The sequence below is a fragment of the Triticum aestivum genome, chromosome 7A, assembly GCF_018294505.1.
Source record: "Triticum aestivum cultivar Chinese Spring chromosome 7A, IWGSC CS RefSeq v2.1, whole genome shotgun sequence".
Lineage (NCBI taxonomy): Eukaryota > Viridiplantae > Streptophyta > Magnoliopsida > Poales > Poaceae > Triticum > Triticum aestivum.
This window is the reverse complement of record NC_057812.1, coordinates 671193104-671264888: the sequence shown is the minus strand read 5'-3', so window position 1 is coordinate 671264888 and position 71785 is coordinate 671193104. Positions and strand designations below refer to the sequence as shown.

General features: G+C 46.9%; 2 protein-coding genes and 1 pseudogene across 4 annotated transcripts; all 3 read right to left on the bottom strand.

Annotated features, from left to right (window-relative positions):
- Positions 1 to 27062: 27062 nt before the first annotated feature.
- On the bottom strand, positions 27063 to 28418 carry LOC123154535 (BTB/POZ and MATH domain-containing protein 1-like; annotated as a pseudogene).
- Positions 28419 to 29414: 996 nt separating this feature from the next.
- Positions 29415 to 40717, bottom strand: LOC123149150 (uncharacterized). 3 transcript variants are annotated; one of them, XM_044568682.1, is made up of 20 exons: positions 39753 to 40717; positions 38312 to 38417; positions 37769 to 38181; positions 37523 to 37666; positions 35354 to 37447; positions 35154 to 35270; positions 34804 to 34986; positions 34653 to 34715; positions 34071 to 34142; positions 33721 to 33990; positions 32532 to 32651; positions 31999 to 32058; positions 31678 to 31718; positions 31406 to 31483; positions 31237 to 31321; positions 30915 to 30972; positions 30737 to 30843; positions 30570 to 30617; positions 30280 to 30363; positions 29415 to 30107 (listed from the first exon to the last, which is right to left on the bottom strand). In XM_044568682.1, the coding sequence occupies exons 1-20, from the start codon at positions 40626 to 40628 to the stop codon at positions 29661 to 29663; spliced, it is 5466 nt and encodes a 1821-aa protein (XP_044424617.1). In that variant the 5' UTR covers positions 40629 to 40717; the 3' UTR covers positions 29415 to 29660. The 3 variants fall into 3 exon arrangements, 1 of the variants encoding a protein (XP_044424617.1); XR_006474421.1 differs by lacking the exon at positions 38312 to 38417 and having other exon boundaries at positions 29415 to 30327; positions 30452 to 30581; positions 30737 to 30972; positions 37769 to 38239; positions 39753 to 40713; XR_006474420.1 differs by lacking the exon at positions 38312 to 38417 and having other exon boundaries at positions 29415 to 30363; positions 30452 to 30581; positions 30737 to 30972; positions 37769 to 38239; positions 39753 to 40712.
- A 2805-nt stretch (positions 40718 to 43522) lies between these two features.
- LOC123149152 (ATP-dependent zinc metalloprotease FTSH 2, chloroplastic) lies at positions 43523 to 47699 on the bottom strand. The gene is made up of 5 exons (XM_044568683.1): positions 47441 to 47699; positions 45543 to 46679; positions 44638 to 44951; positions 44094 to 44334; positions 43523 to 44003 (listed from the first exon to the last, which is right to left on the bottom strand). Exons 2-5 carry the CDS (start codon positions 46668 to 46670, stop codon positions 43665 to 43667), a joined length of 2022 nt encoding a protein of 673 aa, XP_044424618.1. The 5' UTR covers positions 46671 to 46679; positions 47441 to 47699; the 3' UTR covers positions 43523 to 43664.
- Between the last annotated feature and the right edge of the window lie 24086 nt (positions 47700 to 71785).

Sequence of the window (71785 nt, the reverse complement as noted above, 5' to 3'; positions counted from 1 at the left end):
AGCATAATCGAGCTTGATGCCCATGTTTTTGCACCAGAGTTTTACCTCGTTGGCCGTGAAGTTCGTGCCGTTATCAGTCATGATGCTGTGGGGGACGCCGTAATGGTGTACAACCCCGGATATAAAGTCTATCACCGGTCCGGATTCGGCCGTCTTAACAGGCTTGGCTTCTATCCATTTGGTGAACTTATCCACCATGACCAGTAAGTATTTTTGCTTGTGGGTTCCGCCTTTAAGGGGTCCAACCATGTCAAGCCCCCAGACCGCGAAGGGCCAAGTAATGGGGATAGTTTGGAGGGCGGTGGGTGGCATATGGCTTTGGTTTGTAAAGAGCTGGCAACCGGTGCATCGTTGGACTAAGTCCTGAGCATCTACCCGGGCCGTCGGGCAATAAAAGCCTGTACGGAAGGCCTTGCTTACAAGGGACCGAGCTGCAGCGTGATGACCGCCGAGTCCGGCATGAATTTCAGCCAGGAGGTTCCGCCCCTCCTCTTCGGAGATGCACCTTTGAAGGACTCCGGTAGTGCTTTTCTTATAAAGCTCTCCCTCATGGACTCTGTAGGCTTTGGATCGCCGCACTATGCAGCGTGCCTCATTTTGGTCCTCGGGGAGTTCCTGCCTAGTAAGGTAGGCGAGGAATGGTTCTGTCCACGGGGCGATGATGGCCATTATTACGTGGGCTGAAGGTGTTATTTCATTGGCAGAGCCTCTGATTGTGTCAGAATGTTCGGTGTCGGGCAGTGCGGTTGGGTCCGGGCTGTTATTGTTCGGCTCCCCTTCCCATACTACGGATGGCTTGAATAGCTTTTCCAAAAAGATGTTGGGGGGGGGGGGACTACATCGCATTCTGCGCCGATGCGTGCCAGGACATCTGCCGCCTGATTATTTTCCCGGGCTATATGGTGAAATTCAAGCCCCTCGAACCGAGCTGACATTTTTAGGACGACATTGCGGTAAGCTGCCATTTTTGGATCCTTGGCATCGAAGTCTCCATTTATTTGGGATATTGCAAGGTTCGAGTCCCCGCGCACCTCTAGGCGTTGAATGCCCATGGATACTGCCATCCGGAGACCATGTAAAAGGGCCTCATATTCGGCTGCATTGTTGGAGTCCGTGTACATAATCTGGAGTATGTATTGAACTGTGTCTCCTGTGGGGGATGTCAAAACGACGCCAGCCCCGAGTCCGGCCAACATCTTGGAGCTGTCGAAATGCATGATCCAATTTGAATATGTGCCGTACTCTTTAGGGAGTTCGGCCTCCGTCCATTCTACGACGAAGTTTGCCAAGACTTGCGACTTGATGGCTCACCGTGGCTTATAAGTTATGTCGAATGGGAGGATCTCAATGGCCCATTTTGCAATCCGGCCCGTTGCGTCACGGTTGTTTATAATATCGTTAAGTGGTACTTCCGAGGCTACTGTTATTGAACACTCTTGAAAGTAGTGTCGTAGCTTCCGGGATGCCATGAATACCGCGTACGCAATCTTTTGATAATGCGGGTACCGTGATTTGCAGGGAGTGAGGACAGTGGACACATAATAGACCGGCTTTTAAGGGGGAATTTGTGTCCGTCCGCTTCTCGTTCGACGATGAGCACTGCGCTTACAACCTGATGTGTTGCTGCAATGTATAATAGCATTGGTTTGCCAATGTTTGGCACGGCCAGGACTAGATTTGTTGCCAGTATGGCTTTTATTTTGTCGAGTCCGGCCGTGGCTGCATCCGTCCATTCGAAGTGTTCGGTGCGCCGAAGGAGGCGGTAAAGGGGTAGGGCCTTTTCTCCCAAGCGGGAGATAAAGCGGCTTAGAGCCGCCACGCATCCGGTTAACTTTTGTATTTGTTTGAGGTCCTTTGGGATATCCAGTTGCGACAGAGCTCGGATCTTGGCTGGATTTGCTTCAATTCCTCTACCAGATACAATGAAGCCCAAGAGCTTTCCGGCTGGAACGCCGAAAACGCATTTTTCCGGGTTGAGCTTGATGTCGTATGTGCGGAGGTTATCAAATGTAAGCCTCAAGTCGTCTACTAGAGATTCAACATGTCTTGTTTTGACGACCACATCATCTACATATGCCTCCACTGTTTTGCCGATCTGGTTTGCCAGACATGTCTGAATCATGCGCTGATATGTTGCGCCGGCGTTTTTGAGCCCGAAGGGCATCGTGTTGACGCAGAATGGGCCGTATGGTGTGATAAATGCCGTTGCGGCTTGGTATGATTCTGCCATCTTGATTTGATGGTAGCCGGAATATGCGTCGAGGAAACATAACGAATCGTGTCCTGTGGTAGCGTCGATAATTTAATCGATGCGGGGGAGGGGGAAGGGATCCTTTGGGCAAGCCTTGTTATGGTCTTTAAAATCAACATACATGCGTCGGGATTTGTCCTTCTTTGGTACCATCACCAGGTTTGCTAGCCAGTCCGGATGTTTTATATCTCTGATGAATCCGGCCTCCAATAGCTTTGCTAGCTCCTCTCCCATGGCCTGTCTCTTAGGTTCGGAAAAACGCCGAAGAGCTTGTTTGACAGGTTTGAATCCTGTTTGGATATTTAAGCTGTGCTCGGCCAGCCTGCGTGGGATTCCTGGCATATCTGAAGGGTGCCAGGCAAAAATGTCCCAGTTCTCTCGTAGGAACTCTCGCAGTGCGGCATCTACATCAGGTTTAACTATGCCCCGATGGAAGCTGTTTTATTGGGGTCCGTTGGATGGACTTGGAATTTGACTATTTCGTCCGCCGGTTTAAAGGAGATGGACTTGGATCTTTTGTCGAGTACCACATCATCCCTATTCACCGTGGAGCGCAGCGTAGTCAGTTCCTCAGCTGCTAGGGCTTCGGATAGTGCCTCGAGGGCCAGTGCGGCTGTCTTGTTTTCGGCGCGGAGTGCTATGTCCGGATCGCTAGCGAGAGTGATGATCCCGTTAGGCCCGGGCAACTTGAGCTTCATGTACCCGTAATGGGGTATTGCTTGGAAGATTGTAAATGCTTCCCGCCCTAGCAGAGCGTGATAACCGCTGCTGAACGGAGCCACATGGAACGTGATCTCTTCGGACCTGTAATTATCCGGCATGCCGAACACCACATCTAGTGTGATTTTACCTGTACAGCGCGCTTCCCGACTGGGGATTATTCCTCTAAAGGTTGTGCTGCTTCGCTCAATGCGGTTCCAGTCTATTTCCATTTTTTGAAGGGTTTCCTCATAAATGAGGTTCAATCCGCTGCCACTGTCCATGAGTACCTTGGTAAGACGAAAGTCGTCCACTATTGGACTGAGGACCAATGCGGCTGGTGCTCGGGCTGTTCGGAATTTAGGTTCATCACTGGCGTTAAAGGTAATAGCCGTGTCACTCCATGGGTTTATTGTTGCTACTTGGTAGACTTTGGCAAGGCTGCGGAGTGTCCTTTTTCGCATATTATTTGATGCGAAAGTCTCAAAGACAGTTAATACCGTATTGGTGTCTCTGGGGTGGCTTTCTGTGGCCTCTGGAATTAGGAGATTTTCGCCAATTTTGGCCACCTGCCGGAGTATCCAACATGCTCTAAGGCTGTGAGTTGGTGTAGCGTCCTCTGTACTGTGAATTTTACAGGGTCCATTAAGCCACCCTTCCAGTACGGTTCCATGCCCTATAGAGGTTTTTTGCTTTTTGGTGTTTGACCCGGGTGTCTGGCGATGATGCACCTTTTTATTTCGGACTGGGTTTGTATTCAGGGCCGGATCGTCCCAAAATTTTATTTCGGTTTTCCAGGCGCTTTCCATCGCACAGTACTTTCGTACGATGGATGCCAAGTCAGCGAAGCGTGTAATATCACGGCGACTTATGGCGTTGAGGATTCCCTTGTCCATGAAATTATTGCAAAAGATTGAGATTGCGTCTTCCTCGCGGCAGTCCTTTATCCTGTTCTTAACCAGGAGGAATCTGGCCCAGTAATGATGTACTGTTTCATCGGGCTCTTGCCTAATTTGGGATAGATCGCTTATGTTTGGGTGGGTGGGCGGAATGAAATCCGAAGCCTCACCCCATCTGAGGCTCAGAGGCCGAGGAATTTCCGAACTCGAAAATTTGGATTCCTGGATGCTGTCCAATGAATCCAGCCCGTCGCCTGACTCTAAGTTCAGGTCTTGAGTGATATCCTCCCCTTCACGGTATCCGGCTTGGAGGGATCGGGAATCCGGACGTAGCTAGTCCTTAAGATAGATGAAGGGTCGCCGCACTGTCCCTCTACCACAACAACGTGATGGGGGACTTGGGGAGAGTTAATCTCTCTCAGATTGGGTTTAGGCCCAATCTGGTCGTAATCCGTAGCGACTCCCAGGGCGGCGATGCGATCCAAGAGCTCGTTTATTGAGGAAAGCTCCATTGGATCTAACTGCTCGGCGAGTTCCGAGCTGACATGAAGATTGTTTTCGATGGATCAAGAGGTCATCGTCGGCGCAGAAGCCGAACAGGCGGTCATAAGAAAACCACCTAGCCAGAAGGTTTGGCCGACAGCCAAAGCTCCCTTAGCAACGGTGCCGTCTTTAAAGACGGGGCAAGGCATCCTTCCTGATGGCGACGGCACAGAGGAACTCTCAATAAAAGCACCAATGTCGGTGTCAAAACTGGCGGATCTCGGGTAGGGGGTCCCCGAACTGTGCGTCTAGGCCGGATGGTAACAGGAGGCAAGGGACACGAAGTTTTACCCAGGTTCGGGCCCTCTCGATGGAGGTAAAACCCTATGTCCTGCTTGATTAATATTGATGATATGGGTAGTACAAGAGTAGATCTACCACGAGATCGGAGAGGCTAAACCCTAGAAGCTAGCCTATGGTATGATTGTTGTTGTGTATGTTGTCCTACGGACTAAAACCCTCCGGTTTATATAGACACCGGAGAGGGTTAGGGTTACACAAAGTCGGTTACAATGGTAGGAGATCTGCATATCCGTATCGCCAAGCTTGCCTTCCACGCCAAGGAAAGTCCCTTTCGGACACGGGACGAAGTCTTCAATCTTGTATCTTCATAGTCCAGGAGTCCGGCTGAAGGTATAGTCCGGCTATCCGAACACCCCCTAATCCAGGACTCCCTCAATAAGCATCGCATCCCCAAACTTTTAGAAATGACAGCTTAGGTTTCTTCCCAAACCATAATTCATACGGTGTCGTCCCAACGGATTTCGATGGAGCCCTATTTAAAGTGAATGCGGCAGTCTCTAAAGCATAGCCCCAAAATGACAGCGGTAGATCAGTAAGAGACATCATAGATCGCACCATATCCAATAGAGTGCGATTACGACGTTTGGACACACCATTACGCTGAGGTGTTCCAGGCGGCGTGAGTTGTGAAACTATTCCACATTTCCTTAAGTGCGTACCAAATTCGTGACTCAAGTATTCTCCCCATGATCTGATCGCAAGAACTTGATTTTTCTGTCACGTTGATTCTCAACCTCACTCTAAAATTCCTTGAACTTTTCAAAGGTCTCATACTTGTGTTTCATTAAGTAGACATACCCATATCTACTCAAGTCATCAGTGAGGGTGAGAACATAACGATAGCCACCGCGAGCCTCAACACTCATTGGACCGCACACATCAGTATGTATGATTTCCAATAAGTTGGTTGCTCGCTCCATTGTTCCTGAGAACGGAGTCTTGGTCATTTTACCCATGAGGCATGGTTCGCACGTGTCAAATGATTCGTAATCAAGAGACTCCAAAAGTCCATCTGCATGGAGCTTCTTCATGCGTTTGAAACCTATGTGACCAAGGCGGCAGTGCCACAAGTATGTGGGACTATCATTATCAACCTTACATCTTTTGGTGTTCACACTATGAATATGTGTAACATTACGCTCGAGATTCATTAAGAATAAACCATTCACCAGCGGGGCATGACCATAAAACACATCTCTCATATAAATAGAACAACCATTATTCTCGGATTTAAATGAGTAGCCATCTCGAATTAAACGAGATCCTGATACAATGTTCATGCTCAAAGCTGGCACTAAATAACAATTATTGAGGTTTAAAACTAATCCCGTAGGTAAATGTTGAGGTAGCATGCCGACGGCGATCACATCGACCTTGGAACCATTCCCGACGCGCATCGTCACCTCGTCCTTCGCCAGTCTCCGCTTATTCCGCAGCTCCTGCTTTGATTTACAAATGTGAGCGACCACACCAGTATCAAATACCCATGAGCTACTACGAGTACTGGTAAGGTACACATCAATTACATGTATATCACATATATCTTTAGTGTTGCCGGCCTTCTTGTCCGCTAAGTATTTGGGGCAGTTCCGCTTCTAGTGACCACTTCCCTTGCAATAAAAACACTCAGTCTCAGGCTTGGGTCCATTCTTCGACTTCTTCCAGGCAGCTTGCTTACCAGGCGCGGCAACTCCCTTGTCGTCCTTCTTGAAGTTCTTTTTACCCTTGCCTTTCTTAAACTTAGTGGTTTTATTAACCATCAACACTTGATGTTCCTTTTTGATCTCCACCTCTGCTGATTTCAGCATTGAATATACCTCAGGAATGGTCTTTTCCATCCCCTGCATATTGAAGTTCATCACAAAGCTCTTGTAGCTTGGTGGAAGCGACTGAAGGATTCTATCAATGACCGTGTCATCTGGGAGATTAACTCCCAGCTGAGTCAAGCGGTTATGCAACCCAGACATTTTGAGTATGTGCTCACTGACAGAACTATTTTCCTCCATCTTACAACTGAAGAACTTGTCGGAGACTTCATATCTCTCGACCCGGGCATGAGCTTGGAAAACCATTTTCAGCTCTTCGAACATCTCATATGCTCCGTGTCTCTCAAAACGCTTTTGGAGCCCCGGTTCTAAGCTGTAAAGCATGCTGCACTGAACGAGGGAGTAATCATCAGCACGTGACTGCCAAGCGTTCATAACGTCTTGGTTCTCTGGGATGGGTGCGTCACCTAGCGGTGCTTCTAGGACATAATCTTTCTTGTCAGCTATGAGGATGATCCTCAGGTTCCGGACCCAGTCCGTATAGTTACTGCCATCATCTTTCAGCTTGGTTTTCTCTAGGAACGCGTTGAAGTTGAGGACAACGTGGGCCATTTGATCTACAAAACATATTGTAAAGATTTTAGACTAAGTTCATGATAATTAAGTTCATCTAATCAAATTATTCAATGAACTCCCACTCAGATAGACATCCCTCTAGTCATCTAAGTGAAACATGATCTGAGTCAACTAGGCCGTGTCCGATCATCACGTGAGACGAACTAGTCAACATCGGTGAACATCTTCATGTTGATCGTATCTTCTATACGAATCATGCTCGACCTTTCGGTCTTCCGTGTTCCGAGGCCATGTTTGTACATGCTAGGCTCGTCAAGTCAACCTAAGTGTATTGCGTGTGTAAATCTGGCTTACACCCGTTGTATTCGAACGTTAGAATCTATCACACCCGATCATCACGTGGTGCTTCGAAACAACGAACCTTCGCAACAGTGCACAGTTAGGGGGAACACTTTCTTGAAATTATTACGACGGATCATCTTATTTAAGCTACCGTCATTCTAAGAAAATAAGATGCAAAACATGATAAACATCACATGCAATCAAATAGTGACATGATATGGCCAATATCATTTGCTGCTTTTGATCTTCTTCTTTGTGGCTCCATGATCATCGTTGCCACCGGCATGACACCATGATCTCCATCATCATGATCCCCATCACTGTGTCTTCTTGAAGTTGTCTCGTCATCTATTACTTCTACTACTATGGCTAACGCTTTAGCAATAAAGTAAAGTAATTACATGACGTTTATGTTGACACGCAGGTCATAAATAAATAAAGACAACTCCTATTGCTCCTGCCGGTTGTCATACTCATCGACATGCAAGTCGTGATTCCTATTACAAGAACATGATCAATCTCATACATCACATATATCATTCATCACATCCTTTTGGCCATATCACATCACACGTCACATGCTGCAAAAACAAGTTAGATGTCCTCTTCTTGTTGTTGCAAGTTTTTACGTGGCTGCTATAGGTTTCTAGCAAGAACGTTTCTTACCTACGCCAAAACCACAACGTGATATGCCAATTTCTATTTACCCTTCATAAGGACCCTTTTCATCGAATCCGATCCGACTAAAGTGGGAGAGACAGACACCCGCCAGCCACCTTATGCAACTAGTGCATGTCAATCGGTGGAACCAGTCTCACGTAAGCGTACGTGTAAGGTCGGTCCGGGCCGCTTCATCCCACGATGCCGCCGAATCAAGATAAGACTAGTAACGGCAAGTAAATTGACAATATCGACGCCCACAACTGCTTTGTGTTCTACTTGTGCATAGAAACTACGCATAAACCTGGCTCATGATGCCACTGTTGGGGAACGTAGCAGAATTTTAAAATTTTCTACGCATCACCAAGATCAATCTATGGAGTCATCTAGCAACGAGGGAGAGGGGAGTGCATCTACATACCCTTGTAGATCGCAAGCGGAAGCGTTCAAGAGAACGGGGTTGATGGAGTCGTACTCGTCGTGATCCAAATCACCGATGACCTAGCGCTGAACGGACGGCACCTCCGCGTTCAACACACATACGGTTGGGAAGACGTCTCCTCCAACTTGATCCAGCAAGGGGGAAGGAGAGGTTGATGGAGATCCAGCAGCACGACGGCGTGCTGGTGGAAGCAACGGTGATCTCGGCAGGGCTTCGCCAAGCTTAGCGAGAGGGAGAGGTGTCACGGGAGGGAGAGGGAGGCTCCAGGGGCTAGGGTGCGGCTGCCCTCCCTCACCCGCACTATATATTGGACCCCTAGGGGGGCGCCAGCCCTAGGAGATGCAATCTCCAAGGGGGGTGGAGTGCCCCCCAAGCCAAGTGGGGCGCCCCCCACCCCTAGGGTTTCCAACCCTAGGCGCATGGGAAGGCCCAAGGGGGGCGCACCAGCCCACTAGGGGACGGTTCCCCTCCCACTTCAGCCCATGGGGCCCTCCGGGATAGGTGGCCCCACCTAGTGGACCCCCGGGACCCTTCCGGTGGTCCTGGTACAATACCGATTACCCCCGAAACTTGACTTCCTATATATAAATCTTCACCTCCGGACCATTCCGGAACTCCTCGTGACGTCTGGGATCTCATCCGGGACTCCTAACAACTTTCGGGTTACCGTATACTAATATCTCAACAACCCTAGCGTCACCGAACCTTAAGTGTGTAGACCCTACGGGTTCGGGAGACACGCAGACATGACCGAGACGACTCTCCGGTCAATAACCAACAGCGGGATCTGGATACCCATGTTGGCTCCCACATGCTCCTCGATGATCTCATTAGATGAACCACGATGTCGAGGATTCAATCAATCCCGTATACAATTCCCTTTATCAATCGATACATTACTTGCCCGAGACTCGATCGTCGGTATCCCAATACCTCGTTCAATCTCATTGCCAGCAAGTCACTTTACTCGTACCGTAATGCATGATCCCGTGATCAACCACTTGGTCACATTGAGCTCATTATGATGATGCATTACCGAGTGGGCCCAGAGATACCTCTCCGTCATACGAGTGACAAATCCCAGTCTTGATTCGTGCCAACCCAACAGACACTTTTGGAGATACCCGTAGTGGACCTTTATAGTCACCCAGTTACGTTGTGACGTTTGGTACACCCAAAGCACTCCTACGGTATCCGGGAGTTGCACAATCTCATGGTCTAAGGAAATGATACTTGACATTTGGAAAAGCTATAGCAAACGAACTACACGATCTTTAAGCTATGCTTAGGATTGGGTCTTTTCCATCACATCATTCTCCTAATGATGTGATCCCGTTATCAATGACATCCAATGTCCATAGTCAGGAAACCATGACTATCTTTTGATCAACGAGCGAGTCAACTAGAGGCTCACTAGGGACATGTTGTGGTCTATGTATTCACACATGTATTACGATTTTCGGATAACACAATTATAGCATGAATAATAGACAATTATCATGAACAAGGAAATATAATAATAAGCATTTTATTATTTCCTCTAGGGCATATTTCCAACACATTGTCCCAAAAAAAGAGAAAAGGCCAAATAAAAAAATAAAGGCCAAAAAAAAGAAAGGCCAAATAAAAAAAAGAAAGACCAAATGAAAAAAATATATATATAAGAAGGGGCAATGCTACTATTACTTTTTCCACACTTGTGCTTCAAAGTAGCACCATGTTCTTCATATAGAGAGTCTCTTGAGTTATCACTTTCATATACCAGTGGGAATCTTTCATTATAGAACTTGGCTTGTATATTCCAATGATGGGCTTCCTCAAAATGCCCTAGGTCTTCGTGAGCAAGCGAGTTGGATGCACACCCACTAGTTTCTTTTATTGAGCTTTCATACATTTATAGCTCTAGTGCATCCGTTGCATGGCAATCCCTACTCACTCACATTGATATCTATTGATGGGCATCTCCATAGCCCGTTGATACGCCTAGTTGATGTGAGACTATCTTCCCCCTTTTTGTCTTCTCCACAAACCACCACTCTATTCCATCTATAGTGCTATATCCATGGCTCACGCTCATAAATTGCGTGAAGATTGAAAAAGTTTGAGAACATCAAAAGTATGAAACAATTGCTTGGCTTGTCATCGGGGTTGTGCATGATTTAAATATTTTGTGTGGTGAAGATGGAGCATAGCCAAACTATATGATTTTGTAGGGATAGCTTTCTTTAGCCATGTTATTTTGAGAAGACATGATTGCTTAGTTAGTATGCTTGAAGTATTATTATTTTTATGTCAATATGAACTTTTTTCTTGAATCTTTCAGATCTGAATATTCATACCACAATTAAGAAGATTTGCATTGAAATTATGCCAAGTAGCACTCCGCATCAAAAATTCTCTTTTTATCATTTACCTACTCGAGGACGAGCAGGAATTAAGCTTGGGGATGCCTGATACGTCTCCAACGTATCTATAAATTTTGATTGCTCCATGCTATATTATCTACTGTTTTGGACTATATTGGGCTTTATTTTCCACTTTTATATTATTTTTGGGACTAACCTATTAATCGGAGGCCCAACCCAGATTTGTTGTTTTATGCCTATTTAAGTGTTTTAAAGAAAAGGAATATCAGACGGAGTCGAAACGGAACGAAATCAACTGGAGAAGTTATTTTTGAAAGGAAACACACCTGATGGACTTGGACCCCACGTCAGAAGATACGGGAGCTGCCCACGAGGGTGGGGGCGCGCCCACCCCCCTAGGGCGCGCCCCCTTCCTCGTGGGGCCCCCGTGGCTCCCCTAACGTGCTTCTTCTGCCTATATATCTCCACGTACCCTAAAACTTCCAGAACAGAACATAGATCGGGAGTTCTGCCGCCAGAAGCCTACGTAGCCACCGAAAACCAATCTAGACCCGTTCCGGCACCCTGCCGGAGGGGGCAATCCTTCTCCGGTGGCCATCTACATCATCCCGGTGCTCTCCATGATGAGGAGGGAGTAGTTCTCCCTCGGGGCTGAGGGTATGTACCAGTAGCTATGTGTTTGATCTCTCTCTCTCTCTCTCTCTCTCTCTCTCCCTCTTTCTCTCTCGTGTTCTTGAGATGATACGATCTTGATGTATCGCAAGCTTTGCTATTATAGTTGGATCTTATGTTTCTCCTTCCCCTCTTCTCTCTTGTAATGAATCGAGTTTCCCCTTTGAAGTAATCTTATCGGATTGAGTCTTTAAAGACTTGAGAACACTTGATGTATGTCTTGCCGTGGATATCTGTGGTGACAATGGGATACCACGTGCCACTTGATGTATGTCTTGGTGATCAACTCGCGGGTTTCATGACATTGGGAACCTATGCATAGGGGTTGGCACACATTTTCGTCGTGATTCTCCGGTAGAACTTTGGGGCACTCTTTGAGGTCCTTTGTGTTGGTTGAATAGATGAATCTGAGATTGTGTGATGCATATCGTATAATCATACCCACAGATACTTGAGGTGGCATTGGAGTATCTAGGTGACATTAGGGTTTTGGTTGATTTGTGTCTTAAGGTGTTATTCTAGTACGAACTCTAGGGCTGTTTGTGACACTTATAGGAATAGCCCAACGGATTGATTGGAAAGAATAACTTTGAGGTGGTTTCGTACCCTACCATAATCTCTTCGTTCGTTCTCCACTATTAGTGACTTTGGAGTGACTCTTTGTTGCATGTTGAGGGATAGTTATTGAAGGAAATATGCCCTAGAGGCAATAATAAAGTTATTATTTATTTCCTTATACCATGATAAATGTTTATTATTCATGCTAGAATTGTATTAACCGGAAACATAATACATGTGTGAATACATAGACAAACAGAGTGTCACTAGTATGCCTCTACTTGACTAGCTCGTTAATCAAAGATGGTTATGTTTCCTAACCATGGACAAAGAGTTGTTATTTGATTAACGGGATCACATCATTAGGTGAATGATCTGATTGACATGACCCATTCCATTAGCTTAGCACCCGATCGTTTAGTATGTTGCTATTTCTTTCTTCATGACTTATACATGTTGCTATGACTATGAGATTATGCAACTCCCGTTTGCCGGAGGAACACTTTGTGTGCTACCAAACGTCACAACGTAACTGGGTGATTATAAAGGTGCTCTACAGGTGTCTCCAAAGGTACATGTTGGGTTGGCGTATTTTGAGATTAGGATTTGTCACTCCGATTGTCGGAGAGGTATCTCTGGGCCCTCTCGGTAATGCACATCACATAAGCCTTGCAAGCATTGCAACTAATGAGTTAGTTATGAGATGATGTATTACGAAACGAGTAAAGAGAATTGCCGGTAACGAGATTGAACTAGGTATTGAGATACCGACGATCGAATGTCGAGCAAGTAACATACCGATGACAAAGGGAACAAAGTATGTTGTTATGCGGTCTGACCAATAAAGATCTTCGTAGAATATGTAGGAACCAATATGAGCATCCAGGTTCCGCTATTGGTTATTGACCGGAGACGTGTCTCGGTCATGTCTACATTGTTCTCGAAGCGTAGGGTCCGCACGCTTAACATTACAATGACAGTTTCATTATGAGTTTATGTATTTTGATGTACCGAAGGTTGTTCGGAGTCCTGGATGTGATCATGGACATGACGAGGAGTCTCGAAATGGTCGAGACATAAAGATCGATATATTGGAAGCCTATATTTGGATATCAGAATCGTTCTGGGTGAAATCGGGATTTTACCGGAGTACCGGGGGGTTACCGGAACCCCCTCGGGGGTTATTGGGCCTACATGGGCCCTAAGGGAGAAGAGGAAAGGAGGCAAGAGGTGGCTGCGCTCCCCTCCCCTCCCTAGTCCGAATAGGACAAGGAGAGGGGGGCGACGCCCCCTTTCCTTTCCCTCTTCCTCCTCTTTCCCACTTCTCCTTCTCCAACTAGGAAAGAAGGGAGTCCTACTCCCGGTGGGAGTAGGACTCCCCCTTGGCGCGCCCTCCTTGGCCGGCCGCCCCCTCCCCTTGGCTCCTTTATATACGGGGGCAAGGGGGCACCCTAGGACACACAAGTTGATCTTCATGATCGTTCCTTAGCCGTGTGCGGTGCCCCCCTCGACCATATTCCAACTCGGTCATATTGTAGCGGTGCTTAGGCGAAGCCCTACGACGGTTGAACATCAAGATCGTCACCACGCCATCGTGCTGACGGAACTCCTCCCCGTAGCTTTGCTGGATCGGAGCCCGGGGAACGTCATCGAGCTGAATGTGTGCCAAGAACTCGGAGGTGCCGGAGTAACGGTGCTTGGATCGGTTGGACTGGGAAGACGTACGACTACTTCCTCTACGTAGCGTCAACGCTTCCGCTTCGGTCTACGAGGGTACGTAGACAACACTCTCCCCTCTCGTTGCTATGCATCACCATGATCTTGCGTGTGCGTAGGAAACTTTTTGAAATTACTATGTTCCCCAATAGTGGTATCAGAGCCTAGGTTTTATGGTTTGATGTTATATGCACGAGTAGAACACAAGTGAGTTGTGGGCGATATAAGTCATACTGCTTACAAGCATGTCATACTTTGGTTCGGCGGTATTGTTGGATGAAGCGGCCCGGACCGACATTACACGTACGCTTACGCGAGACTGGTTCTATTGACGTGCTTTGCACACAGGTGGCTGGCGGGTGTCAGTTTCTCCAACTTTAGTTGAACCGAGTGTGGCTACGCCCGATCCTTGCGAAGGTTAAAACAGCACCAACTTCGCAAACTATCGTTGTGGTTTTGATGCGTAGGTAAGATTGGTTCTTGCTTAAGCCCGTAGCAGCCACGTAAAACTTGCAACAAACAAAGTAGAGGATGTCTAACCTGTTTTTGCAGGGCATGTTGTGATGTGATATGGTCAAGGCATGATGCTAAATTTTATTGTATGAGATGATCATGTTTTGTAACCAAGTTATCGGCAACTGGCAGGAGCCATATGGTTGTCGCTTTATTGTATGCAATGCAATCGCCCTGTAATGCTTTACTTTATCACTAAGCGGTAGCGATAGTCGTAGAAGCATAAGATTGGTGAGACGACAACGATGCTACGATGGAGATCAAGGTGTCGCGCCGGTGACGATGGTGATCATGACGGTGCTTCCGAGATGGAGATCACAAGCACAAGATGATGATGGCCATATCATATCACTTATATTGGTTGCATGTGATGTTTATCTTTTATGCATCTTATCTTGCTTTGATTGACGGTAGCATTATAAGATGATATCTCACTAAATTTCAAGATAAAAAGTGTTCTCCCTGAGTATGCACCGTTGCCAAAGTTCGTCGTTCCCAGAGACCACGTGATGATCGGGTGTGATAAGCTCTACGCCCATCTACAATGGGTGCAAGCCAGTTTTGCACACGCAGAATACTCAGGTTAAACTTGACGAGCCTAGCATATGCAGATATGGCCTCGGAACAGTGAGACCGAAAGGTCGAGCGTGAATCATATAGTAGATATGATCAACATAGCAATGTTCACCATTGAAAACTACTCCATTTCACGTGATGATCGGTTATGGTTTAGTTGATTTAGATGATAAGAGGGATGTCTATCTAAGTGGGAGTTCTTAAGTAATATGGTTAATTGAACTTAAATTTATCATGAACTTAGTCCCTGATAGTATCTTGCTTGTTTATGTTGATTGTAGAGAGATGGCCCGTGTTGTTGTTCCGTTGAATTTTAATGCGTTCCTTGAGAAAGCAAAGTTGAAAGATGATGGTAGCAATTACACGGACTGGGTCCGTAACTTGAGGATTATCCTCATTGCTGCACAGAAGAGTTACGTCCTGGAAGCACCGCTGGGTGCCAGGCCTGCTGCTGATGCAACTAACGATGTTAAGAACGTCTGGCAGAGCAAAGCTGATGACTACTCGATAGTTCAATGTGCCATGCTTTACGGCTTAGAACCGAGACTTCAACGACGTTTTGAACATCATGGGTCATATGAGATGTTCCAGGAGTTGAAGTTAATATTCCAGCAGAATGCCCGGATTGAGAGATATGAAGTCTCCAATAAATTCTATAGCCGCAAGATGGAGGAGAATAGTTCTGTCAGTGAGCATATACTCAAGATGTCTGGGTATTGTAATCACTTGATTCAACTAGGAGTTAATCTTCCGGATGATAGCGTCATTGACAGAATTCTCCAATCACTTCCACCAAGCTACAAGAGCTTCGTGATGAACTATAATATGCAAGGGATGGATAAGACAATTCCCGAGCTCTTCGCAACGCTAAAGGCTGCAGAGGTAGAAATCAAGAAGGAGCATCAAGTGTTGATGGTCAACAAGACCACTAGTTTCAAGAAAAAGGGCAAAGGGAAGAAGAAGGGTAACTTCAAGAAGAACAGCAAGCAAGTTGCTGCTCAGGAGAAGAAACCCAAGTCTGGACCTAAGCCTGAAACTGAGTACTTCTACTGCAAGCAGACTGGTCACTGGAAGCGGAACTGCCCCAAGTATTTGGCGGATAAGAAGGATGGCAAGGTGAACAAAGGTATGTGTGATATACATGTTATTGATGTGTACCTTACTAGAGCTCGCAGTAGCACCTGGGTATTTGATACTGGTTCTGTTGCTAATATTTGCAACTCAAAACAGGGACTACGGATTAAGCGAACACTGGCAAAGGACGAGGTGACGATGCACGTGGGAAATGGTTCCAAAGTCGATGTGATCGCGATCGGCACGCTACCTCTACATCTACCTTCGGGATTAGTATTAGACCTAAATAATTGTTATTTGGTGCCAGCGTTGAGCATGAACATTATATCTGGATCTTGTTTGATGCGAGACGGTTATTCATTTAAATCAGAGAATAATGGTTGTTCTATTTATATGAGTAATATCTTTTATGGTCATGCACCCTTGAAGAGTGGTCTATTTTTGATGAATCTCGATAGTAGTGATACACATATTCATAATGTTGAAGCCAAAAGATGCAGAGTTGATAATGATAGTGCAACTTATTTGTGGCATTGCCGTTTAGGTCATATCGGTGTAAAGCGCATGAAGAAACTCCATACTGATGGACTTTTGGAACCACTTGATTATGAATCACTTGGTACTTGCGAACCGTGCCTCATGGGCAAGATGACTAAAACACCGTTCTCTGGTACTATGGAGAGAGCAACAGATTTATTGGAAATCATACATACAGATGTATGTGGTCCGATGAATGTTGAGGCTCATGGCGGATATCGTTATTTTCTCACCTTCACAGATGATTTAAGCAGATATGGGTATATCTACTTAATAAAGCATAAGTCTGAAACATTTGAAAAGTTCAAAGAATTTCAGAGTGCAGTTGAAAATCATCGTGACAAGAAAATAAAGTTTCTACGATCTGATCGTGGAGGAGAATATTTGAGTTACGAGTTTGGTCTACATTTGAAACAATGCGGAATAGTTTCGCAGCTCACGCCACCCGGAACACCACAACGTAATGGTGTATCCGAACGTCGTAATCGTACTTTACTTGATATGGTGCGATCTATGATGTCTCTTACAGATTTACCGCTATCGTTTTGGGGTTATGCTTTAGAGACGGCCGCATTCACGTTAAATAGGGCACCATCAAAATCCGTTGAGACGACGCCTTATGAACTATGGTTTGGCAAGAAACCAAAGTTGTCGTTTCTTAAAGTTTGGGGCTGTGATGCTTATGTGAAAAAGCTTCAACCTGATAAGCTTGAACCCAAATCGGAGAAATGTGTCTTCATAGGATACCCAAAGGAGACTATTGGGTACACCTTCTATCACAGATTCGAAGGCAAGACATTCGTTGCTAAAAATGGATCCTTTCTAGAGAAGGAGTTTCTCTCGAAAGAGGTGAGTGGGAGGAAAGTAGAACTTGATGAGGTAACTGTAGTTGCTCCCTTATTGGAAAGTAGTACATCACAGAAACCGGTTTCTGTGACACCTAAACCATTTAGTGAGGAAGTTAATGATGATGATCATAGAACTTCAGATCAAGTTGCTACTGAACCTCGTAGATCAAACAGAGTAAGATCCGCACCAGAGTGGTACGGTAATCCTGTTCTGGAAGTCATGCTACTAGATCATGATGAACCTACGAACTATGAAGAAGCAATGGTGAGCCCAGATTCCGCGAAATGGCTTGAAGCCATGAAATCTGAGATGGGATCCATGTATGAGAACAAAGTGTGGACTTTGGTTGACTTGCCCGATGATCGGCAAGCAATTGAGAATAAATGGATCTTCAAGAAGAAGACTGACGCTGACGGTAATGTTACTATCTACAAAGCTCGACTTGTTGCAAAAGGTTTTCGACAAGTTCAAGGGATTGACTACGATGAGACCTTCTCACCCATAGCGATGCTTAAGTCTGTCCGAATCATGTTAGCAATTGCCGCATTTTATGATTATGAAATTTGGCAAATGGATGTCAAAACTGCATTCCTGAATGGATTTCTGGAAGAAGAGTTGTATATGATGCAACCAGAAGGTTTTGTCGATCCAAAAGGAGCTAACAAAGTGTGCAAGCTCCAATGATCCATTTATGGACTGGTGCAAGCCTCTCGGAGTTGGAATAAATGCTTTGATAGTGTGATCAAAGCATTTGGTTTTATACAGACTTTTGGAGAAGCCTGTATTTACAAGAAAGTGAGTGGGAGCTCTATAGCATTTTTGATATTATATGTGGATGGCATATTACTAATTGGAAATGATATAGAATTTCTGGATAGCATAAAGGGATACTTGAATAAGAGTTTTTCAATGAAAGACCTCGGTGAAGCTGCTTACATATTAGGCATTAAGATCTATAGAGATAGATCAGGACGCTTAATTGGACTTTCACAAAGCACATACCTTGACAAAGTTTTGAAGAAGTTCAAAATGGATCAAGCAAAGAAAGGGTTCTTGCCTGTGTTACAAGGTGTGAAGTTGAGTAAGACTCAATGCCCGACCACTGCAGAAGATAGAGAGAAAATGAAAGATGTTCCCTATGCTCCAGCCATAGTCTCTATCATGTATGCAATGCTGTGTACCAGACCTGATGTGTGCCTTGCTATAAGTCTAGCAGGGAGGTACTAAAGTAATCCAGGAGTGGATCACTAGACAGCGGTCAAGAACATCCTGAAATACCTGAAAAGGACTAAGGATATGTTTCTCATATATGGAGGTGACAAAGAGCTCATCGTAAATGGTTACGTTGATGCAAGCTTTGACACTAATCCGGGCGATTCTAAATCACAAACCGGATACGTATTTACATTAAATGGTGGAGCTGTCAGTTGGTGCAGTTCTAAACAAAGTGTGGTGGCGGGATCTACGGTGGAGTCTGGATGAAGGAGTTCATATCCGATCTAGGTGTCATACCTAGTGCATCGGGTCCAATGAAAATCTTTTGTGACAATACTGGTGCAATTGCCTTGGCAAAGGAATCCAGATTTCACAAGAGGACCAAGCACATCAAGAGACGCTTCAATTCCATCCGGGATCTAGTCCAGGTGGGAGACATAGAGATTTGCAAGAAACATACGGATCTGAATGTAGCAGACCCGTTGACTAAGCCTCTTCCACGAGCAAAACATGATCAACACCAAGGCTCCATGGGTGTTAGAATCATTACTGTGTAATCTAGATTATTGACTCTAGTGCAAGTGGGAGACTGAAGGAAATATGTCCTAGAGGCAATAATAAAGTTATTATTTATTTCCTTATATCATGATAACTGTTTATTATTCATGCTAGAATTGTATTAACCGGAAACATAATACATGTGTGAATACATAGACAAACAGAGTGTCACTAGTATGCCTCTACTTAACTAGCTCGTTAATCAAAGATGGTTATGTTTCCTAACCATGGACAAAGAGTTGTTATTTGATTAACGGGATCACATCATTAGGTGAATGATCTGATTGACATGACCCATTCCATTAGCTTAGCACCCGATCGTTTAGTATGTTGCTATTGCTTTCTTCATGACTTATACATGTTCCTATGACTATGAGATTATGCAACTCCCGTTTGCCGGAGGAACACTTTGTGTGCTACCAAATGTCACAACATAACTGGGTGATTATAAAGGTGCTCTACAGGTGTCTCCAAAGGTACATGTTGGGTTGGCGTATTTCGAGATTAGGATTTGTCACTCCGATTGTCGGAGAGGTATCTCTGGGCCCTCTCGGTAATGCACATCACATAAGCCTTGCAAGCATTGCAAATAATGAGTTAGTTGTGAGATGATGTATTACGAAACGAGTAAAGAGACTTGCCGGTAACGAGATTGAACTAGGTATTGAGATACCGACGATCGAATCTCGGGCAAGTAACATACCGATGACAAAGGGAACAACGTATGTTGTTATGCGGTGTGACCGATAAAGATCTTCGTAGAATATGTAGGAACCAATATGAGCATCCAGGTTCCGCTATTGGTTATTGACCGGAGACGTGTCTCGGTCATGTCTACATTGTTCTCGAACTGTAGGGTCCGCACGATTAACGTTACGATGACAGTTTCATTATGAGTTTATGTATTTTGATGTACCGAAGGTTGTTCGGAGTCCCGGATGTGATCATGGACATGACGAGGAGTTTCGAAATGGTCGAGACATAAAGATCAATATATTGGAAGCCTATATTTGGATATCGGAATCGTTCTGGGTGAAATCAGGATTTTACCGGAGTACCGGGGGGTTACCGGAACCCCCCCCCCCCCCCGGGGGGTTATTGGGCCTACATGGGCCCTAAGGGAGAATAGGAAAGGAGGCAAGAGGTGGCCGCGCGCCCCTCCCCTCCCTAGTATGAATAGGACAAGGAGAGGGGGGCGGCACCCCCCCTTTCCTTTCCCTCTTCCTCCTCTTTCCCACTTCTCCTTCTCCAACTAGGAAAGAAGGGGGAGTAGGACTCCCCCTTGGCGCGCCCTCCTTGGCCGGCCGCCCCCTCCCCTTGGCTCCTTTATATACGGGGGCAAGGGGGCACCCTAGGACACACAAGTTGATCTTCGTGATCGTTCCTTAGCCGTGTGCGGTGCCCCCCTCGACCATATTCCACCTCGGTCATATTGTAGAGGTGCTTAGGCGAAGCCCTGCGACGGTTGAACATCAAGATCGTCACCACGCCGTTGTGCTGACGGAACTCCTCCCCGAAGCTTTGCTGGATCGGAGCCCGGGGAACATCATCGAGCTGAATGTGTGCCAAGAACTCGGAGGTGCCGGAGTAACGGTGCTTGGATCGGTTGGACTGGGAAGACGTACGACTACTTCCTCTACGTTGCGTCAACGCTTCCGCTTCGGTCTACGAGGGTATGTAGACAACACTCTCGCCTCTTGTTGCTATGCATCACCATGATCTTGCGTGTGCGTAGGAATTTTTTTGAAATTACTACGTTCCCTAACAGTTATGTGATCCAATTATGATATTATTGTTGAGGGAACTTACACTAACTTAAGGTGTTATTCTAGTAAAAACTCTAGGGTTGTTTGTGACACTTATGGGAATAGCCCAACGGATTGATTTGAAAGAATAACTTTGAGGTGGTTTCGTACCCTACCATAATCTCTACGTTTGTTCTCCGCTATTAGTGGCTTTGGAGTGACTCTTTGTTGCATGTTGAGGGCTTGTCATATGTTCTATCTATGTTATTATTGTTGAGAGAACTTGCACTAGTGAAAGTATGAACCCTAGGCCTTGTTTCCTACCATTGCAATACCGTTTACGCTCACTTTTATCACTTGTTACCTTGCTCTTTTTATTATTTCAGATTACAAAAACTATTATCTACTATCCATATACCACTTGTATCACCATCTCTTCGCCGAACTAGTGCACCTATACAATTTACCATTGTATTGGGTGTGTTGGGGACACAAGAGACTCTTTATTATTTGGTTGCAGAGTTGCTTGAGAGAAACCATCTTCATCCTACGCCTCCTACGGATTGATAAACCTTAGGTCATCCACTTGAGGGAAATTTGCTACTGTCCTACAAACCTCTGCACTTGGAGGCCCAACAACGTCTACAAGAAGAAGGTTGTGCAGTAGACATCAGCGCGCTTTCCTATTTTGGATCCAAGTTTGCACTGCTGATGAACTGCTTGGATGAGTCACCAGGCACAAAGTCAACCATCTTGGTGTCATCAGCTAATTTGAATTTCAACACCGACTCATGCTCTGTTGTTGGTTTCTTTAATGACGTCATGTCTGCCGGGTCAACATGATCCTTATAAAACTTTAACTCCTCTGTTGCACAAACAGATTCGGCGTAGGCGGCATCACCTTCTTCACACTCCAAGGCTATCTTCGAGCTCCCATGTACTGTAATGGTGCCCTTATGACCCGGCATCTTGAGCTGTAAATACACATAACACAACCGAGCCATGAACTTGGCATAAGCCGGCCGCCCAAACAGAGCATGATATGGGCTTTTGATTTTAACCACCTCAAAGGTTAATTTTTCTGCCCTGGAGTCATACTCATCCCCAAAGGCTACTTCCAGCTCAATATTACCAACCGGGTATGCCGATTTACCAGGTACCACACCGTGAAAAACAATGTTGGATTGTTTATTTTTTATCAGTCAACCCCATCCGGCAGAACGTCTCATAGTAGAGGATGTTGATGCCGCTGCCTCCATCCATGAGTACCTTAGTGAATTTGTATCCACCAACCTGAGGTGCCACTACCAAGGCCAAGTGACCCGGATTATCAACCCGGGGCGGGTGATCCTCTCTGCTCCACACAATAGGCTGCTCTGACCAACGTAGATAACGTGGAATCGCCGGCTCAACGGCATTGACGGCCCTCTTGTGAAGCTTCTAGTCCCTCTTACATAAACTAGTGGTAAATACATGGTATTGCCCACTACTCAGCTGTTTTGGGTTTCTCTGATAACCGGATTGTTGCTGCTGATTACCTTGGCCGGGTTGTTGATTATATCCTCCTTGGTTACCAGGATGGCCCTAACCTGAAATCCTCCTCCACCTGAACCGGCGCCCGGGCCGTGAAAACCGCCTCCTCCTGAACCGCCACTCGGGCCGTGACCTCCATCAAACGCGTTTGAAGTTTTAAATGCCTTCATGATCGTACAATCTTTCCACAGGTGGGTGGCTGGCTTCTCCCGGGTGCCATGCTTTGGACAATGTTCATTCAATAATTGCTCAATGTTGGGACCGGTCCCGCCCGACCGAGGGGGCTATCTGCCCTTGCGCTGTTGATTACTGCCCTGTGTATTGGTGTTAGCAACAAACTCATCAGCCTTACATTTATTACCTCCCTGATTTGCTGGGTTATGCTGGTGACCCTTGCCGTTGCCCCTCTTCTTTCCCTTTGTTGCCTTTTCTTCGACAGACACCGGGTCCTTGGTAGTATCAGAATCAGCATACTTGACGAGAGCCGCCATCAACGTTCCCATGTCATTACAGTCACGCTTGAGCCGCCCCACCTTCTGCTTCAGAGGTTCAAAACGGCATTTTTTCTCCAACATCAAGACTGCTGAGCCGGCATCCATCTTATCAGATGAATGTATTATCTCCTTGACCTGGCGCACCCAATGGGTTGTGGATTCACCATCCTCTTGCTTGCAATTGGTTAGGTCCACAATCGACATAGGCTGCTTACACGTGTCCTTAAAGTTCTGGATGAACCAGGCCTTCAACTCCGCCCATGAGCCGATAGAATTGGGTGGCAATCCTTTCAACCAAGTACGAGCTGTTCCATCTAACATCATTGTGAAATACTTGGCCATTGCAGCATCGCTGACCTCCAATAACTCCATAGCCATCTCGTAACTCTCAATCCAAGCCCCAGGCTGTAGGTCAGCTGTGTAATTAGGCACCTTACGAGGCCCCTTAAAGTCCTGTGGCAAACGCTCATTACGTATGGCCGGCACCAAGCAAGGAACGCATCCGGTTCTTGTGGCCACTCCTGCCTCGACCGAGGTTGCTGGATAAGCCGGAAAAGTTTGATGAGCCGCCTGATCTGCTACCATTTGAGCTGCTCGTTCCACCTCTTGACGAATCCTTTCCTGATCCGCCAAGTTAAGGGCTCCAGCCCGCACCGGCTCATGCCTGTATGGCCGGTTGTGGCGTTGAGCATTGCTTGACATATCTGCGGATTCCATATGCCTACTGTAACTCGGGCTCCGGCTTGGGCGAGGAGTTGAATGGATCCTGTCTCGACTGTAGGAGTACGCATCCTGCTGTGCTAGAGCAGTTTGAAGAAGTTCTCTTACCCTCCGCGTTTCAACCGCCACCGGTGAGTCGCCTTCCATCGGGAGAGTCGCCAAACGAGCCAACGTTGCGATGAGGTTTTCCAAGGGGTTAGAGAAGTGACCCGGCGGTGTTGGCACGTAATGAGGTGGAGCGGTAATTATACGAGGTGGTTCCATGGCACGCGGCCGAACCGGTGCACCGGGTGTCGTGATCCGGTTTGCCTCCGGCGGGTTGCTTCCCCCAGCCCCGGGTGTATGGAATAGGTTCCTAGGATCAAGCGTCAGAGGTAGACGTGACTGAGTTTTCTGATGCCTCCTCCTCATGACCTTGTTTGACCCGTTAAGATCCATCGAGAGCCGGAAGGTCTCCGCTTGAAGCTGTTGAGCACGAACGCCCAAAGCCGTCCGCTCTGCTGCCATCCTGACTTCCTCTGCGGCTAGATTTTCCTTAGCTTGCACCATCTCTTCACGTACGCGTGCCACCTCTGCGTCGTGCTGGGCTTTATCCGCCGGCTCAACCACGGCGGTCAACAGAGTCATCAGTTTATCCATGAGGTCCATTAGAATCTGAGTCGGGGCGCGCGGGGGTCTCCTAACCCGGCTGCAGCCGACCCGGTAGCTGTTACTGCCGCTGTTGTAAAGTTCTGCCCGGGCTATGTCCCTGCCATGAAGACTCCGGCCCAATTCGGCGGCTCAAGAGGGTCCGGAATACTGCTGCTATCGGAATAGCCCCCGAGCATGCCGTCCTGCAGCTGGTACAAAGAGTATGTCTCGCCCGTTGATGATGCAGTGTCAGAACAGACGGCCGTCTCACCGCCCTCCGCCGATCCTTCAGAGTATTCACCGCCATGGATGCAGCCTACGAAGGCATGCTTCACGACAGATTGAACACGGGTGGTCCTTGCGCGCTGAGCCGTTTCGATGAGGTTGGTGTGGACGTCCGGCTCAGGGCCTGACTCGCCGATCCGGCCGATGAAGACATGAATTCCGCCGAAGGGGACCTGGTACCCGTACTCAATTGAGCCGGCCTCGGGGCCCCAGCCTTTGTCGTCGATGTAGAGCTTGTCGCGACGACTCTTGGTCATCCGGCCCACAGCGTATCCCCCTTCGAAGTTGCCCTTCAAGAATTCAAATCCACCGTGCGCTGGCCCCACGGTGGGCACCAACTATCGTGGAATTATCACGTCAGATGTCCTAGAGCAAGGACTTAGTCGTAGGGCCATCGCACTAGGAAGCTTAAAGGGGTTAATCGGGACAAAGAACACGAGAGAGTTTTATACTAGTTCGGCCCCTTACGATGAAGGTAAAAGCCTACGTCTAGTTGGGATTGGTATTGCTGGGGTTTCGATCACCAAGAGGCTCAACTCGCCGGCTTGGTTATCGACTTGTTGTTTCTTGCCCTAAGCCGCCACCGGGTCGTCCCCTTATATACATGGGTTGACGCCTGGTGGCCTACAGAGTCCCGGCCGGCTCATAATCGTGTCTGGCTCGGTGACTTCCTTTACATGCCTTTCTTTACATACGGTGGTTCATAATATCGGGCCTTAAACCGTCTTTAGGCCTTTGGGCCTTCTATAAGACTTAATAAACTATAATATTGAATGCTTACTGGGCTTCTTGTGTAACCCGCCATTGGGGCTGACCCGGCCCCTCCTGGGCGGGTCATAACTGATAGTAATATCCCCAACAACTATCAAGTGAAGGTTTTTCCAGATGTCATTCCAAAATTTTATGACAAGGGGCTCATAAAACTCCCCGTATGGAGGCTGAAAGACACACCAGGATTCTGTGGCCGTAGGTGAGAAAACTATACCGACGCCTAAGAGAACACTGGTACTTCGCATTTGTATTAGATACCATATCCGATACTCATTCTTTCCCGATATGTCTTCGATACCTCTGAAGCTCTAGTAGTGTCGGTGGTGGGCTCCTTTCCCCGGTGCTCCCGCTCCCCTTTCCCCCACTATCCCGTAGAATTCTATCTAATGGATGGCTCATGATTTACTTCTCTTCCTCCCTTTCTCTCTAACTGAACTTTTATGTTTGGTGAATTGTCGCTACCCTTTGGCTGTTGGTTCTTGCTTTTGTTGGAATCATGGATAAGAAGATAGAGGATAATGGACTGCACTGACTAAACATATGCTAATTGGCTTGATGCTTAATTGATAACTTTTTTTTCAAAAGTAGTCAAATGTATCCCCGTATTGGCTCTTTTCAGAAATGGCATATTTATCGCCCTAATACATATACATGTATCCATATCGGTGCAATCTAGACCGGCACACTTCAAATCATCCTCGACTCTTAACAGCACCGAAACAGATGCATCTAACCAGACCTTGCACATTGGTTATCACTGCGTGCCACTGATAAGCATACCAAGAGCAAGATAACAAATACTCCCTCTATTCCAAAATACTTGCCGTGGTTTTAGTTCAAATTAGTAGTTCGTAAAATATCTGGTTCGATGTGGCTGCAAGCGAGAAAATCATGCCAGCGAACTCTGAATCATCTTTGACTCTGTAGTATCACTGAATAGAAGGTTCTTGCCCCCTGCATCCTGCACACTGCTCACGTATATCACCTGGTGGCAGTGATAAGCATAAAAGAAGATGGACACCAAATCATGGGCCATTTAGAATAAATTACACCACACTGAAAGCAGTAGGATGCATTCATGCATAACAGGCACAACCAGAAACTAACCTACCCGAGCTTCGATTCGCTGTTAAGACATGACACAAGTTTAACTAGAAAAGCACAGACAGAGACCACACATCATTGAAATTTAGACCTCTAGTAGCACTTAACTATGAATCAGTTCTTTCTCCCACGCGCCGACTCGGAAGTCAAAGTCATAAAGCAGAAAAAATAATATTCAGGCAACAGCAACCATGAGAGACTGCAGCACTTATAAAAAAATGGTTCAGAACCAGCTGTGAGTTGTTCCACAAGGAATTTTAAACATCCTATTTCAGTAACACTTACTCCCTCCATTCCTAAATATTTGTCTTTTTAGAGATTTCAAATGGACTACTACATGCGGATGTATATAGACATATTTTAGAGTGTAGATTCACTCATTTTGCTCTGTATGTAGTCACTTGTTGAAATCTCTAGAAAGACAAATATTTAGGAACGGAGGGAGTATATTCTTGCTACTTAAGGAATTTTAAATATCCTACTTCAGTAACAGTGAATTGTTCCACAAGAACTAAAATTTCTTCCACTATTAATTATGAATTATCATTAACACTTTAATTACCAATTTTCGTGGAATAGAAATTTAGTGCCCGTGCTGGAGCACTAAATTAAATCACAATGAAGGGGTTACTGAAAGCAGTAGGTTGTGCATTACATGAGTCATAGAAACACAAGTTACTACTACTTGCATAAACAGAGACTACTATTGTATCACCTAGTGGCAGTAATAACCATACAAGGAGATAGATACTAAATCACAGCAGGTTGCACATAAACAAGTCAGGGGAACATAAGCTACTATAATACATTCATCCATAACAGGCACAACCAGAGACTAACCTACCCGAGATGTAAGGCAACTAGACAAGCACAAAGAGAGACTACCCATCACTGAAATTTGGACCTCTGATAGCACTGAACTATGCATCAGCTCTTTATCCGACGCGCAGGCTCGACTTGAGAAGGTCAGCCAACACCGAAGGGCAGCTTGCCGCCAGGTACTTGTACCCCTCCGTTGCCAACACAGCATCAAGAACCTCACGATTTCTAATGATGAACTGGACGCACTTCGCCTTGAGCCGTGGACAGTTGTGCTGCTCGGCAAGAGCCAGAGACGTCGCTGCAGTGTCGACATTGATGCCATCAGAGAGCTTGCCTTCGCAGATCAGCTTGAGCCTGTCCAGCCCGTATCTGTCAGCAGCTGCAAGCAAGTGCTGGGCTAACATTGTCACCTCCTCACCCTTCTCGTCGAATTCAGCCACAGTGTCAGTGTAGATGTAGTGAAGCAGGGCCTTGAACACCGCAGCCTCCATGTCCTTGATCACCACACTCTGTGAGCATTTCTCCTTCATGTCTCCAAAGAACTGAGCCATGAAAACCGGAGACCTCGCGGCCAGTATGCTCTTATGCGCGGCAAAGGACTCGCCGGACACGAGGAACGTGACGTCTGCCCCGGCCTCGCTCTGCAGGAGTAGAGCCAGGTGCCGGCCCAAGTTTGAGGATGGCACCGGCACTTGTTCGACAGGGTCCGTCACCGTATCACCGTCACCGTATCAGGCAGCTCCTTAAGAACCTCAATGCTGCATTCCATTGTGAAGGAATCGCCCCGGAGAAACGCCGACGCCGCCAGCGCGCGCCGCCCGACGACCGCCGCCTTGGTCGAGCATTCCTGGGGGCGACTGAACACCTTTGAGATGCTGATTTCATTGGACGGTTTGATTTCATTGGACGGTTTGAATATCCCTCTCGGGTCGACCAGCCTATGGCCGCCCTCACGCTGCCCCTGCGGGGCTTGCTGAGGAAGGCCACCTCCAACACCACGTACGCGCCGCCGCCGGCGGCGGCAGAGCTGGTCATCGCGGGGTAGACGCGGACCTCCCACTCGTACCTGTCGAAGGTCCACCTAGATCTGACGCAGTCGTCGTGGTCCATGCTCTCGGTCAGGCTGAAGCCGTCGATCTTGAGCAGCCGCACCGAGCGCGCGACGGCGGTGAAGTTTATGCAGGTGTTCTCCATGGCATTTCTGGGTGGAGACGAACGCGTGTGAGGAGGATTCAGTAGGCAACGAGAAAGGCGTGAGGGCAGAGGGCGCGAAGGGCGGCTCACCGGCGCTGCTGGAGGCTGGATATGAGGACCGGCGTCGGCGAGGCGGACCGACTGGTCTGCGGGCGTCCGCTGTGGCGGATCTGGCCGGATTTGGGGGAGGCCGACGAGCCGGACCCGCGTTTGGCTGGTGGAGGTTGGCGGCGCCGGGGAGGAGAAGGTGGAGGTGGTGAGTGAGGAGGATTCCGACTGGACTGCCAAAATTGACGGTGGGAGACTGATTGGGCAAAGCTCACCAAACGGGCCAGCCCGGCACGGCCCGCAAAGGCACGGTTAGTAAACAAGCTGTGCCTTGCCGGCCGGCATGCTGCAGTCTCGAGCCCAGGCACGGCCCGACTGCTATTCGGGCCGGCACGGGGGCACAACAGGCACGCTAGTTGTTACCTTGAAAAAATGTCTGAAGTTTATGAAAAGCAAAAAATGTCGTTGTTTTTATGTGGACATTCTCTTTTCTTCATACAGAATTGTTTTTTTATGCTAAAACTTTGACGTCAGGTCGAACATTTGTTATGGCAATTTGTGTTGGCGTGAGCCGTAAGAGAATAAAAAACTAAAAGAAAAATAAAAATAAAAACTAAAAGAATAAAAGAATAAAAAACATGAATAAAAATGTGAAAAATAAAAATAAAAAATAAAAAAGAATATTAAAACCAAAAGAGAGAACAAAGAAATAAAAAACTAAGAACTAAGCAATGCCTTGTAGAACATGCTCAAATAGAGGGAGCTTAGTATCTCAAAAGATTTTAAACCAAAGTGAGTTTAAGGGTTATTAATTTAAAATGGACATCTAACTGGTAACATCCACATTTGCAAAAAGAAAGAAAAATGGTGCAACATAATGCATTTTTATTGCTAGTGAATGAGAAATAAATTTGTGCACAAAAAGTGGCCTTGTTAGCCCATCACGAATGTCCTTTTGTCAAACAAAATGTGTATTACTTCAGAAGGAAGAAATGCAAAGTGTACATATCACATTAACATCTACTACATGTGTAATTTTTTCAAAGAATTCTTAGTTTTGAGAATAGCTTGTGACAGAGAAAGCAAAAAATCGATACTTGCACAAGAAAGAAAGCGCAAGAACATCACTACATCAGCGCAACAAATCAAGAACAAGCTAGTTTCAAATTTGTGTTGGAGTGAACTACAAAAGCGGTAACTTAAATCTGCTTCGCTACAAAAGCAGGAACCGAAGTGTGCTTCGCTACAAAAGCAGCAACTTGAATCTCATCAGCTGCAGGAAACAAGTCTGCCTTTATAAGACGAGCCAACGCCGTTAGCTGACCATGTTCCTCATGCCCTAAAGATTGCTCTGACTGTCTCTGAAGAGTAACTCGGCAATCCCATTGGCGAGTAACTGCAACGAAGAATCTGGTACTTGAGATCACGGCAGTAATCTTCGCAGTTACCCTCTTGGTGTGTTCAAGGAACAATCTTGCTGTCCCGGAGAAACGACGATCTGAAAATCGCTTTGCTACACCGGACACCACTTCCAGCATCAAGCCTTGTACCAGCTCCAAGTAGGAGTTGCTTCCTACTCTGTTTCCGAACACAAGTAGCCTCCTTCGTAGAATTTCTCCACTTCCTGTTCCACAAGCTGATGTTGACTGCCAAAAGCACAAAGAACTTGTTCCAGGATGTTCTGATTTTCCTTAGCATTTCCTAAGGTTCAGAGAACAGATGATTCAGGAAACATGTAGAGCCTCTGCTAGAGCTTATCCCGAGTGCTCCTCCGGATCTGGAGTTCTGTGCGGATCTGCTGTACTGCTCCTCAGTGACCTTATAGGTCTGGCAGCACACATCATTAGGCCAGTCCATTTCCGCATCCTTGGCAGCACATACCACCGGCACGAGGTTAAGGATCTATCGTTAATGGTATCAAGTGGATGAGATTTACATACTTACAAAGTGATTAGATATGCTCGTATTACAGAAGTGATAGGTGCTGTACCTTCTGTGTGCAGAGTGCAGCACCGTCTTGCTCTTGCATCCAATTCGGCCCAATACCTCAATCAACGGTCTCGGGTTCTAAGCAGCCAGAGGCAAGAGAAGGGCAGCTGGCATTGTACCTTCGAACAAGCCTGCACTAAATAGAAAACATGAATATGAACATTTTTCTATCAATGTTTTCACACCTACTAGCGCTAAAAACTCACAGGACTACTATTAAGATGTACAGCAGAAAAAAGAAAATAACCTAGAATTAAGACCAGCTTGGAAATTTATCTCTACTGACCTTCTTTTCCACCAGCTGCAGTAGTAACTCGGTGTCTAGAACACAAGCAGAGGCCATTCCAACCCAACAGTTCCTGTAGCTTGTGGACTCACAGGTTCTTTTCATTGCTACAACTCATTAGAATCAATACTTGGAATTATTTTCTTCAGTAGGCTAAATGATGATGAAGGCATGTTACATTCTGCAGTGAACTGCAGTAGCTCGTTCTCTAGAACTGCAAAAGCATCAGCAAAAGCCTGCCATGAAAAGCATCAGAAAATACCAGTAAGACTTATTGATCCGTGATTTGCCGGACGAATATTTATATCTTCAAAGGCCAAACAAAGAACGCATTAGTACTAGTACCATGCAAAGACTAAATTTCAATACCGGGATTCCCCAGTCAGATGAGTTACTATATAACAGAGCATAATAACAGAAAACGGCATTGCCACAAGTCCAAAACGCTCTAGATGCAAAAGATGGATTCAAGCAGTCCAGAAAAGATAATTTCAACCAACCTTGATGCATTGGTGGATCCGGAAACAATTCCGGCCCACATTGTTAGCAGGGCAAAGAGGGTCATCGATATGAATTGGATCAATGCTGCAAAATCCACAATATGAAAACTTAACATAGGCAGAAGGTGACAGACATAAACGATGTATTACTGAGATCGACTTTTATTACCTGTGCCCTCTTTCTCGGTTCAAATAAATTCCACTTCCTTGGATGGAAATACGCATATGGCGTGGATCAAACACATTCCTGTCATCCAGAATGTTTGAAAGCGGTTAGAAGTCAGATGCACCAATATATTGCTAATTTAGCTGTCCCAAAAGAGAAAACATACACTGGGCCCCTATAGTCATTCTAGCACACTTTACATGCTTTTCTACATCTGGTACTCATCTTTTCCCTTATGTTTTAAACAATAAAGTGTCCATACATAACTCACTTACCCAAAAAAATACAGGAAATCCATCAAAAGGCTCCCTAGATTCTGCCAAACACAAAACAGCAAAAATGTAGCGTTAGTGGCAGTTTACAATAAAAATATGAACTTGCTAAGAAGAGGGGCCAGAGATAAAATTTTATTTTTCCATTGGTACTACTGAAGTTTGAAACTCAAAGATGACCAAATATCTACATATATGTGAGCCAACCACTAAAATATAATATATGATACAGAAACAAATATCTCACAGAAACATGATAGAGTAACCAAGGAAAAAATAGTGTAGATTCTAAGTGAGCTATACTATTCAAGATGTGCAACTTACTTGGTTAATAGGCCGACCAAGATGATGTTCATGCTGAAGAAAACGAGTGATTAACAACACCTGCGAAGGATATTAAAAGATGAAGTTCTTTTCACAGGTCATCTCAAGAGTTAATGTCGTTACTAAATATAATATGCTAACATGAAATGTAAGCATCAAGTATGTTATCCAGAGATGAAAACATATAAGAAAATGTAAGTTAGCTCGGATACGTGCTTGTAATGCTGTTAGACATACATTAGCAGTCAATACGAGGACATATTATCTGACCGAAAAAAATTATCTGATTGGAAGGTTTAATCCAGACAAACCATCAAAAGTATAGAACATTCAACTGTGACCAACCCTGATAAAATTAACAAGAAAAATTCTTACTAAAATTAAGATATTTTAGTCATTATTATACTAACTCAGAAGCAATGATCTGGAGAGCGTGTAGGTGAACATAAAGAAATTATCCAGCGCAAACAAACTTTCAGAGTCATAAATCAACACAAAAAGAAATCACAGGAGTATTATGAAAAGCTACATACCAAACAGTAAGAGCTTAGACCACCCGAATATGGGTGGTCCAAACTACGATCTGCCAAAAACTTCTTCATGATTAAGGCAAGGGGTAAAGCCGCAGGAAATTGCTGAGTCAGCTCACCAACCTGTAGCCAGTTAAGAAAGAAGGTGAATAAGCATGGCAAACTTGGATCTCTAATTTTAGTCCCGAAAATTTTGTATTCGTGACTTTCAAGCACAATTTCATGGGCACCAAAGCATGTGGCAGTACCATGTAGTTAGATAGTTCCATGGTTCAACTAACCAAGCAGCTAGCTAGCTGACCATTCATGTGCATACAACACTTGCACTTGCACTTGAGAAAGAAACTAAGTGATTGTGGTGGTATTGAACGCTACATACTAAACAAATCCAAAACCTCATAAATGTTGCCTTCCAGCATCTCTTTTTCTTTAGTTGAACCATCACCATGGCATCATTAAAAACAGAAATCACACAAGAACCATCATTATCTCATCCTTAGGATCATTTGAGGCGACATGTATGTAAGCATAAAATGAGAAAACATTACTATTACCTCCGTACCAAAATATAAGACGTTTTGTAGGCTAGTTTAGCCTACAAAAAACATCTTATATTTTGATACGGAGGTAGTACTTTTTAATGAGAAAACATTAGTGCTCTCGAACATGTGACAACTGATAAGAACTAAGAGCAATGATGATAATTCGAACTGCCTACGATCGACATGATGCAACTTAAGTATGGCAATAAATTTGTGTGTAAATGGTATATACAATTTGAATTAAGATCATGCTTCACACACAGATTATTACAATACTGAACTGCAATATTACATAGAGCGGATACATAAGGCAATAATCTATGCCTACAAGAGACAGGTATCAACTAAGCATGTACTTATTCATACCCAATTACCCATTAAGCATTCCACCTTATAATATATTTGTATTTTTATTACATGATCATGTAATCCTCATGACTAACTGTTCAAAATATTCAGTGATACTTAGATACAGGTTGATTTTCTATTACAGTAAACTGAAGATAACGATACAAAACTACCAGACTGTGATCAAACATCTCAGAAACAAAACCTTTTCATGAAGGCTGACTTTAAAACCAACAAATAGAAACAAAGCAGAACATATTTTACTTAAAAATATTCTGTTTGATAGTAGCTTTTGATTTTACCAACTCAGTAGTCTGGAGTCCTGTGTGGGATGGTGATTTGAAACTTATATCAAGACGTATTGACCGCACAGCATCACAATCATCCTTATTCATTTTTGAGCCCGCAAGCGCGTTGCTGCCTTCTGAACTAGAATTGTCAGAACGAGGAGGGCTCCCTTGCTCCCCAAGCACATTGACTGAAATTTCTTGTGAGCTATCCAGAACAGAAGGGTACTCGTTGGACATATTTATGTCACAAGGTACTTGGGCTACAAGCATGATCACAGGTATCTGCAAATTTTTAATGATGAAGAATGAGGAAAATAAAAACTAGCTGGCAAACTAGCAAATTAAATGGGATTATGACTTACTGCTGTGTTTTCAATCGTTTTGAGGGAATCACTCCTAACCCAATCCTGATTTCCAAGGCACCTTGCCGCATGCTAAAGAAAAACAAAAAAGACCTGTGAAGATCAGCTTTATTTTTTCCTTTGGGCATAAAAGCATATAAAGATTTATGCATTGTAAGTAAGCATGGGCGTGCAGTTATGCACAAAGTATAGTAAGAGAATTATTGTTAATTAAATGTTGATTGCCAAAAGCCAGTAACGTACTATGACCCGCGAAGATATACAAACAAGTAGACAACTCAAAAATTAACTTATCCAGAACATATCTGTAGCAACTCACAAGGCATATAGCACCAAAAAACAGAAAGCATTTAATGCTTCGCTTATTTCCTATGTTAATTCTAACAAGAAACAGTGCCGTATATTGTTGCAGCAATGGTGAAACCATGAAAGGAGCTTAGTGTAAGAAAAAACACATAGATAAAACCAAGTGTTAACATCTCAATTTCTGTTTAGACAAATTTGATGTTCAAATCTGATAATAGGTCATTCACCTATTAAAGAATCCAGAGAGCGAAAAATCTATTAGCCGACATGCATTACCTGGAGGCATGTTTCCTTAATGCCATTGCGGCCTTCCAAAATTCCAGCTTCTTTAATAGGTTCCTGGAAACAGCTACAAATTTAGTTCCATGATGGCACAAAGACAACTGCATTTGTGTTACTATGTTGTGTTAATGGTCATGCAACTCACCAGATTTCGGACTGGGGGGAGAGAAACCACGAGATCTACATCACTAGTTGGAAGGGCCAAACCAGTGGCATTTGAGCCAAATAGATTTGTACGCGAGCGGGGCCAGAGGACTTGCAGGCACCGTGTGACCCTTTTGACAGCCCAATTTATATAGGGCTTCGTCACCAGATTTGCAGCAGCAACCTTGCAAGTATAATGAATAGCATCAACACCCATCAAAGAAGGAATTTCACGTGCACAAACTAAGGCACGGCATGCAATTACTAGGCATCAGAGTAACGATTAATGATTGATAGCGCACATTCATGAAAGTTGTGATGATGCAAAAGGCAGGAGGTAAGGGAGAATACCTGCTTACAGAATTGATCAATTTCTTCATGTAGAGCATTGTGCATCAAAGAAAGGGACGCCTTGTGAGGTGAACCATTTAACATATCAGGTGGCTGCAGAGGAACTGCAACATCTGGCTGCAAAAACATATGTCAGTAACGCATAAAAACTGCACAAAAAATACTTGTCAGTAATAGAAGAATGGAAATTACTTCCTTACATGTTGATCACGTGAAAGCTGTGAAATCTTAACAAGGTGGTCCTGCAAGACAGTATCCTCAATTGATTGTACCAGTGTACCAGTAGAGGTGCCTTTATTCACCCATGAAGGCCATACGACTTCAGGGCCATCCAAGCAAAACTGAGCCCTATTGAAAATTTTATCATCAGAAAACAAACTTCTCATCCCCCAATGCCGCGGGCTTGAACTGCCAGATCTAACAATTGGGAATCCACGTTTTCTTGACTCTCCAACAGGAGAAGGAGGAGGTGGCCGAGGCATGCGAGGAACACTAAGTAATACTGGTGATGGAGGTCTTCTTACAAGAGGTATATCCCTCCTGGTCGAAGACACACATGGGCTCCTGCGATCATGACCACCCCTAAAGTCAGATCTTGATAGCCTTCGTGATATATTAGAAACAACTATTGGCCGCAGCATTGCATATGGTAATGTATCTCCCTTTACTATTTCACTGGCACAAGATGGACTCTTTACAACCGAAGTACTCTTATCTTCAGGACTGTCTTGCATGGAAGATGGAGAATGTGAAGCTTCATTATTGATGTCATTCCCTGCCACTGAGTGACAAGCAGGCTGAGGAGAAGGATCAGAAGGTTCATTCTGGGAACAGAATGGGCTTGGGCTGGATGGTGGTGACGATGGACCAGTTGGATTATATGTTGATGATGGAATCCCAATAGCCAGATCATCGACAACTCGACTAACATCTGCCTCATGCCATGCCCAAGCACTGTCATCTGAACTAAGAGATGGTGGCCTAGAAAAGCCCGTTCCAGCATGTTCTGCAGGACTCCAATACATCACGCCTCCGCCAAAATATTGATTAATATCTCTTCCAGAAGTTGCGCGGCCATCTGATTCTTCTTCAGAAAACCAATAGCTTTCAGTATCATCCCCAACATCTGATGTGTTTCTTGGGTCACTATCGCTAAAATATTTCCTATCTTTTTCACTGCAAATGCCACCTCTCTGAATTAGTTGAGCAGGAAACCCAGGCCAAGCAGAAGACTGCATATGTGGGGCAAATACTGGATCATAACTTAAAGCAGCATTTTGAGTCAATTTACCATAACCTCTGAAAACAGGAGGCCAATCAAAACTTAAGGGCACTGACAGAGAAGATAACATTTGATTGCATCCAGCTTCAACTGGTGAGCTTCTCACCTGATGGTTGGCAGGAATGAAAGGTTGGTTAAATTGAGTAGGCCATCTGTAACCAACGTCAAGATGCAACCTGTCTGCTGCAGCAGGGCGCTGTTGCATTTCAGGTGATACAAAATGGGGTGCTACACTAGGCCACTCATATGACGTTCCTCCCAGTAGGTTCCGGTTGAATGCATAATATTCATCTACACCATTCTTCACTGCTGTACCATTGTCACTTATAGCACTTTGGAGAATGTTAGCAGGAATGACTGATGGTAAAAGTTTGTCGGTTGTCACAACAGAACTATGATCCACTTGTTTCTCGTATCCTTTACCAACACCAGGAGCAAGTCCATGCAAAGCTCCCTGTGTTATATCACAGCCAGTCTTATCCTGTGCAGATCTTACCAAGGAGTCAGCAGAGTTTCTACATGGATTACCAGATAAAACATTATCACTACTGGAAGGTGAACATAAAGATGGTTGGACCATGGATTCATTTAGACTAGTGTGTGATGGGCTCTGCTCATTCACACTAAAGTTGGAAGGTTTTTGTGCACTCTGACAACTCTCTGTGGTTACTGATGAGATAACCATAGAACATAAGGTATCTTCCAGTTTTCTGCTGCTTTTGATGCCTTTTTCTTCAGTTCCATCAAAGATACTTGAAGACTCAGAACAACCCACTGCTTCAGGGATGTCATTGCTGGATGTATTCACATGAGATGGGACACGCAGTGGGGCATCTACTGCTTCGGCAGATTTATGCAAGGCTTCTGTAGCAACATGAGCAACAGCTGTCTTCAGTTTGCCAGGTCCAGGGTTCTCAGCTCTTATAAGATCAGAGAGTTTTGCCTTCCCTTTACGTTTGTTTTTCTTTTTGTTACACTGATTATTGCAATCCGCCGACCTGATAGCTTGCTCCTAAAATATATAGTATGTGACTCGTAAGTCATGACTTAACAAACACAAAGTAGGATTGTGCTAAAGTATGCTTACCGCCTTTGGTATTGGTGCAATTTCTTTGCAAGGAGTTCCTTCAGAAGCGGGTCCAATAATAGTGCATCGAACAGATGGAGTCTGCTGGCTTGACTTTGACACAATCCTAGAATTTCGGGTTTCTGTGCTACTGCATCCATTGTCCTGGAAAAGAGTCCTTAAGTCAAATAAGCTAACTTGCTTGTTGAAGTATACAGCCCCGTACCAATAACAAACTATAGGAAGAAGGGCATGAATGAACTATACCTTGGACGACTTGGAAGACGCTGCTAGCTTTTTCGAGCTACTAGACTTCTTCTTTCCTTTTCGAGAACCTACACTTGTCTTTTCAACATTCTTTTTTGGATTATTTGATGCTCCATCCCCAATGAGCTCCAAATTTATACTTTCCGTCGACACCACCATGAGAAGTCTTCGTAATCTCATGAGTATATTGTCAGCAACAGTGCCAGCTGACATTAATGAAGTGAGAAAGATTGCATCACCGCCACAGAAAGTAATATTGCTCTTTAAACACACTATCTCCTGAAGCACTAGCAATCTTTTTAATTCTTTAGCAAAAGCAGGCTTCTTTTTACAAGACAGAATGCTTGCAACATCGCCGCAACCAGGTTGATTCTTTCTGAAAAATGACTGCCGTGTACTTCCATACAAACTGTCTGCAAGAAATGATCCAGAATCGCTAGAAGCAACATCTGATCCTTCAATCTCATTAGCCTGCAAACTTGAGCTATTAGTATGTGACTTAGATATAGTTGGCATAGCAACTTCCTCAGATTAACTGCACACCAATGACACCAACTTTAGTGATCCTCTTCCCAACATTAGCAATGTGTAAAACAAGAAGGTATGGGGTGGCAAAGAGCTGATTGTTCATGTACACCGTGTCAGCGGACTGGTCAACATAAGCAATTAGCATATTCAGGATAGCAATTTCTTCAGTCGGTATTTAAAAGAAACACTGAATCGGGTTTTTGATAAAAGGACGACCATTTTGTCAATCTGCATGTATCTGACTGCCCAAGAAAGACAGACAAATCAATACTGAAAATGAAAGTTTACACATAAGCTAGAGGAGAACTGTGGGTGGGACACACTAAATTGTCCAGGCCAAAAGTAACCTACTGGTGGTCAAACTATTGTGGAATCTATATTAAAAGCACTCGTACAAAGGATTTACGAAAAGCAAACCATTTGAGTCAACAAGGCCTCAAAGTTGTTTTCAATAAATGATTGGTTTGTGATCAGATCTTTGGTTTGTTCAACCTAGTAAGAACATGATAATCATCTCTGATGCATTGATTATGAAAGAGTGTATGGACTGTCTATGCTTGTAATTCAAATGAATGCACATTTTGGCAAGAGAAGTCAATATGTCATTTGCCAAATAGTTTAGTCATGTAAGTGCAGATATTTCACCAAAAGTTACTTCCACCCTCTAAACATACATTACATTAGCAGAACGTCTGATATGATCTTTCCAAAACAATATGTAAAGCATTAAGCGTCAGTATTTTTTATCTGACTAAATATATCAGTGAACTCACTCTTTTATCTTAAATAATAACATAATCTTCCAACCCATCCTCCACTAGAGCCTCCCAGACAGAATGCTACATAATTAAAATCATGGATCCAAGAGCAGTATATTTGTGCTGTTTAGCTTTTTCTGGAAGGCTTTTCTCAGAGCCTACTTTACTTAAAAGAGATGATTTTAAATATGATGACAATAAGTGAACAACATTCTAGGCATGCAATTCCCATCACTTCTTTACTTTTCCTCCTCAAGCACATTCAGCCAGCATTATCTCCTTTCTTGCACTACAGCAAAAACGACAACTAGCTACCCAAAATACATGGGTGCTGCCTCTACCGCCCCATAAAACGAAAATCAGACCTATTTAACTCACCTATACATTCTAATTAGATCAGACAAAAGTTTCAGCACAATAAACATAGTCATGTACAATAAGAAGCACAGCTCAAAAAAATGTACAATAAGAAGCAAATGTGTTACTGTCCGGGTTTGGTTTCACTAGAATAAAAAACATGCCAAAGAAACTAACAGACCAAAGTACAGCATTGTTCTGAAACTTTTGCACTTTGCATACACAAGCTATATATATAGTCTGAAATTAAATTGCATACAACTGAGACAAGCATGGACCATAGCACTCCACAGCCATGAACAAAGAAACATGTCGAAACGCAGAGCGAGAGGGCAAATTACCAGCGCCTTTGCACTCTTCCCGAAGAAGGCCCCAGTGATCCTTGCTCTGACCCGGGGCTCCAGCCGCATCCACCAGTCCACATACCCCTTCTCCCTCCAGAAGGCCGTCGACGCCAGCCCGGCCTTCTCCTTGACGCACCTCCCAACCCTCACCGCCTTCTTCCCACCGCCGGCGCCTCCCCCGGCCGCGGCCGCCGCCCACGACATCCGCAGCGCGATCTCGACCCAGTTGGCGACGAACTCCTCGATCACGTAGTACCCCTTGGCTTTCAGCCAGGGCAGCTCGGGGAACTCCTCGGACGCCAATGCGGCCAAATCCACCTCGCCGTCGCCTGCGCGGAGGAAGGCGCCGCCGGAGATCTCGTCCATGGCGGCGACGAAGGCGTCGAGGTCGGCGAGGAGGGGCTCGGCGAGCGTGATCGCATCGGGGCGGTGGGAGGCGGGGGTGGCGGTGAAGAGGAGCGCGCGGGCGAAGAGGAGCTCGTGCACGCGGGACGCGGCGGCGGCCCGGGCGAGCAGGCCCCGGGAGAGGCGCGAGAGGACGGTGGGGGAGGAGGGGTCGGTGGGGGCCGGGTCGGCGAGGACGAAGAAGGAGGAGTGGCCGCGGAGGCGGAGGCGGCGGAGCATGGAGAGGAGCGCGGCCGCGGCGGGCGGCGGCAGGAGGGCCGTGCAGGCCGCGGCCCGCGCCGGCGGCGGCAGCGCGGCCAGCCACCGCAGGATCGCGGCGCGCGGGGTGGGGGATGGGGATGGGGAGGGGGAGGGGGAGGGGCTGCTAGGGTTGGCGGCGTGGTAGAGGGAGAGGTGCGCGGTGAGGGCGTCGACGAGCTGCCGCGCGGTGCGCGGCGACGCGAGGGCGGCGGCGGAGGCGGCGGCCATGGTCGGTCGGAGCCGCGGGGTGTGTGTGTCCGTGTCTCGGTGGCCGGTCGGAACTCGGGAATGGGGAGGAGCCACCGCGCCGCACCGCTTGAGAATGTGTGTGTGATTTTTTTTCCTTTTCTCTTTTGGGTCCGATTCTGTTGTGCGGCGGCCATGTTTCTGTCGTGTTTGGTCCCAACCTGTGAGACAGGCAGGGCAGTGATGGTTCTTTGCCGGTTCTTCCTCTTGTGCAAAGCAAAAGTCAGAATTATGTGTGGTTTCATTTATTTGGTACGATTGCAGAGTGATTTTGTTGTTCGTCGAGGTTAGGGTTCTGAAAATTGCACGACGGACTTGGTGGAACACTACGGTAATCGAGGAGAATGGGAGGTAGCGTCCCTGCAATGTGATTTTGTTGTTCATCGAAGCTAGGGTTTTGAAAATTGCACAACGAACTTGGTGGAACACTATGGTAATCGAGGGGAATGGGAGGTAGCGTTCCCGTATCATGCGATTTGTGAGAGCGATAATGCCGATGAGGAAGACGATGGATGGTGCTGGTGAACGGCAATACCCTCCCTCTTCCTCAGAAATGATAATAGGCAAGTCTGAGGGGTGGGGGGAGGGTAAGTAAAAGTATGGTCACCGCTAACGGGTGATAGTATAAGGAGGATAAATTTAGAGGTCTTCGAAGGAGATGAAGAACGACGACACATGACTTGAAGGGGCAAGGACGAGAGGCAAAGGAGAGTAGGGCAAAGCTAGATCAGGAGTATAGAACCAATAAGGGGAAGATCCAGCGGACCACGTCAGAAGCAGGAGTTGAGATGATTTTCTTGAGGGATCTTCTTCCTAATCCTACCATAGCTCCTCGCAACTAGTGTAATGATGCAATAAACTTTTGAATATGGTGTGTTCATTGTTCTGATGTAGAGGTCGATAGGCAATGAGAACATGCTACGCTCCTGCCTTTTCATGTTTACAGTATAGTTATCCCCGTTACTATAGAGATGAACCGATCCAACAATTATGAACTGCAAAATAGAACACCTGTTAAAACCAATCACTGGAATATTGGTTACATTAGTACTTCTGGTGAACATTAATAATATACTTGAGTCATTTTCAAAAAGAGAAAAAGCAAAGAGGAATTCTTCCCATGGGCCATTTCTTACTTCCATCCACATTTTATCATGTGCCCATCGCTAAAGAGAAAACTATGCATGAAGTGGATAAAAGAATTCTTTACTACTCTTTTTTTTATTCTCTAAACTGAAGAAGTAACTGCAAAATCAAACAAGAAGTACAAAAATGTCATTCAGGTTTGATTGTGTGATAGCTCTGGAGTTATAATTTGGTTTTATCGTTGGATGGGGTGGCTTGCTAATTTGATCTCATGGGAGCTTTTCATACTCAAGTTACAAAACGTCTTCCTCTCTTGAGAGAGGCGGCTGTGTGGTGACCAGGAAACCCTAGCTGCCACCCGTCCTCTCTTCCTCTCGTCGCCGCCTGGGTACGTCGTCGAGCAAAACCAACGGGATGGCGGCGGCGAGGAGATCCTGTTCAGGGGCAGCCCATTGCAGAGGCCTGGGGGCGATTGCGAGATGGCGAAGGAGATGCGTATTTGAGTGATTTGCGTTAGACCGTGCTCGACAATGGCAGACAAAGGGATCTAGCGTGACGATCTTCAACGACGACCCAGCTATCTAGGTCACCGGAGAAGAGGGTCTTGGCGCGCGGCCCTGGATAGTAGTGAGCCCAACATCATACCCGGACCTATCATGCAACGACATGGGTAAAATTTTCAAGTTTTTCTTTAGGGAGTCTTCGTGCTTGGTTTTTGCGGCAGTGCTATCCTAGTGTAGGAATAATGCTATCCCCGCCCTTTCCCCGTTCCGTATGTGTGCATATCACCGGCAGAGGGCGTGCGGAGCGACGGGTCTTCCAGGATACGGTCGGTTTAGGTTTCCAGTGGATCCTCCATTTGTATTTAGTTGGCGCTCGTGGGCTTCGGAGTTTTTACAGGGCCTTATTGGTGTTTTCTTCTCCGGGGCGGTGATTGCTTCGCAGATCACGCCCGCCAATGTCTCCTGATTTGCATCGATGACTTCGCAGCTACACAAGCTTTTGGGTTTATAAAAACTTGCTCCGCCGAGGCATCATCGAGCTGTGCTCACGGCACGCAACGATGAATGAAGGGATAAAGACTTCAACGCTCCAAAGGATTTGATTGTAATTTTATTATTTATATGGTTGTGTTTGTAAGCATCTGTGATAAAAAAAATATTGATCAAGGGGAAGTAGTAGGTGCAACTACCCTTCTGCCCAAAATATCAACCCAGGCCCTTTCCTTTGTGTTTACCTTTACCTGATGGACGAGACAAATAACGCCATGTGTCATGGCATTTGTTCTATGCGATGGGGGCAGAGGACACGTTGGGTTCTCTTTGCTGCAGGTCTTATCTAGAGAACTGACGGCAACTTTGTCAAAAGTTTCGTCATGTGGTCGTCTAACTCTTTGTTAGAAGACTGACTGGAGACCACCACCACTTTGGCAAGATAGTGAACCGACTGATAGATATCCAATGTGAACATAGCCCTACAAAAGTCTGGTTGTAAATCAGAGTAGTGATGCACTAGCCAGATCTTGTATAAGTCACAAACTTGTGGGGTACAATCCACACATTGCCATAGTTCAATCGATCAGTTTTGTACATAAATTCACCAACAAAACCAAAGTAAAACCAAATTTCGTTTGAAAGATCATACGATTAACTAACTGTTGAACGCAGAAGTTCAGGTTCGAAATGGGGAAACCTCACAAGACCATATCCAAGGCTCTTTTTCCCCCCTCTGCGTCAGAAAATCAGGGCTTCCCTTCCCATGGGAAACCAGGAGCCCTCACGCAAAAATCCTTCCCTGGTAATTACATCTTATAATTAACCGCGAGTGAGTTACATTACATGCCGTGCCTCGAGTAGGAATTAGTGTACATCCAAGAAATATGAACATCTTACAACAACAGCAAATTCTCCAACCCTATAAACGCGGGCGAACCTAGACCGGGACGGCGGCCTGGGGCGTCGGGGGCACCCGGTTCTCGACGGGGATCTCGGTGAACTCGGACAGGATGGCCCGGAACTCGTCACCGCTCAGCGTCTCCTTCTCCAGGAGCACCTCCACGATCTTGTCCATGGCCACGCGGTTGTCCCTCACCTGCTGCAGGGCGATCTCATAGGCCTTGTCCGACAGCTGCTTCACCGCCGAGTCGATGTCCAGCGCCAGTTTCTCCGACATGGAGTTCCTGGCCATCATCCGCATGATCACGTCCCCGCTCTGCGCCGCGTCCATCAGAGACCACGGGCCGATGTCCGACATGCCGAACGTCACCACCATCTGCAGCAGAAGCATCGGGGTCAGTACGATGAAACGTTTAGATAAATCTGATAGATTAGCAGAAGCTGTCATGACAAAATGGGAGCATACCTGCTTGGCTAAGCCGGTGATCTGCTGCAGGTCACCGGCAGCTCCGGTGGTCACCTCAGAATCTCCGAATATGATCTCCTCAGCAGCTCTGCCGCCAAGGCCGCCGACGATTCTGGCAAAGAGCTGCTGCCTAGAGATGAGTGTTGGGTCATCCATGGGAATGAACCAGGTGAGACCACGGGCTTGACCCCTTGGAACCAAGGTAACCTTCTGGACGGGGTCGTGGCCAGGCGTCAAAGTTCTGCAAAAAGTAACATCTTCAGATATGAACCAGGTTGTTGGGAAGTTTGTAATGCGAGTAATAGACAAAGAACAGAGAAACACCTAAAAGCATAAGCACCCGGTATCCCCTTCAGAAAAATGATGGAGAAAAAAGCCTCTTATACTACGCCTAAACATGGTGGTGCATGCAAAAGGAGGCTGGAAGTCTTTGCCAGCACAAAATAGTATCTAAATGCACTATAGAAATGCTGAGAAATCCATCAAGATCCAATGCAATATTCAACAAAATAGGGGATTCGAAGAGATGAAGATTCTCTCTTACCCGCAAACTGCATGGCCAACTTCGTGGTAAGCAACAAGGCTTTTGCTCTTCCCATCTGTCATGACAGTTCCTTCCATACCAGCCACTATTCTGTCAATTGAATCATCAATCTCCTTCGAGGAAATTCCGGTCCTCCCACGTCGGCCTGCTAATATGGCTGCCTCATTCAGAAGATTCGCCAGGTCTGCTCCACTGAACCCAGGTGTTCTCATTGCAATGACCTCAAGGGAAACATCAGCATCAAACTTCTTGTTGCTACCGTGCACCTTGAGAATCTCTGTCCTTCCACGTACATCAGGAACATCAACACTCACCTGTGAAACAAGTTACGAGATATATCCAAATGTTAAGAAAGATCCAGAATATTTAAAAATAGGTTCTAACGATGGGAAAACTTTGTTTTTGCCACTCTAGCTTTTGACCACTTTGCTTTTGCCATTCTAGAATTTGACATTTCACTTTTGCCACTCTTAGTTTTTGACAATACATCACAATTGCCATTCCATGGCAAAAACAATAATTTTAGAGTGGCAATTATGATACATTGTCAAAATCTGAAGTGGCAAAAGTGAAATGAAAAATTATTGCTTTTGCCACTAAATGGCATTTGTAATGTATTGTCAGAAGCTAAGAGTGGCAAAAGTGATATGTCTAATTCTAGAGTGGCATAAGCAAAATGGGCAAAAGCTAGAGTGGCAAAAACAAAGTTTTCCCAACGATAGTTCAAGCTCTGAACTAGAATTGGACTTGAGGTTTACAAGCACGTGAGAACCTCACTAAGATTTTTTTCTTTCTAAAATCTGTTGCAGGAATAATTGCAATGGTAAGAATATGGAAATAGGGACATGCAAATTAAATTCCAGACTGATGTTATCAACCTTAAAAAAAGCTGGATAGAAACTAACCTGTCTGTCAAAGCGCCCAGGTCTAAGCAAAGCGGAATCCAAGATGTCAGCCCTGTTGGTGGCAGCAACAACAATGATGCCAGTGTTGCCCTCAAAACCATCCATCTCAGTCAGTAGCTGATTGAGAGTCTGCTCCCTTTCATCGTTCCCACCACCGATACCTGTTCCTCTTTGCCTCCCAACTGCATCAATTTCATCAACGAACACTATGCAAGGAGCATTCTCCTTGGCCTTCTTGAAGAGATCACGAACACGGGAGGCACCAACACCAACAAACATCTCCACGAATTCAGAACCCGATATCGAGAAGAATGGCACGCCAGCCTCTCCTGCGATCGCCTTGGCAAGCAAAGTCTTACCAGTTCCAGGAGGACCAACAAGCAGCACACCCTTGGGAATGCGGGCACCAACGGCGGTGAACCTCTCTGGCTTCTTCAGGAACTCAACCACTTCCATGAAGTCTTGCTTTGCTTCGTCAACACCGGCAACATCATCGAACGTAACACCGGTGTTGGGCTCCATCTGGAACTTGGCCTTGGACTGGCCAAAACCAAGAGGAAAGCCAGGCCCCCCGGGTCCACCCATGCCACCAGACCCTCCTCTTCTCGACAGCAAGAACAGACCGCCGATAAGGATAAGCGGGAAGGCCAAGTTCCCGATAAGGTTGAAGAGGAGGTTACCAGAGTCCTCCTGCTGGTTGTGCGCAGCAAAGTCAATATTCTTCTCCCTTAACTTCTGGAGAAGCTCCTGGCTGAGGCCGGGAAGCTGCACACGGACCCTCTGCACGCGGTTGCCGAGCTCGGGAGAAATGGCCTCCACGATAGCGATCGTCCCGTTCTCAAACAGGTCGACCTTCTTCACCCTGTCCTTGTCGAGGTACTCGAGGAACCTCGAGTAGGACATCCTGGAGGAAGACACACCCTGGTCATCGGCGAGAGCCTTGTTGGCACTCAGCAAGGCGGGCAGGCCGACTCCTCCGAGCGCAAGCTTCAGGAGCTTCCTCTTAGAATCGTTCGGCTTGTGCTCCAGGGAGGCGGTCACGGACACCGGCCTCTGCGCGACGCCGCTCGAGGGGAGCGCTCCGAAGGGGAGCAGCCCTTTTGCAGCAAGACTCATGGATGGCGCCATGTTTGCTCACTGCGGATGAAATGAACGGAGATGCCGTCAGCATGAATCAGAGACAGAACATAATTAATTGCTGTCGTCAGCATCAATCAGAGAGAGAACGAATTAATTCTTGCAAAAGCAAATTTTGCACGCAGGCAAGTACTTTTCCTAAGTGTTTAATGCTCTGTATCATCAATTCAGTCCGACGGAATCGACCAGTGCTACGAGCAGAAAAGTCCTACCAGCATCACAAATCAGAAGAACACACCCCCTAATAAGCCTGAAGCCTGTACAATTCGTTTCATTTTGGACAGTGGCTACCACCAACCCTTGGAATGTAAAATGTTTCACAGCAAAAAAAGGCCTGGTCCACCAGACAAGAGTTCCCCCTGATGAAGAACTATAACGGAACCATACAAAACACAGGTGCCACGACCAACCAATCATTTCGTCCCTCCCTCCAACTACAAGCAACTAGAGCCATCAATCTACCCCCTCAAAGTGCTCCCAGCTGAGATTACTGTACTACCCAACTGAGATGAGCAATCTAAACGGCTTCACTAACCTCGCAGCTACCATAGCCTAGATTAGCAGCAGCAGCCATCCATTAGCACGCGCTATCCACCTCCCCGGCCTGAATTAAAACACCCGGACGAACACTACCGCCCAAACGCTTGCTAAAGAACCACAGGCAGAAGGGGAATCTCGCGGGATACTACAGCGCATGGCTTAAGCGAGCAGGGTTGAAGCGGAGATTTCAAGCAAATCACGGGAGCTCCGTCGGCACGCACCTGAGACGGGATGGATCGGGGCCGGGCCGGAGGTGGGAGGGGGGAAGGGGGCGGACTGTGAGGGGAGGGGGGCGAGGCGAGCCGGGCGTATAAGTAGCGGGCACTGGCTGCCGACTGGCGAGGAGCGCAGATTTTCTTCCTCCCTCCGCGGCCGGCTGCTGGCCTCCGGTGGTGCGCAGTTGCGTGGGGATTTCGGTAGGGGGGGAGGGGGGAGGGGCGACGTGGGCGGCTCTGCTCCCACAGCGTCGATAAGGAAGAGATGAGCCCACATAGACGTCGTAAACCGGCCGCGTAGAAAATGACCCTCTGCTCTGCTCCGGGTGAAAATGGACCGTGCTATTTTCTCGTGGACGATGGCTCCCGCGTCGTGGCTGGGCTCGCGCTCACGCAACAACCTCTCGACTGGACTCCTGTCCTGTCGTCGCGCGGCCGGGGAAGAGCGCAGCCTGGACTCCCGGTGAAGTGCCGGCCAGTGGCTCCAGTAGTGCTGCAATCAGCTGCTCCTGACACTTTTGTTTTTAAACATAGTACAATGAAAGTCGCTCGCATACACGAGCATACACTCATTCAATGAAGCCCCGTGTCGTCTAGACACTTCTCCGCTTACACTTACTTAGTTTCCTTTTCAGATTTGTACCAGCAATGGCGTCTTCAAATCGGACTCTTAAACTGCATGTAACCGTCCAGACTGCGTGATCCGAATGACTTAGTCATCCAACATCCACGTAGGACTCCGACACTCCTGGCCCACCCAGAACCCCTCCTCGGACCCCGTGCCTCCATCCTTTCATTTTCCCTCCTTCGTCTTTCTCCCTTGCCTTCGTCGCCGCTATCTCCACCACCCCGGCCGTCACGCCACACCCCTGCCGAAACTCGACAAGTCCTTCACCTCCACCAGTACACCCGGGCTCCACGCCGCTTCTCCTCCCCCGTCGTTCTGTTGGGAAACGTAGCATGCAATTTCAAAATTTTCTTACGCCCACGCAAGATCTATCTAGGAGATGCATAGCAACGAGAGGGGGAGAGTGTGTCCACGTACCCTCGTAGACCGAAAGCGGAAGCATTTGACAACTTGGTTGATGTAGTCGAACTTCTTCTCGTTCTGACCGATCAAGCACCGAACGTACGGCACCTCCGAGTTCTGCACACGTTCAGTTCGATGACGTCCCTCGAACTCTTGATCCAGCAAAGTGTCGAGGGAGAGTTTCGTCAGCACGACGGCGTGGTGACTGTGATGGTGAAGTAATCCGTGCAAGGCTTCGCCTAAGCAGTACGACAATATGACCGGAGGCGTAAAATGTGGAGGGGGACGCCGCACACGACTAGGAATCAATGTTGTGTGTTCTAGCGGTCCCCTCCATGTATATATAGGTTGGAGGGGAGGAGAGTCAGCCAAGGGGGCGCCCCAAATAGGAAGAATCCTAATTGGGCGCCTCCCAATTCGGCCTCCCCCCTTTCATATTCATCCGGAGGGGGAGGGAAGGAGGAGGGAGGAGAAAAGGAAGGGGGAGGCCGAATCCCTCCCCTTCCTTTCCCTCTTCTCCTCTTAGGGGCTGGTCTGTCCCCTTCTTGGCCCATTAGGCCCATGTAGTTGCCGGGGGATGCCCGGAACCCCTTTCGGTGACCCGATATGTATCGGGTACCCTCAGAAAACTTCCGGTGTCCGAATATCATCGTCTTATATATGAATCTTTACCTCTCAACCATTTCGAGACTCCTCGTCTTGTCCGTGATCTCATCCGGGACTCTGAACAACATTCGGTCACTAAATCATATAACTCATATAATACAAAATCGTCATCGAATGTTAAGCGTGCGGACCCTACATGTTCAAGAACTATGTAGACATGACCGAGACACCTCTCCGGTCAAGAACCAACAGCAGAACCTGGATGCTCATATTGGTTCCCACATATTCTACGAAGTTTTTTATCGGTCGTACCGTAATGACAATGTTATTCCCTTTGTCATCGGTATGTCACTTGCCCGAGATTCGATCGTCGGTATCTTCATACCTACTTCAATCTCGTTATCGGCAAGTCTCTTTACTCCTTTCGTAATGCATCATTCCACAACTAACTCATTAGTCACATTGCTTGTAAGGCTTATTATGATGTGCATTATCGAGAGGGCCTAGAGATACCTCTCCGACACTTGGAGTGACAAATCCTAATCTCGATCTATGCCAACCCAACAAACACCTTCAGAGATACATGTAGAGCATCTTTATAATCACCCAGTTACGTTGTGACGTTTGATAGCACACGGGATATTCCTCCGGTATCCGGGAGTTGCATAATCTCATAGTCAAAAGAATATGTATATGACATGAAGAAAGCAATAGCAATAAAACTTAACGATCATTATGCTAAGCTAACGGATGGGTCTTGTCCGTCACATCATTCTTCTAATGATGTGATCCCGTTCATCAAATGACAACTCATGTATATGGTTAGAAAACTTAACCATCTTTGATTAACGAGCTAGTCTAGTACAGACTTACTAGGGACACTTTGTTTTGTCTATGTATCCACATATGTATCAAGTTTCCGATTAATACAATTCTAGCATGAATAATAAACATTTATCGTGATATAAGGAAATATAAATAATAACTTTATTATTGTCTCTAGGGCATATTTCCTTCACGTTCCATACTTCTCCTTCGACCGCCGCACAGGTACCATCGGCTCCTGCGATGTTCACCATGCCTGGTGACGGTGTCCTGGACTAGGGGGTACTCACCAGGTCATATCCCGATCTGTTAGATTGGGCCGAGGACCCCCATGGCCGTATACTCATGGGCCAGTTCGGACAGCTGCGGCATACATGAAAGATTCCACAAGACTTGGTGACCAAGACAAGGACTCCTCCCCACCGGTGTATTCGGCTAGGACTCTTGTTATCCTAGGCCTCTGATGCATTATATAAATCAAGGTCAGGCTAGTCAATAGATATATACAACAATCATAATCATAGGCTAGCTTCTAGGGTTTAGCCTCTCCGATCTCGTGGTAGATCAACTCTTGTACTACTCATATTGTCAAGAATAATCAAGCAGGACGTAGGGTTTTACCTCCATAAAGAGGGCCCGAATCTGCGTAAAATACCGTGTCCCCTGCCTCTTGTTACCATCCGTCTTAGACGCACAGTTCGGGACCCCCTACCTGCGATCCGCCGGTTTTGACACCGACATTGGTGCTTTCATTAAGAGTTCCGTTTGTGTTCGGCAAAAGGTTGATGGCTCGCCTGCAGATCAACTGCGACTTCGACATCTTCGTCACTAGCTCGACTGGTCACCTTGGTTCGACCAAGGACTGCGCCCTACCTCCGATCGTCATGTTCGGATGAGGGCCTTTATAAACATCAACTCCGATCTCTATCGAGATCATGGAGGAATCATCCAGGGAGCCTAGGGGCTCAACGTCAACATTGCCCTCGGGCGACTGTGCTGTTTTTTTGGATAGCAAACTTGTGTCCGCCGCCACCGCCTCCTCAAGTGTCTTTTAAACGATTGCTTCGATGGAATTGTGCGGAATTGAGTCTACAACAATCCTGGAAAATTTCGTCGAGTTCCGATGAAGGAATCTCTGGCAATCCACGATATACCGGAGCCCTGTCAAATCTGGATGGGAATCTGGACGAGTTTAGGGCGTGGTGTCCAGCTTCTAGCTCGGACGTCCTTTGGAAGATCCAACCGTTGATCGGCTGCGGAATTCCTATATCTACCACCTCTCAAAATTTCAGCTCGATCCGACCGTCCAAAATCCGGGAACCTTCCGATTAGTGCATCACTTTTCGGATCTGTTTTCTGCGCGAAAACGAATCCGACTCGAGTTCGTCTTTTTTATGAACGGGATTTCAGACATCCTTTTTGAAGGAAGTTTTGTATGGGGTATTGTGTTTTGTTCCCGAACACATCCTACTAACTTTAAAATCTTTTAAACATGATCTTCAACATCATGCTGGTGTCAAACCAGTCCGGTAATATTGCTCCACGGCTGCCGACATGCGCTAGACACGTCGTCACTTTGTAGAGCCGAGCTCAACTTCTTCGGATCATCATCTCGGCAAGCCGAACAAGAGTTCGACATCGCGAAGGATAAATCATCACCAACATCACCGCCCCACGGATTACCCGGAGCGGGCGCACCGACATCGCCGCACGGTTTCATCAAGCCGTCATTGACCACGCCACGACCTGCATCGGCAGGGCCGCACTGTTGCTCCTTCAAGCCGGTGTCCATCACACCGACCTACTTCGACTCATCGGCTGACATCGAGGCTTTGACATCTCGGCTGGACCGGGGGCTTCGCCATTTCTTCATCAACATACTCCGGAGACTTCGGCATCACTAGCCGACCAGCTCTGTCACGTTAGCTGAACTGAGGGCTTTACCTCGGTGAGCCAGCCTTTGCCAGCATCGCCATGCCGTCGCTTTATCGCCCATCACGCAATGGGTGTGCGGATCGAGTCCCAATTTTGGGAATCACCTTCCTTCGGATTGCTACAACAAATAAACCAGGTGCTATTAATCATAGTATTTTTTGCTTGTTTGGGTTTATTTTTTCCAAGAAATTATTACTCTGGTTTGTCCATCATCTATACACAGGTCTATCAAATGATGGCCGCATTGACGACGGTCGCGTGGTGGTTCGGTCAGTTTCCGTACATAGTCCGGCGAACGCCGCATCCGAAACTCGGACCGACCTGTGAATTCAGGCTTTGCCACGCCCTTACCGCATCACGCCGACGCCCTGCATCGATATTGACTTCGGCGCCAGGCCATATTTCTTTTATTACTCACTTTGCATAAATTATCTATTATGCAACGATTTTTTATACTATTATCTCCGATTTGCATCACTTTTTGTGCACAGGAAAATGATTCGGGTTGGGCAGTATCGTCAACTCGGCGTATTGACATACCACGCCACCTCAGCTAGACGGGGGGCTTCGTCAACACTTTATTACCCCATGCCGGGGACTTCGGCATCACTCTGCCGGCCTGCATTGACCGTGCTATGTCACCACTTCGGCGTGTCGAGCTCTCCGCTCCGCCACCTCGAGACCGGCTTGGGGGATGGAACCTTGTCCCGCATCAAGCTCGGACCGCGTCATCAATGCCGAACACATTAACCAGCTAAGTCGCTTTCATGCTCAAAGTTTTAATTTTTAACTTGTGTTCGGTTCGATCAAGCATTATACTTTTGGAAAAAAGTTGCTTGTAAAAAATCTCCTTGTCAAAACTTTGTTTGTGACATGCAAATTCAAATACCCCATTTTTTTGGGGGCTCCCTTGACGGAGCTTTTCCTCTTGCATATGATTATACTTGTACGGCTTCGTTCCTTGTTCGTGTATTACGCCACAATATGCGGCAGAAATCACATATTTGACCTGAGGGCCAAATCAAATCACAACTGACCTTGTTCCGAAAAAATTTCACTCTGCTGACCCTTTCGTGTGGCGCCCGACAGCTGGGCGCCACACACTACTATGCAGCGCCTCTCTCTTGGGCGTCGCACCTCCTGCCAGCGTGGCAGCCTTGGTCCAGTTGCGGCCCCACAGACAGCACTGCAACGCCTCAGGCTTAGGCGCCACACTTGTAATGTGCAGCGCCTAGCTTTTGGGCGCTGCACAGGCTGTGTTCCACTTAGGCTGGCCCCACCCTCTCTCCCACCCCACCCCCACCCACACACCCCACCCCACACATACCCTTAGCCTTGTGCCCCTCCTCTCTTCCCCTCTCCCCCCTCTCAAATCCTTCTCAAATCTTGCAAATCCAAAGTATTTGACCATGGATTTCGAAGCCAACCCCTCCCTTAAGGTAATCTCCTTCGATCCCCTCGTTTTCATCCATAGGAATTGTCACATTTGCTCAAATCTTGCTACTTTGGGAAACCCTAGTTTTGGCTTGGATTTGCAAATTTGTATTGAATCATGTTATGTTTCTTTGCTAATTTGGGTTGGTTAGGCTTTCATAGTATGCTAGGGTTAGGGTTATGTGTGTTTGATGTTGGTGTTAGGGTTATGCTATGGTTAGGGTTGTGGTTATTGTTAAGTGGGGGTTAGGGTTATTAATTCATATATATGTTATGGCATATGTATTTTGTGCAAATATTTTTGTTAAGTACTTACTTGATATATGTGTTTTTTTATTATTGTAGGGATGGGGAGAACATGTGTTTATGTTCATCATGTGGATAAAGAGGCCTTTTTGAAAGGCAATGTTGAGCCGGACCCGGATGAGCTTGACATGGTGTTTGAGAGTAGTCCAAGCTATGCAGAGCTCTTGGACCAAGTGAAGAAGGATTTGAATTGGATGGACCCAAGTGACGTTGTTGAGTTCGAGGGAAGGCATAATGTTGGTTTTGGAATGCACATTCGTTGAAAGACAATGCGTGTGAACTCCGAGCAATGTTGGGTTGCATACAAGGAGACGGTTGCCGAATCTCTAGACAAGGCTCTTGAGTTATTTGCCTCCAAGAAGGTTGAGCCTACTTTGAATTTGGACTTGAACCGGAACCCCTCCCCGTTGGTTGCTAGCACTCCACCACCCATAAACCAAGATCAAATGAGTGAACCTCATTTCACGCAACAAGATTGGCCAACATTGAGCCCGACTCCAAACAACCAAAATGAAGGTTTTGAAGAGGAGAATGATGAGTACGAGGAGGATGACAACGAAGTTGATCTCCATGACAACAATGTGGGTGATCTCGACCAATATCATGTGCAAGATACAATGGACCAATCCATCCCTTTTTCCCGTGCATATGCATCGGACTCGGATGACGATGATCCCGATGAAGAAGTTGATGAGGAGGGGTTCACACCGAAGGAGGCCCAAGCGGTGCGGCAGAGTTCTGGCCCGCCGCCGGGGCCAGGCGCGCCCGTGGGGCTCTTTCTCTGGCATCGTCTTTCGTGTCTGAGCCCGATCGATGCCGTGATGCTGCGTTTTATGCATAGCACTCATACCGACTCGCCTGATCCTTCCTACAACATAGGTGTTCCGGACGGATCCCGATCCGTCACTAGCTAGGTCCATATTCGGTGGCCTACGCGCGCGCGTCCGAGTTCACTTCAAATTCCTGTTCCGTTGTGTGCCGGATGATTTCTCCACGCCTTTTCTGGGACATATGAGGCCCCCTGAGCAATTGGCAGGCGGCTCGAGCACACCCAGCCGCCGTCGAACCGCCGCTTGCCGAGAGACCTGCAGCCGCTCGAGGCTGAGAAGCCCCGGCGGACGACGCAGTAGATGCCCAATGTGTGGTAGCGAAGATGAGTCCCTATTTCATACACTGGTCCGATGCGATCACGCATTGATGTTCTGGGAGGCGGCCAAGGATTTTTTTGGCCTTACAGTGCCGAGACTGCACCCATTGACATGGTCTAAGGATATACTGGACCATGAGGTGTTTAAAAGGAAAGATGCAGCAGTTATGGTGTCAGTCATGTGGGCAATTTGGACGAACCGTAACAAGTATACGCATAATGAGATTCAGTACCAGCCGATCAAATCAATGGAATTAATTAGAGAACTCATTATGGCAATTGACGTCCCTAATACCGCTGCTGTCAAATCCATAGAAAGGCAGAAGTGGGAGGCGCCAGCTCAGGGGTGGGTGAAGATGAATACTGATGGAGCAGTACATGAGACTAATATGTGTTCAGCAGTGGGCATAGTAGCAAGGGATCAACAGGGTGTATTCAGACTGGGGCAGTGCATCAAATACACGGCACCACTTGATCCTTTCTCTACAGAGCTTATTGCATGTAGAGATGCAATGTTGTTGGCTAGTGCAAATGACCTGCAATATGTCATTATTGAGACAGATTGTCAGGCCGTGTTTGAAGCATGGAAGCAAGGTGATGATCGATCCACTGGTGGTACGATCTTGAGGGAGATGCGCACCTATCTCCCAAGTTTTCAGGGGTTTGAACTGCGATGGACGGCAAGGGAAGCTAATTCAGCTGCCCACCTGACTGCTAAGCAGGCTTTATATTTAGATACTATGTCTGTCTTGTTTCATGTAATTCCTGAGTTTCTGGTCGAGGCTGTTCGATCAGATATGTCCCGCCTAAATGATAAAATGCCTAAAGGGCGGTTTTCAAAAAAAAGAAGAAGAAGAGGAGAGCAAGGTCGGGCTAGCTGGCCATGATGGTAGGTACGTACGGCACATGCATGCAGGGCACTGGCGACAAGTCCGTGGCGGCGGCATGGCATGCAATTCCACGCTCACCGCACGTTTAGCATTGTTGCGCCAGTAGACGCGCTCCACAAGAAGAGTATTCTCCCGGTGCTCGGCGTGCGTTTGTTGAGCAGGGCATTCATCAGTCCATCGCCAACTACGACACAGAAAGAACTGAAGGCGCACTGTTTGCTGCGCATGCACCAGCTGCTGCTTGTGAAAGTGCACGCACCGTGCATATCTAGCTTGCTGGTGCTGTTTTTTTTTTTCTGGTCAGATACTGATTGAGTGAGCAATGGTGTCGCCGTCGTTGAGGTCAAGCAGCTGGACGCCGCCGAGGGATACCTCCGGTGGAAGGAGTCGGTGCTCCACCGCGCGCCTCCACGTGCTCACCATGCGCCAAATGCTGGCCGTCGCCGCGCTCTCCAAGACTCCAAAGGCCACCTGACTGATGATGGCGTGGCGGCAGTCAAGAAGAAGAAGTGTAGGCGCACGAAGACCGCGGCCACATCCTCGCCACGCTCTCGGACCGCATCTTCCCCGACTACGTCCACCACGCCACCGCCAGGGGGGTGGAACGCCATGGCGCGCACGATACGACCTGGACATGCGCCGCGTCGTGCATGCGGCAGTGGTTCAACTTTTTTTCTTCTCAAATACCCATGAGTGTGCGTATCTTATATTAAAGAAGAAAAAGGGAAAGAACCCTCCGCGGTTTGGTTACACGAGAGCTTACAAGGCGCTACTGCGCCGTCTGCCTCCTATGGCCTATACCGGACTACTCGCGGCTAGCCCACTCGAGTGTCGCTGCAAAGAACACGTCTAACTCCCCTCCTAGCAAACCCGCGTGTCTCCGCACCTTACTCTCGCTTGCAATCCAGTGCATGATCTGCTGAAGGATGGCTGTCGCTCCGTCAAAGACGATGGCATTCCGATGCTTTCAAAGCTCCCACATGACGAGAAGGCACATGGTCCGCGTTGTCCTCGCTGGCCGCCCGTGGGTCTCATGCCTGGCACACCAATCTGGCAAAGGCTCATCGACACGCGGGGCCCCGTGTGGAGCGTCCATGGCCGTGAACACCTTGGCCCAAACCTCTCTCGTGAAAACGCACTCCATGAGCAGGTGGCTAATCGTTTCCTCGTGCTGATCACAGAACGGGCAAGTGTCCTGATGCGGTAGCCCTCTCCGTGCGGCAATGGTTCAACTGCTTCGTCTTGGGCGACAGCGAACCGTTCCTGGAGCAGATCACGCAGTGGACGCTCTGGGCAAGCCAAGCCACCGTACGAAAACGACGTCGAATTGGCGACGGTTCTGTTGAACAAGCTTCTGAATGACTTCGCTTGTATCTATTGTGGTTATGCATGCTGATGCTATTAGTGGAAAAGGGATTGGCCTGGTTTTCTCCCGAAGCCGGTAGTTGTTTGACACAAATGGCGCGGGTTAGGTTTCCTGCTGATGCTATTAATAGAAAAGGGATTGGCCCGGTTTGGAAAAGAAGTATCACTACAAAAAGAAGAGAAAATATTTTTTGGATGATCCAGAAATATGAATTTATATCATTTAAATGCACAAATCTGGCGTACTAAGTGACATCTGAACTACTAGTTGTACACTGAGAAAGAAACTATATACTTCATTGTTTAGCGAAAATGCCAAACGGAGACCGAGCTCCATGGAGGCCTTTATTTGAAAACTTTTAAATTCAAAATTTTCAGTTTCAAAAAATTCTAAAAATAAATACACATATACCTAGTAGATACATAATGTACATGTGTGCAAATTTTCAGGTCAAAATACATTAAAACGTAAGCTACACAAAAAAGACAAATCTGGGGCTTTTTAGCATCCATACTGTTCATCTTTAAACGCCATGATTTTGTTGTTTTTGTGCAGCTCGCGATTCAAGGTATTTCATCCGGAATTTTTTCACACATACACTTTACATCCTTGAGTACATGTGTATTTATTTTCAGAATTTTTTGAAACTAAAATTTATGAATTTTGAATTTTTCAAAATAAAGGGCTCCATGGAGCTCGGCCTCCAAAATGCCCTACTCGTTGTTTAGACTATAGCCTCTTGTCTTCCTGAAGTTCCTGATCCTTGAACTTGAATAGTAGCTAGCACTGAAAATGATTGAAACGTGCCATTAGAATTCAGGAGTGACCACAAGCAATGCACCAAGTTAAACTAAACTGTCAAAACTATTTGTAACCGATGAGAGCTTATAAGCTTCCTTGCATAGCTTGCCAACAAGTAAAAGAGGGCAAAAAAGAAAAAGAAAAAGTTGTATCATCGTAAGCTGTGCATGATCAAGTTAACTAGACAAATAATGGTCACTCAACAACTAATACTACTACACTAGGAGAATTTTTTTGAGCAGTTAAAAAAGGAGTGCTACCAATATAGGGAGTTACTTAAAATGTTGGGGGTGAAAGAATTAGCTTGCACGTACCTGAATGAAGAGGCCTAGCTTAGCTGGTAGATGACGTTCAGAGCAGGGCAGCTGGGGTGTGTCCTGACTGCTCTCTCCCGGGCGGCCTTTGTGGCGTCAAGAGTGCTATCTTCGTTAAATGAGTCACATTCAAATTGTGGAAGCCAGAGCTGGTTCGCGTGCACGCCCTCAATTCCAGGCACGGAACCCGAGAATCATCATGTAATCAAACTACACACATCAGAGCAAAGATTGAGTCTCTTGCATGTTAGTGTTAGCACAAGTAAGACTAGCAAAACGGTCTGTGCGTTGCAACGGGAGAAAAAAATCGTAATTTTTGATGGTCATGACCACATTTTGCTGTATCACCAAAGATACATTATCACTCTCATTTTCGTGAAATCTTGAACAATTGTTGGTATTCATGAACATTTTTCAAACTCATGAACATATCTGAAATCGTGAACATTTTTCAAATTCGTGAACACTTTCACAGATTTTTGAACATTCTGTAAAATCATGAAAAAAATTGAATTCATGAAACATTTCATACTAGTTGCAAACATTTTTCAAAAAAATTGTGATTTTTTTTAAAACGTTTTACTTGAATAGGCAAACATTTCTAGAATCGACGAACAATTCTTTTCTAAATTGGTGGAACAATTTTTTTAATTCACAAACATTTTTTTGATTTAACAAACATTTTTTAAATGCATGATCGTTTTTTGAATCCACGATTTTTTTATGAATCATTAAACTATTTTGTAAGTCATGGATAATTTTTGAATTTTTAGGATATTTTTAAATTGATGAACAGTTTTTGAATTGGCGAAATTTTGTACAATTTCATTAACATTTTTTAATACATGAATTTTTGAAAAATATATTTTTTTGTTCCCGGACGTTTGTTTTCAATATTGCAAACATTTTTTAAAAATCACAAACATTTTATGAATCCACAAACATTTATAAATTATTAACCATTTTATTTCAAAATTCATATTTTTTAAATTTTAGGAAACTTTTTGAAGTCCCAAATAATTTAAAGTAGAAAAGCAAAGACGAAAAAGGAAAACAGAAAATAAAAAAAATGAAATTTAACAAATAGGCAACCGGACATGGGCAGGCCCAAACAGGCGCGCTGTGTCGTCTCCCAGCACGCAGAGCGCAGTATAGAGGGTTCTTACTGCATTGGCCGGCCCAAGCAGGGATTCCCAGCGTGAAACGTTTTTTTATCAACACTCTAAGATATGATATGTATTGGAATCGACTTATATTTAGGAACAAAGGGAGTATTATTATTATTTTGTAGGGATATATAGTTCTTAGATATAAGAGAAATGACCTGTAGTACATCATCTTTTATTATCTTCTCTGCATTACATGTCGGACTTAAGATAAGACTACCTTAGCAATCATTATACATGCTCTAAGACTCCCCCCCCCCCTCGGATTACATGACGTACTCAAGATAAGACCATCTTACCGATCATATTACATGCCCTAGCCCCAACAGCGGAGCTCCACACACCCACCAACAATGCTAGACGCACCACCGAAACGAGGACTAGGCGGGAAGACCTTTATTCCATCTTCAAGAGCCGCCGACATCTCGTCTTTCTGAGCAAGACACAAACCGTAACAAAACTTGAAGAAAGGTCTAAAAACGGAGCCCTCCCACCAGCAAGGACCGCGGGATCCACTCCGCCGCCATGGCCCTCAGGCCACAGGAGACGAGGCAGACCGGCGGCGCCGCTGGCGGGAGGCGAAGGAACCCTAGCTTTTTGGGAGGCGGCGTGGAGTTTGGTCTTGACTTGGTCTTAAGGCTATTTCATTGCTTAAGACTCATGATTTTCTTGACTTGGTCTTAAGGCTATTTCATTGCTTAAGACTCATGATTTTCACATACCAGAGACACCTACATATGCTACTAAGTCTTCTATATTAACTAGACATACCTCAACAGTAAAGCGCCATGGTTAATGATGGGAGACTTCAACGAAACAATGTGGCAAACGGAACATATCTCTATGGCAAAACGCTCTGACTCTGAGAGGCAGATGGAGAACTTCAGGAAAGTTCATTCAGATTGTAATCTATTTGATCTTGGTTACAAAGGGCCTATTTGGACCTACAACAACAAGCAGGATGGTCTGAAAAACGTGTGAGCGAGACTGGACCGAGGAGTAGCATCACCTGAATGGACTGAATATTTTAGAGAGGCGTCGATTGAGCACATCTGCACGTCCCGATCGGATCATCTCCCTGTGCTGCTGCGTTTTGGGAGTCGCAAGGAATGGCGACCAGTCAGTAAGAGTGCCCAACGCACGTTCCGCTATGAACATATGTGGGAGCGAGTTGATTCTCTAAAGGATACGATCGCTCATGGATGGAGGAAAACAGGCGAGGCTGCAAACCTGCAGGAGGTTGGAGCAAAGATTAAGGATATTCAGAAGGTATTGAAAAACTGGGCTGAGAAAGATTTTGGTTCAGTTCTAAAGAAAGTAGCAGCAGCTAGGAAGAGGTTGGGCTCTTTGTGGAATGCGCCTTTCTCGGTCGCGCAACAAAAAAGGATCAAGAAATGTTCGGCCGAACTGGACGAGCTACTGCTAAGGGAGGAGCTCATGTGGTGACAACGTTCAAGAGCCACTTATCTGCGGGAAGGGGACAGGAATACTAAATGGTTCCAAGGCAAAGCGACCTGGAGGAAAAAGAAAAATGAGATATCCAGACTAAAAGATGGTACATGTGTTTGGATGGAAAGTAGAGAAGGAATACATGAGATGATGAGGAATTTCTATCAGGATCTGTACGAGAAGGATAGTGATGTGAACCCCTCTGAATTATTGGAGCTTGTGAATACTAAAGTTACGAAGGATATGAACCTGACACTAACAAAGTCATTCTCTGCAAACAAGATCAGTGACACACTTTTTCAGATTGGGCCACTTAAAGCTCCCAGCCCCGACGGACTTCCGGCTCGTTTCTATCAAAGAAACTGGGAGGTGTGTAAGATGATAAGCGTTCCCTACTCCTCGAGGGGGAGTCGTGGGCTGTATATATTGATGTGCCGAAGCCAAGCCTTGGCGTACAAGGAAGGTTTTACAAGAGTTTGAGTAGAACAAGTAAAGGAAAGAGTTGGAGGCTGCTATGGAAACTATATTCGCTAACACCCTCCCTTAATCTTAACTACCCTAGATTAAGATTACTCTTGAACTCCTCAAACGGTCTTGCTGGTAAAGCCTTTGTAAAGCCGTCCGCCACTTGATCCTTAGAGGGAATAAACCGTATCTCAAGTTTCGTTGCTGCAACCCTCTCTCGCACAAAGTGAAAATCAATTTCTATGTGCTTTGTTCTTGCATGAAACACAGGGTTTGCAGACAAGTATGTTGCTCCCAAGTTATCACACCATAAACATGAGATACGATTTTTCTTGATCCCCAATTCCTCAAGAAGTGATTCAACCCAAATGATTTCAGCAGTTGCATTCGCCAAGGACTTGTATTCAACTTCTGTGCTTGATCGTGACACAGTTGCTTGCTTTCTAGCACTCCAAGAAATAAGATTGGACCCAAAGAACACTGCAAAACCTCCAGTTGATCTTCTATCATCACTGCATCCTGCCCAGTCAGCATCAGAGAATGCACTCACAAGAGAGGAGCCAGAACGTTTGAAGTGAAGTCCTGTTCCCATAGTATGCTTCACATATCTTACAATTCTCTTGACAGCTGACCAATGTGCGGAAGTGGGAGCATGAAGATATTGACAAACTTTATTAACAGCAAATGAGATATCTGGACGTGTGAGAGTTAGATATTGTAATGCTCCCACAATACTTCTGTACCTTGTGCTCTCTTCTTCTTGAAGTGGCTCACCTTCATATGCTGAGAGTTTTTCTGAGGAAGATAAAGGTGTAGGTACTGGCTTGCAATTCTTCATTCCCATGCGAGACAAAAGCTCAATGATATATTTCTCCTGATTTAACACAATACCATCTTGAGTTTTTCTAACTTCAGTCCCAAGGAAGAAATGCAAGTCACCCAGGTCTTTCAAGGCAAACTCTGAGCTCAAGTCATGCAGAAGTGCATTAGTAGCATTTTGTGAAGAACTTGCAACTATGATATCATCAACATATATAAGCACAAAAATGACTACTCCAGCCTTGTTATAAATAAACAAAGACATATCAGCTTTAGAGGCAATGAAACCAAGATATTTCAACTGTAAGCTTAATCTGGAGTACCATGCTCTGGGTGCTTGTTTTAGACCATAGAGTGCTTTGTCAAGCTTGCAAACATAATGTGGTGATTCCTTATCCTCATATCCAGGTGGTTGTCTCATGAACACTTCCTCTTCCAGAACACCATGCAAAAACGCGTTCTGTACATCTAGCTGTCTTAGGCTCCAACCCTTGGATACAGCAATGGCTAGCACAAGTCTGATAGTTGCAGCTTTCACAACAGGACTAAAGGTGTCCTCGTAATCAATACCATAACGTTGCTTAAAGACCTTTGCAACTAGACGTGCTTTATACCTGTCAATGGAGCCATCTGCCTTCTTTTTGATTCTGTACACCCATTTACAATCGATGATATTTTTGCCTTTTGGGTTTGGTACAAGATGCCAGGTTTTGTTCCTCATAAGTGCAGAATATTCCTCATCCATTGCCTTCTTCCACTTAGGATCGTCAAGTGCACTACTCAATGTTGTTGGCTCTCCTGAAATACACATCATTCCATATGGTATAGTTCCATCTTTTCTTATTTTAGGATTCCGTATACCTTTCTGTAGACGTGTCATAACCCGTGAACAAGCTGCTGGCTGAACTTCAGGAATGCTGGCCACAGAAGATCCTGACGAGCCTGCATGTGCTGACATAGGGGAATCTGCCGCCTCCTGCGCAGATGATCCTGCAGCCGAAGGTGTGGCCGCCTCCCCAGAGCACACACAAGGGCCAACCGCCCGGTCCGGCACAGCCGATCCGCTGCCCGACCGCGGTTGCAGGCGCACGCGGGCGAGGGGGATCCGGCCCCACTTGCTGAGGTGGCGGCGCGGGAGTGGCCCTCCCTGGATTCGTTGCTGCAGCTGACAGAGGCACGATCCGAGGCGGATCTGCTCGCGCGATTCGAGGTCTGCCCGTGCACAGGAGTTCCAGGCGCCGCCGGATCACCTTCGTTGTCCGTGCCAGGTTCGTCTTCTTCCTCAGCATGCAATATAGGATCAATTTGAGCTATATTTTCAGGATTTTGATCAATTTGAGCCCTGTTTTCTCCAGAGACCTGCATAGGCAACAGAGAAGAGCAAGTACTAGTAGAAATATCGTCACTTTGATTAGTACAATTGTCGCCCCCATGATCAAAAGACCGAAGATGTGGAGGAAGAAGAAGAATTTCCTTGCGAAGAAGTGCACCGGCATTGGGATGAAGTGATGCAAACGGAAACACGGATTCATCAAAGACAACATCTCGGGATATGTAGACCCTACCACTAGGAACATCAAGACATTTGACCCCTTTATGCATGGGACTATAGCCTAAAAAGACACACTTTTTTGAGCGGAAAGCAAGTTTGCGTGTATTGTAGGGTCTAAGATTGGGCCAACATGCACAACCGAAAACACGAAGAGATGTGTAGTTTGGTGTGACACCAAGGAGTCGTGTAATAGGAGTTTCAAATTTGATAACTTTGCTTGGAAGCAAATTGATAAGATATGTAGCAGTTAAGAATGCTTCATCCCAAAATTTAAGTGGCATGGATGCATTTGCGAGCAATGCAAGCCCCATATCAACTATCTGACGATGCTTTCTTTCAGCAGATCCATTTTGTTGGTGAGCATGAGGACAAGAGACATGATGTGATATGCCAAGTTTTTGGAAGAAAGAATTCAATTTTTCATACTCACCACCCCAGTCACTTTGCATAGCAATGATTTTAGAGTTCAGTTTGTGTTCAACAAGATTTTGGAAATTGAGAAAGACTTGGAAAACATCAGACCGTTTCTTTAACAAATAAATCCAAGTAAATTTACTATAGTCATCAATAAAGCTTACATAATAAGAAAATCTCCCAACTGAAGTAGGGGCTGGCCCCCATACATCTGAAAATATGAGTTGTAGAGGAGCAGTAGACACACTAGTAGAGATGGAATAAGGTAATTGATGACTTTTTGCTTGTTGACACGGATCACAAACTGACTCAACACTATTCTCATAAGAGAGTTTATTTTTGCTAAGAACGTATTTAACTATGACTGAAGATGGATGACCTAAACGACTATGCCACCTTGATGATGATGGCTTGGTGACAATGTTGGCTTGCTTATTTGACCGTGAAGATGATGATGATGATATAAGTGGATAGAGGCCTCCCACGCACCGTCCTCTAAGAATGATTCTCCTTGTTCTCAAATCCTTAACCAAGAAAAAATAAGGGTAGAATTCTATGAGAACATTGTTATCAAGGGTGAATCGATGAACGGAAACAAGATTTTTTGATGTTTGAGGGACATGCAAGACATCATTCAGGTGCAAATTTTTCATGGGATTTTTAACAATTGAATTACCAATGTGAGTGATATTCATACCAGAACCGCTTGCCGTGCGAATTTGGTAGCCTCCATTGTACTTCTCCCGTGTTGTCAGCTTCTCAAGTTCACCTGTGATGTGATTTGTTGCTACACTGTCGGCGTACCAGTTTGTATCTACGCCATAGGAGACAGCATGCGCCTCCTTCTCTTCCTAATCGTTCTCTTCATAGCGCCACCAGCAAACACGTGCGCCTCCTGGATGGTGCCTATAGCATATCTGACATTCCGGGTAATCGTGCTGCTGTTCACGCACCTGCTGTTGTTGTTGTTGTCGAGGGCGTCCTCTGAATCCGCCGCCTCTGTTTGCAGGAGAGGGCTGGCGGTCACCGCGGTCACCGCGATCACCACGGCCGCGCCCCCTTCCTCCTCGCCCACGGGGTCTGCCGCGGGACTGGCCACGGCCTCTGTAGACTGCGTTGGCCAATGAATGAAATCCTCCTGAAGATGAATCACCCAGCATCTCCATCCTCTGATCAAAAGCAGAAATCTGGGCGAAGAGGTCATCGGCGGTGATAGTGTTCTTGACAGCACCGATCGCTGCAACCACAGAGTCGTAGTCGTGATCAAGTCCCGCCAGGATGTAGTCCACCATCTCCGGGTCAGAGACAGGACGCCCAGCAGCAGCAAGTTCATCCCCAAGGCTCTTCATCTTTGCCATATACGCCGAGCTAGACATGGTGCCCTTCTTGGTGTTGGTGATTGCGATCCTCAGATTGGTGATCCGGGATTGTGATTGCGAGGCGAAGAGATTTGTCACCGTCGTCCAGAGCTCGTAGGTGGAGTCCTTCCCGACGACTTGTGCAAGGATTTCAGGAGACATAGAATTGAGTAGACATGATAGGACCTGTTGATCTTTGGCGATCCAGGGCCCGTAGAGGGGATTCGGCTCTAGGGCCGTGGTTTTATCCGCCTTCGTGATCTCCACCATCCTCGATGGAGCGGCATCGGAGTTGTCCAGGAGCCCAGTAACCTGCGCACCTCGCAGGGCTGGGAGAACCTGAGTCTTCCAGAGGATGAAATTTCCTCTTGCGAGCTTCTCTGACGGCGGCGATCCAAGGTTAAGAGCAACGCCGGCTGAGGAAGCCATGGAGACAATGGTATGTGGTTTAGGGTTTTGATTTTTGGCTAGATGTTTTGGGAAGAGGTGGTTCTGATTACCATGTAAGACGATAAGTGTTCCCTACCCCTCGAGGGGGAGTCGCGGGCTGTATATATTGATGTGCCGAAGCCAAGCCTTGGCGTACAAGGAAGGTTTACAAGAGTTTGAGTAGAACAAGTAAAGGAAAGAGTTGGAGGCTGCTATGGAAACTATATTCGCTAACAAGGTGGTGAAGGAGGACGTGGTGAAAGGAGTGCAAGATTTTTTTGAGAATGGTATACTACCGGAAGGTTTAAACGACACGGTGATCGTGCTCATCCCCAAAGGAAAAGACCCCCAGTCCCTGAAAGATTACCGGCCGATAAGCTTGTGTAATGTCATTTACAAGGTGATTTCAAAATGCCTAGTTAATCGTCTTCGTCCGTTTCTAGATGATATTATCTCAGAAACCCAGAGCGCTTTTATCCCGGGGCGCTTGATTACAGACAACGCTACCATTGCCTTCGAGTGCTTTCATAAGATCCAACACTCGAATAATAGGCACAATACCCATTGCGCGTACAAGCTGAATCTGGCCAAGGCTTATGATAGGGTTGATTGGAGATTCTTAGAAGGAGTACTACAAAAAACGGTTTCAGCCAGAGATGGATAGCTTGGGTCATGCATTTTGTCAGGTCGGTCAGGTACTCGGTGAGATGCAATGGAGAACTCTTAACACCATTCATTCCCTCGAGAGGCTTGCGACAGGGGGATCCGCTGGGCCCATATTTGTTTCTTTTTGTCGCGGATAGCATGGTTAGCCTCATTAACAAGGAGATTAATGAAGGGAACCTAACTCCTATAAAAATTTCCAGAAACAGCCCCAGAATTTCGAATCTCCTGTTTGCAGATGATAGTTTGCTTTTCTTTAAGGCCACCCCGGATCAAGCAGAAACTATTAAAAAAAGTGCTAACCATCTTTCAGAAGTGTTCGGGACAACTATGGAGCGAGAGTAAATGTTCATTACTCTTTAGCGAACATTGTCCGGAGGAGACCAGAGAAGCAATCAAGAGTATCTTGGGAGTTGTGGAGGCGTCTTTTGAGAGCAAGTACTTGGGGTAACCAACCCCGGAAGGGAGGATGAAAGATGAGAACTTCCAACCAATCATGGATAGGTTGGGAAAGAGATGCAATGACTATTCTGAAAAGTTTATGGCTTATGCGGCGAAGGAAGTACATGTGAAATCTGTGGTGCAGGCTCTCCCGTGCTATACCATGGGTGTGTTCCTCCCGTCGAAAGGGTTTTGTGAGAAGTACGAGAAGATGATCAGAGACTTCTGGTGGGGTGATGAAAAGGATCATAGGAAGGTCCATTGGATGTCTTGGGACCACATGATCCGACCTAAGCGGGCAGGGGGTATTGGGTTCAGGGATATGCATCTTTTCAACATTGCTCTCCTTGCGAAACAAGGCTGGAGACTGCTACAAAAGCCGGATAGTCTTTGCGCGAGAGTGATCAAGTCCAAATACTACCCGCACGGAAATCTACTTGATACGATGTTCGCATCGGATGCGTCACCTGTTTGGAGAGGCATTGAGGCTGGCCTTGAACTGCTCAAAAAAGGCATCATATGGAGAGTGGGCAACGGCAAGAGCATCCAAATCCAAAGGGACCAATGGGTTCCTCGAAGAGAGGGCCTACGGACGGCAGCGTTCACTAGGCGCACGAGGCTTAGATGGGTCAATCAGTTAATGTACGAGGACAGAAAAGAGTGGAACACAGACCTCATTAACCAAATCTTCCATGATTTTGATGCAGAAGAAATCAGCAAGATTGCCATACCGAAATCAAATGCAGTGGACAACATCGCCTGGCACTATGAGAAGAATGGGATTTTCTCGGTGAGGAGTGCGTATAAGCTGGCCGCGTCTTGTCCGGAGTCCGGACCAAGTGTCTCTGAAACCTTCGAGTTCTTCATGCGAGGCACAAGACCGGAGCATCTGGGATATCATATGGAAGTCCAAAGTCCCCCCAAAAGTAAGAATCTTTGGCTGGAGAATTGCTACCAACTCTCTAGCAACGAAAAAGAACAAATTCAGACGAACTCTAGAGTTGGATGCTACTTGCACTATCTGCGGATGCAGTGATGAAGATGAGTTTCATGCTGTTGTGGAGTGCACAAAAAGCAGAGCATTACGAGATGCACTCAGAGAAAGTTGGGAGATACCTCCAGAGCATGCATTCCGGCGTACTGGCCCTGATTGGCTTCAGTTGTTGTTGAGTTCTGAAACTGAAGAAATGAGAGCGAGGGTACTTATGTTATTTTGGAGGTGCTGGCACCTTCGCGATGACGTGGTGCATGGAAAAGGAAAGGAACCTATCAAACAATCAGTCATGTTCCTGCTGCAGTACGAGGAAGACCTGAGAAATGCAGCGATTAACTCTCTGTCTGACCTGGGAAAGGGGCCTGTGAGCTGTGACCATGGCTGTAGAGAATGATTTGGTGCATCAATGATTGATTGATCATGCACTAGACACATATATATAGGTACAAGGGGTGCGACCGATATCTTGTCTCCTAAGATACACGTACATACAGAGGGAGACAGATACAACAGATACTGCATACAGGACCCAGACCTACGTACATGTATACATGTTCAACACCTCCGCAGTCGAAGCGTCGCCGGTGACGCGAAGACTGGACCGAAAGCCCTCGAAAGTCGAGGTGGGTAGTCCCTTCGTCATCACATCGGCGAACTGCTGATCGGTGGGCACATGTAGAACACGAACATGACCAAGTGCAACGTGCTCCCGGACGAAGTGGATGTCGAGCTCGATGTGCTTCGTCTGTTAGTGATGGACAGGGTTGGCAGCGAGGTACACCACGGAGACGTTATCGCAGTAGACGAGCGTCGCCTTGGTGACCTCACATAGCAACTCCTGAAGTAGCTGTCGTAGCCATGAACACTCCGCGACGGCGTTGGCTACGGCCTGATACTCGGCCTCGGCGCTCGATCGTGAGACCGTGGGTTGTCGTCTAGACGACCATGAAATCAGAGAGGGCCCGAGGTAGACACAGTAGCCGGAAGTGGAGCGTCGAGTGTCGGGACACCCAGCCCACTCGGCGTCGGAGTAGGTGACAAGGCTGGTGTCCGGCGAGGCCGTCAGGGTGAGACCCATGGCTGTGGTGCCACGTATGTACCGAAGTATACGTTTCACGAGAGCCCAATGGGTGTCACGAGGAGCGTGCATGTGAAGGCACACCTACTGGACAACATACTGAATGTCCGGACGCGTCAGTGTGAGGTACTGAAGCGCACCGACGATGGAGCGGTAGAAGGGAGCGTCGGACGCCGGAGAGCCCTCGACGACGGACACCTTAGCCTTCGTATCGACAGGCGTGGAAGCAGGCTTGCAGTTAAGCATGCCCGCTCGCTCCAGAAGCTCGTAGGCATACTTCTGCTAGTGCAGGAAGAAGCCAGTAGCCCGGTGCACGACCTCGATGCCGAGGAAGTAGTGGAGAGCCCCCAAGTCCTTGAGGGCGAACTCGGTGTCGAGGCGAGCTGTGATCTGCTGAAGAAGCGCTGGCGAGGATGCAGTCAGGATGATGTCGTCGACGTACAATAGGAGGTACGCGGTGGCGGGGCCCTGGTGGTAGACAAACAGGGAGGCATCGGACCTTGTGGACCGGAACCCCTGATGCTAGAGGAAGGCCACGATCCGCTAGTACCAGGCCCGAGGCGCCTGCTTCAACCCGTATAGAGAACGGGAGAGCAAGCACACGTGGTCCGGATAGGCGGTGTCGACGAAACCAGTCGGCTGCTGACAGAACACCTGCTCGTCGAGATGACCATGCAAGAAAGCATTAGACACGTCGAGCTGGTGAACAGGCCAAGCGCGAGAAACAGCAAGCTGGAGAACAGCGCGAATCATGCCCGGTTTGACAACCGGGGCGAAGGTGTCGGTGAAGTCCACGCCGGCGCGCTGGCGAAAGCCGCGCACCACCCAACGCGCCTTGTAGCGCTCGAGAGAACCATCGGGGCGAGTCTTGTGGCGGAAGACCCACTTGCCAGTGAAGACATTGGCACGGGGTGGCCGCAGGACAAGCTGCCATGTGCAGTTGCGCCGTAGGGTGTCAAACTCCTCACGCATCGCAGCTCGCCAGTTCGGATCCCGAAGGGCTGCGCGAGCGGAGGTGGGGAGCGGGGACGATGTCGAGGTAGAAGTCGCGCACGCGTACTCGTCCGACGGGTAGCGCGTGCTGGGACACAGCGTCCCAGTCCGAGCCCGAGTGACCACACCGGTGAGGGGTGCGGCCGCGGTGTCAGGGGCCGCGGCGACGGGAGCCACAGTGGGGGCCGTGGCGGGGGCCACGTCGGGGGCAGCTGCGGGAGCCACAACGGGGCCGGCCGAGGGGGCCACGGCGGCAGGGGCCGTGACGGGGTCCATGGCGGGGGCGGCCGCGGGAGCCGCAGCGGGGCCGGCCGAGGGGGCCGCGACGGGGGTGACAGAGGAGGCCGCTGCGTCGGGGGCCGCAGCAGGAGCCGCAGCGCCAGGGGCCGCCGGCGCGGGGAGCGCGGGCAGGGCCGGACCCGGGGCGTGGCTGGGCGGTCCGCCAGAGGTGGGGGCAGGGACGAACCGCGCCGCAGAAGACTCCGAAGGTGACGATACCTGCTGAAACGGGAACACGGGCTCATCAAAGTACACATGCCGTGAAGTGAAAACGCGGTGGGAGACTGGATCATAGCACCGGTAACCTTTGGTGTTGGGAGAATATCCAAGAAAGATGCAAGGTAGGGATCAGGGCGCGAGTTTGTGAGGAGCAGTGGACGTGGTGCTAGGTTAACAGAGACACCCGAAAATGTGAAGACCATCATAAGATGGAACCGCACCGAAGAGGAGCTGGTGAGAGGTGTAGCTCCAGCGTGAACGACAGGGGTGAATGTTAATGAGTAGGCTGGCGGTCGCGAGTGCGTCCGACCAGAACCGAGGAGGCACGTAGGAGTGAAAGAGCAACGTGCGAACACATTCATTCAGCGTGCGAAGGACGCGCTCGGCGCGACCATTCTATTGAGATGTGTAGGGGCAGGTGAGGCGAAAGATGGTGTCGTGGGATGCAAGTAAATTGCGGACGGCGACGTTGTCAAACTCCTTGCCGTTGTCAGTTTGCAAGGCGAGAATAGGACGACCAAACTGTGTGGTGACATATGAATAAAAGGCGGTGAGTGTGGCAAGAGCGTCGGACTTGCGACGGAGAGGGAAGGTCCACACATAATGAGTAAAATCATCCAATATCACCAGATAGTATAAATAGCCCGTGTTGCTAGCAAGTGGGGACGTCCAAACATTACTATGCAATAACTGAAACGGAAAGGTGGAAATGTTTGTAGACTCGCTAAAGGGAAGATGAACGTGCTTGCCAAGACGGCAAGCCTCACAAGTGTGATCGTCGCCCTTATTACATGAGAAGGAAAAACTCTGAAGAATCTGACGCATAACGGTGGAGTTGGGATGACCAAGACGGGCATGCCAAAGATCGACACTGGCGGCGAAGGCGGCGGGGCGACGGGTGGTGGTGGCGCCGGAGGGATGCACTAGGTAAAGCTCATCCGGGCTATCACATCGGTGGAGCACCATCCGTGTACGGGCATCCTTCACAGAAAAACCGATATCGTCAAATTCAACAGTTATAGGATTCTCACGAGCAAGGCGACGAACAGAAACGAGATTGGTGACTAAGTCAGGAGACACAAGAACATTAGACATATGCACAGGAGTGGAAGTAGAAGGAAAAGACAGATGACCAACGTGAGTAATGGGTAGAGAGCAACCGTTACCAACGGTGATACGAGTGGGAGTATGAACGGGAGTGGCAGACATGAGGTTACCGGGATGAGCAGTTGTCGGTGTCAAAACCGGCGGATCTCGGGTAGGGGTCCCGAACTATGCGTCTAAGGCGGATGGTAACAGGAGTCAGGGGACACGATGTTTTACCCAGGTTCGGGCCCTCTTGATGGAGGTAAAACCCTACGTCCTGCTTGATTGTTCT

What these genes read in the sequence shown, in the direction of transcription:
- LOC123149150 (XM_044568682.1), bottom strand. Translation starts at nt 40,628, where the DNA reads ATGGCCGCCGCCTCCGCCGCCGCCCTCGCGTCGCCGCGCACCGCGCGG. An exon ending in TTGATCAATTCTGTAAGCAG is followed by an intron (nt 34,987 to 35,153) that starts GTATTCTCCCTT and finishes TATACTTGCAAG; the next exon opens with GTTGCTGCTGCAAATCTGGT. An exon ending in GATTTCCTGTATTTTTTTGG is followed by an intron (nt 31,484 to 31,677) that starts GTAAGTGAGTTA and finishes TCTGGATGACAG; the next exon opens with GAATGTGTTTGATCCACGCC.
- LOC123149152 (XM_044568683.1), bottom strand. Translation starts at nt 46,670, where the DNA reads ATGGCGCCATCCATGAGTCTTGCTGCAAAAGGGCTGCTCCCCTTCGGA. An exon ending in CTGGGCGCTTTGACAGACAG is followed by an intron (nt 44,952 to 45,542) that starts GTTAGTTTCTAT and finishes CTTGTTTCACAG; the next exon opens with GTGAGTGTTGATGTTCCTGA. An exon ending in GTTGGCCATGCAGTTTGCGG is followed by an intron (nt 44,335 to 44,637) that starts GTAAGAGAGAAT and finishes TACTTTTTGCAG; the next exon opens with AACTTTGACGCCTGGCCACG.